This window comes from Hemiscyllium ocellatum, chromosome 34 (assembly GCF_020745735.1).
Source record: "Hemiscyllium ocellatum isolate sHemOce1 chromosome 34, sHemOce1.pat.X.cur, whole genome shotgun sequence".
NCBI lineage: Eukaryota > Metazoa > Chordata > Chondrichthyes > Orectolobiformes > Hemiscylliidae > Hemiscyllium > Hemiscyllium ocellatum.
This window is the reverse complement of record NC_083434.1, coordinates 34,411,861-34,483,949: the sequence shown is the minus strand read 5'-3', so window position 1 is coordinate 34,483,949 and position 72,089 is coordinate 34,411,861. Positions and strand designations below refer to the sequence as shown.

At 38.8% G+C, this 72,089-nt stretch overlaps 1 protein-coding gene across 4 annotated transcripts; it reads right to left on the bottom strand.

Moving 5' to 3' along the window:
• Positions 1–11,541: 11,541 nt before the first annotated feature.
• Positions 11,542–59,649, bottom strand: LOC132832202 (serine/threonine-protein kinase PRP4 homolog). 4 transcript variants are annotated; one of them, XM_060849984.1, is made up of 18 exons: positions 59,510–59,649; positions 47,133–48,359; positions 44,160–44,330; positions 39,813–39,974; positions 38,045–38,126; positions 36,763–36,973; positions 33,948–34,021; positions 31,736–31,826; positions 28,634–28,781; positions 26,260–26,397; positions 24,761–24,914; positions 22,966–23,080; positions 22,034–22,185; positions 20,414–20,500; positions 14,939–15,688; positions 13,186–14,432; positions 12,752–12,869; positions 11,542–12,011 (listed from the first exon to the last, which is right to left on the bottom strand). In XM_060849984.1, the coding sequence occupies exons 1-15, from the start codon at positions 59,608–59,610 to the stop codon at positions 15,485–15,487; spliced, it is 3,117 nt and encodes a 1,038-aa protein (XP_060705967.1). In that variant the 5' UTR covers positions 59,611–59,649; the 3' UTR covers positions 11,542–12,011; positions 12,752–12,869; positions 13,186–14,432; positions 14,939–15,484. The 4 variants fall into 4 exon arrangements, with proteins under 4 accessions (XP_060705967.1, XP_060705968.1, XP_060705965.1 ...); XM_060849985.1 differs by having other exon boundaries at positions 12,777–12,869; XM_060849982.1 differs by having other exon boundaries at positions 12,816–12,869.
• Between the last annotated feature and the right edge of the window lie 12,440 nt (positions 59,650–72,089).

The window sequence follows — 72,089 nt, the reverse complement described above, 5'->3', positions numbered from 1 at the left end:
ACCAAATGACTGGAATAACACGGAACACAAACAGATGCAGCTGGAAAAGCCCCGCAGGTCTGGCAGCATCTGTGAAGAGAAACCAGAGGAAGGGCCACCAGACCTGAAACTTAACTCTGATTATTCTTCACAGATACCATACCAGACATGCTGAGCTCCCCTCACTCCTGTTAAATCTTGCCCTTACTCCGATCTACAGCATCCACAGTTCTTTCAGTTTTTATTTATATTTATTTTATAACATGATAGGTATGAGTTACATGCTGAGGGTCTAGACAAAATATTTAGTAATCCAAAACTGTACAAACTGTACAACCTAACTCAGAAGACAGACACAGAATACAACCGATAAAGTATCCTTTGTTATGCTATACTTCCCTGGACCAGAGAGACTATGCTGTGTTCTTCACAGCCTTCAACATGTTAGCAATGACAATGACCATCTCGCCAATATCATCCCTACGCCTCCACGTCTTGCTTTCAAACAACCACCGAAATGGCAAACAGACCATCGTTTGCAGCAAATTACCCAGCCTTCAGGACAATACCGACCATAAAACCACACAAGCCTGCAATGGCAACCACTGCAAGACATGTCAGATCATTGAGATGGATACTACCACCTATGTGCACAGCAGATACTCATGTGACTTGGCCAATGTCTACTCATACGCTGCAGGCAAGGATGCTTATGGCATGCTACTTCGGCGAGATTCAGCAATTGCTACTACAACAGATGAATGGACACTGCACAACTATCACCAGACAGGATATGACCCCTGCCAGTCAGCTCCTGATCTTCAGGTAAGTGTTCTCCAACGTGGCTTTCGAGATTCCTGAAAAAGGGCTTATGCCCGAAACGTCGATTCTCCTGCTCCTTGGATGCTGCCTAACCTGCTGCGCTTTTCCAGCAACACATTTTTTAGCTCTAGCTTTCGAGATTCACAACAACGCAGAAACTGATAGCCAAGTTCCATACCCATGAAGACAGCCTCAACTGTGATCTGGGTTCATGTGACCCCACTACACTTCTAAATCAGTAAAATCTTCCGGACTGACCTGTTTTGACACCATCACCCTGATAAATTGTTATGAACTCTACCTTAATTAGTTTGTAGAGTTTTGGATTACTTATTACTTTGGTTAGAGCCTCGGCCTGCAACTCTTTTAAAAACTGAAAGAACTGTGAATGCTGTAGATCGGGGTAAGGGCAAGGTTTGATGGGGGAGAGGGGGCTCAGCAGGTCTGGTGGTATCTGTGAAGAATAATCAGAGTTAACGTTTCGGGTCTGGTGACCCTTCCTCTTGTTTCTCTTCACAGATGCTGCTGGACTTGTTGGACTTTTCAAGCAGCATCTGTTTGTGTTCCGTGTTATTCCAGTCATTTGGTTTGTCTCCAGCACCACCTTATTTTAATTTTTTGTATTCATCTCTCTGCCTCATTTAATCCCAGATTATAGGTCTCCCTTTGGTTGATATTCAGCTGTTGATACACTCCTGGTCACCTGCAGAGACTTATTACTCTACCCTCCACTCACATCACTTATATGATCTTTTGATGTCTCTGCCCATAAATTCTGTGCTTCCCTCTCACTGCACCTGGATCCTTCACTCCAAAAGCTTGTGATTTCAAATAAACCTGTTGAACTAAAACCTTGCACTGTGTGATTTCTGACTTTGCTGAAAATGTGTTGCTGGAAAAGCGCAGCAGGTCAGGCAGCATCCAAGGAGCAGGAGCTCATGCCCACAACATCAATTCTCCTGCTCCTTGGATGCTGCCTGACCTGCTGCACTTTTCCAGCAACACATTTTCAGCTCTGATCTCCAGCATCTGCAGTCCTCACTTTCTCTTAGATGATTTCTGACTTTGTCCACCCCAGTCCAACACTGGCACCTCCACGTCAGGGGTGAGTAAAAAGTATTTGATCAGCCATGATTGTTTTGAATAGTGAGGCAAGTACAGTGCGATGAATGGCATATTCTTGTTCCTTAGTCTCTCTGTTAGAGATGTGGGCATCGCTAGCTGGATCAGCATTTAGCATCCATCCTATATGCCCTGGAGAGAGTGCTGGGCTGCTTTCTTGAATTGCTGCAGTCCTTGTGCTGTTAGCAAGGAAGTTCTAAGATTTTGGCCTAGTAACAGTAATGGAATGGTGATTCATTTCCAAGTCAGAATGTGTGGTTTAGAGGGGGACATGTAAATAGTGGTGTTTCCATGTATCTGACCATTTAGCTGAATTAGTAACTGAATAAATCTTATTTTCATTTCACAGTTGCACCATGTTTACAAGCCCATTAAATCAGTGGGTTTTATTCTTCATGAAAACATATAAAAAACATGGAACATTACAGCACAGTGCACGCACTTCAGTCCTCGATGTTGTGCCAGTCTTTTATCCTACTCTAAGATCTAGGCTGCCTAGTGGTTAGCACTGCTGCCCCGCAGCACCAGGGATATGGATTCGATCCCTGTGACTGTCTGTGTGGAGTTTGCACATTTTCCCCGTGTCTGTGTGAGTTTCCTCTGGGTGCTCTGGTTTCCTCCCACAGTTTAAAGGTGTGCAGTTAGGTGAATTGGCCAAGCTAAGTTGCCCATTGTGTTTAGAGATGTGTAAGTTAGGTGCATTAGTCAGGGGAAACGTAGAGTAGTAGGGTAATGCGTCTGGGTGGAATACTCTTCAGATAGTTGGTGTGGACGTGTAGGGCCAAAGGGGCTTTTTCCACATTGTAGGAATTGTAATTCTAATTCTAATCAGACTAACCTACATACCCTTCATTGTACTATCTTTCATGTGCCTATCCAAGAGTCACTTGAATGTCCCTAATGTAGCTGACTCTACTACCACTGCTGGCAATGCATTCCATGCACCTCCATTCTCTGTATAATGAACCTACCCTGACATCTCTCCTCAACCTTTCTCCAATTACCTTAAAATTGTGCCCCCTTGTGATAGACATTTTCACCATGGGGGAAAAAGTCACTGGCTATCCACTCTACCTATGCCTCTCAACATCTTGTACATCTCTATCAAGTCCCCTCTCATCCTCCTTCGCTCCAATAAGAAAAGCCCCAGCTCCCTCAACCTTTCTTCATAAGACACCCCCTCCAATCCAGGGCAGCATCCTAGTAAGTCTCCTCTGCATCCTCTCTAAAGCTTCCAAATCTTTTCTATAATAAAGCAACCAGAACTGAACACAATAAATATAGAATGCATCTATTGCTGTTTTAGGGATAGATTTTGTATGAGCAACTCAATGTTTGTAAGGTGTGGTACACACCTTTTACAGTATGTCCTTGTCTAACTGATGTGTTATACAAAAATTCCATCTTCAGAGGTTATTCAAGAGAGGGACCTGGAAAAAATGAGAGAGAAATTTTAATCATTTCTGACCAGGAGAAACTCAAACACTTATCCAACAGCCTGACAACTTTAGATCCACTTAGAAGGGTGGATGAACTTTCAGGATTCTGCTCCAATGTGTCTACTCTGAACAGCAATCGAAGAGAAATAATGATGGAAAGTGACTGCCATAAAGTTGAAAGTAAGCCTATTGAAAACTTTCGTTATGGTACAGCACCTATTAACATCAGGAGAAATAATCAGAATTTCTTTTTTCCCCTTTGGATATTGAAACCTACTGAAAATAAAACAAATTATTTGGAGATTGATCAGTCAGAAACTTTTCCTCCCAGTTGCTACCAGCAACCATGTTTAGACTTTAGGCCAGAGGTTATTGACCCAGAGAGTCTATCTCCTAGCTCAAATCATGAACAAGAAGCCAATTTGTACCCCTACCCTGACTTTCTCCCACCGCCATTTAATAGAATAGATTTCAGTGAGCTGTCAATGCTGGAGGACTGTAAGTGGAAAGAAGCTCTACCGGCAAGGCCAAACAGGCCTCTGGAACAGCTCATTGATCGTATTGTGCAGATGGAAAAGATTCAGTTTATGACAATTCAGAAGGAGAAAAGCAAAGTTGCTGGGATGTTGCCAAGCGCTGCTGCAAACACCTCCAGCTCGAGGAAAAGTTCAAAGAGAAGTAGAAAATCTCGTCAGTGTGATCTTCTTTGCATGCAGCCGCCACATGTCGAGGTCTGCTTTAAGAAAGCCACTCCTGGCAAACTTGAAAAACGCAAATACTTGTACCGAATAGGCTCCAGCCACTCGTGCGATGAGTCCCCAGATTTTCAATTATCTAACGACGATGTGAAATTCAAGAGGCGACTTAGAGCAAACTGTAATGTGTATAAACATTTCAGAAGGTCCATGTACAGTTCAAACCAGATAATATTGAGTAGGACTGCCTCAAACTATGCTAACAGTCAAGCCTTTGCTGCAGTGAAATCTGTGAATCCACTGCCTGGACAGAAGTCTTCAGGCAACAGTCCTTGTAAGTACAAAAAGAAACAGAAATATATCCAAGCAGCATTAGGAAGGTCTGCAGAAGGCAGAGCAAAACATTGTTTTCTCAGCAGAGAAAGTTATTAATTGATTCTTCTGCGAAACACCACTAATCACATTATCAAACTTATCTGCTCAATTTCTGAGGCAAATAGGCCAAGTAAACCAAATGTTGCTTTTTTAACAGACATTTAGAAAACTGTATACTTTTTAAAGAAAACTTATATAATGTACTTTTGATGCTGGAAATAAAGATGAATGTTAATACTTTAAAATCTTTGAAGCATTCAACAGTATGGTCCAAATCTTTCAAACTCTTCAGAAAAAAGACGTAAAACAGACTGGGTAATTTTTCAGTCAGCGAAAGTATACACATGAAGCCTTGGACAGTGACACCACTCTTCCTTTGGTTCAGAGGATTATTCATTCAAACCATGGTCTATAAGCACATAACACAGGCTGACATATTATTGTAATACTGGGGGAGTGCTACAGTTAGAGATTTGCTGACAAGTAACAATGTGATACTGAAATCTTGCTCGATGTCTCAATTATTGATACTGTTTGATGAAGAACAGGAGATTTCTCGTCTTGTTTCTTAGTTTCTTAACTAAACCAAGTTAGCTGACTGCTCATCTCATTTTGTTTGTGGGAGTTGGGTCTGTACAAATTGGCTGCTGCAATTTCCTAAATGAATCCAAAAACACCCAGAGTAATGATTTGGCTGAAATAAATTAGGACAATTAGCCAAATTGAACATAATTGTGGGGTACAGTATATAATAACTTGGATATCCAAATAATCTAATATCTTCATTTTTGTGCAGTTACGTTGTTTAATTAATGGTTTTGGAATTAACATATCCTATGTTGAATACAGCTTGTCCTGGGTTGAGAATTAGTTACAGTAAGATCACCAAGACATGCATTTGGCTGTCTGACACATTCCTGCAATGAGACTCCAATCTCAAGTAATGATGAAACTATTTAAACATCTAATAAATCAGAGGCAGCAGATTCTGATGAACAAATATTTTTTGTACTTTTAATCAATTTTGGAAGTTTCTTCGAGGAAGATTAATGTATTTACAAAAATACAAAATCAATTATTATGATGTTTAAATCCCTTCCTGGGCCAAATTAAATTGGCAATGGCAGCATTTTGTGTTGATTCCAGTAAAACAAACAATGACCCCTTATGCCACATGTATAATTGCTAACACAAAACCAACAGTGCCTGAGTGGACCAAAGTGGAAAATTGTGTATGTGCTGGGAGCAGCTGAAAATTCCCACTGATCCAACTGACAGTCCCAAGATACTAAATTAATCAGTCAGTGCAGCGGTTTAAAAAACATGTCCCTTCTGTTGAAAAAAAATCACTAAGACCCTCTGATTCCTAAACTAAGCCCAACTGAAGGACAGAGATCAAAGCCTGCTATAAGTGGACACAAATGGGGAGAGGGTAGTGCAGTGGTTTTGTCAATGGACTATAGTAACCTAGAGATCCAGGCTAATACTCTGTGGTCCACGGGTTAAAATCCCACCGTAGGAGCTGTTGGAATTTCGATTTATAAATCTGAAACATTAAGCAAGTCTCAGTAATAGCTTTGAAGCCATTTTCACGTTTTAAAAAACCCACCAAGTCCACTAACCTGCTTTAAGGAAGGAAATGTGTCTTTCTGACATGGTCAGACCTACATGTATTTTGACTCTAAAATTTCCAAGAAAGTCAATCAATTCAATGGTAATTAGGGGTGGATAACAAATCCTGGCTTTGCTGTCAATTCCCACATCTCCAGGAAGGTGGGTCCTTGGCTCAACATCTGCTAATGCCTCATCCTGGGCTGTTTTGCTCAGCAGCAGTTAGTAATTGCCTTCCATCTTCAGAAGCAGGGTGAGGAGGCAGATCACAAGATTGTCTTGGCTGAAACAGGAACAGAGGCTACACTGTTAACGTGATACTGAAGCACAGTCTAACCAACTGCCAGCTTCCCCTTTTGAGTCCTGCCCAAATATTTGCCCCATTTTCTTTGTCCACCTCCTTTCAACTTTCAGAAGTCAATAGTGTGACAAAAAATAGACTTTGTACATCATTTCACTGTTTCTTTTTGCCTTTTAAAAGAAAATATAGTTTCCAAGATTAATCCATAAAAAAACTTTACAGTAGGATATAGAACCTTCACGAATTACACAATTATCTGCTACCAAGACCCTAGGCATTTTGCCCTAAAGGTGTTTCTATTCTATTTCCTCATTTATTTGTTCTAAAAGTATTAAAAGTAAGAAGAAAAAGAATGTTTGACAATGATTGTAATAGAAACTGAGATTGTTTGCCTCCTGATTGTTGAGGAACCTTTTCTACACTGTCCTCTAGGGGAGAATCTTCCAAGGTTGGTACTGGATTATTAATCCAGAAAGCCAGCTAATGTTCTGGGAGACCAGGATGCAAATCCCACCATGGCAGATGGTGCAATTTGAATTCAATAAAAACCTGGAATTAAAATTCGAATGTTAATTACAAAACCACTGTCAATTGTGAGGACAAACTCATCTGGTTCACTAATGCCTTTTAGGGACAGAAACTGCTGTTTTTACCTGGTCAGGTCTGGCTTACATGTGAATTCAGACCGATAGCAGTGACTCTCAACTGAACCCTGGTCCTGGCCAGTCACATCCACGTCCCTTAAATGAATTCTTTTTTGAAAAATCTCTCCGAGCCAGGATGCAGATCATGTTGTGAATTTGTGGAACATTCTTCCCAAGAGGACAGTGAGGTCATTGAATGGTTTTATGGTGAAGGTGAGGAGGTGAAGGAGAGAAAGTGAAGTTGAGGCTACTATCAGGTCAACCAAGATCTTATTGAATGGTGTAACAGACTTGTCACAAACCATTGGAGTGGTACGATGCAAACCGAAGCCTGCTATTTCCTGAATCATACCAAACATTAATGCTTTTTAGAAAATTACATACAGCACCCCATTTACATGACTTTCAGACAAAGGTTGACAGCAAACATGGACCAGATTTTTGTACTAAATATTATTATTTGATTATAGATAAAGTAAATAAATATAGCCCATTGGCATTTAACACTATTAAAACTCTAATCTCCTGACAAATATCTCTTTACACACATACAAACCTCTGTGGAAAATAAATTCTTAGCATAGAAAAGTCAGTTGTGTCTTTGCTTCCCAGATCTAATGTTGAGATACTCTTCTTTGTCTAGTTAGGCCCTGGGTGTTCAGATGTCTTTCTTCCACTGGTTTGTAAGTAGTACAGAGTGACAAATTTACTTGGAAAACATATCTGATTTATCAGTTCAAAATGTCAGCTCGCAGCAGCTTTCTGTAGGAAAGATAGCTGGCTTTCAAGTTTCAACCAAGGTTTGTTTTACTGCAGAGAGCAGTCAGCTGCTGGGGAAGAATATCAGTACGCTCCTCCACACCTTTCTTTATGTCTCTCTAACTTGTTTGCAGTTCCAATGTGCTCAAATAGCTGAGAACCAATCAGCTTTACTTATAAACAACTTCTTGGCAGCTGTCTGCATATAGCAGGAGACCATAGCCAGAAAACAGACTTCACAATCGGTACCAAGTTTGTTGTTGTGAAATGATTGTAAATCCCTTTTTTGTTAAACAAAAGAACTTCTTTCTCCTTGTAGTCCAAGACATGGAAATAAAGAGAGACCGTTCTTGCAGGTTTGAGCGGCCATGTGGCCTATTCTTGCTTTTAATTGCACATTATCGTATCTCCACGAATGTATTCAGCAAATTTTGACAACTCAACAGCAAGACACATGGCCAAAATGTAGCTCTCATCTATTATCTTGGCAAGACCAGAAGCATGTTTGACATTGCTAATGCATGGACTAGGACTAAGCCTCATAAAGAAGGGTGCTTGCTTGGTTCAATTTTTTTTTTAATCAACTACAAATTGTTGTAAAGATTCCTGGTATTCTTCAGCCAGTCACCTTTATTAGATAAGACAAGTTTCTGTTTCTGAAAAGAATGATCAGCAATGGCCTTTCCCCACAGTGATTCTCTACTGCCTGCTGTCCATTTCCTGCCTGATGTCTGACAGTTGACTTTTGGAGAGGCACCTTTATGGACAGGCACAATGCCCGTATGTAAGTTTGCTCACTGAGCTGGAAAGTTAATTTTCAGACGTTTCATTACCAAACTAGTTAACATCATCAATGAGCCTCCAATGAAGCACCGGTGTTAGTGACTGGCTTTCTATTTGTGTTTAGGTTTCCTTAACACAATGCCATCTGTGGGACCTCGCCTCAAGGTTCCCCCTTAACCAGTTTTCAGGCAGGCTTATAAATGGGCACCCAACATGAGCAGGATGCTTTCCATATGAAAATCAGAGTCCCACAGCTGTACCAACAAACTCCAATGCAAATGTTTGGAATGTGCTCTGTCCATCGCATATTGGGTTGGCATAATAGTCATCACATTAGCGAACACTTTCTTTCAATGGGTCTAAAAGGAGCGAGAGTCCTGCTTCTGGTTACTTGAAGATGCAGTGGCCTAGAGTTAGCCCATGCTATTCCCTTGGCTATCAAACTGAGCCCTGACTGACTGCTCATCTTGGTACAAGAGCATATGAACAGTAGATGACAATGGGGTGCAGCCTGCTCTGTCTGCCTCAGGCAGAAACAATAGCTGCTTTACTAACAGCCTGCTCATTTGCAGTGAATATGAAAGATAAACTCCCTCACAGTTCACCCAGTGTATCAGCATATGGTGAACTTGGCCCCTGTAAGTTCATGTTTGTGCAATTCAAACAGCTGCATTTTACTTTCACAGAGCAAGGGCTAATTAATTTGGTCAAAGTAAACTCTAGCTTGAAGGGACATTTCTTGCTTGCTTAATTAATCCATTGAAAACTGGGTCCACATCTGAGTTTGCACAGTACACTCCAAATTCTGGTAATCCTGTTCACTCGTGTAAATAATTCAATTCATGAACAAACTAGTTTAATAGTTGGCGGTGTTCATGGCAGAGCAGCACACACAAATCGCAACATTTATTCTGGGGTAAAAGAGCAGAAGGATGTGCTACAACATACAGATAACATTTACAGGTCACAGCCTTGCAGTAAGCAGCATTATACACTGCAGTACTTCTTAGATAAATACTGTCTGAAAGGTTGCCCTATTTTGGTTGGTATTGGTAGGTATGAGTGGACCTGGCAGCATGAGTTTATAGAGTTATACACTCCACTCATGGGGATACAAATATTTCTGCTAGGGGTCTCATAATTTCCTCTCTAACTTCCCACAACATCCTGGGATGCATTTGATCAAGTCCCAGAGATTTGTCCACCTTTGTTTTCGAAGGCCTCCAGCACTTCCTCTTCTGATCTGTGGAACGTTTTGAAAACATCAATATTTCCCTCCATTCTCTAGTCTCCATTTCTTTCACCATAGTAAAAACAACTGGCGCAAAATACTAATTCAATCTCTCCATCTCAAGGTTCAACAGAGAGATAACCTTGTTGATATTTAATAGGTCCTACTCTCTCTCTAGTTGCTGTTTTGCTCAATGCACTTGTAGAATCTCTTTAGCCCTAACCTTACTCAAGGCTAACTCATAGCCTTCCTGATTTCCCTTTTAAGAATGCCCCTTCATTGCTTATAGATTCATTTGATCCCATTGCTTTTTTTTTTGTTTGTTTCAGGTCTCCAGAATCTGCAATTCGTTGTTTTACTTAAGCTCTAATCCTCAACTGTCCTTGATTCATTATGTAACAGTCCTGATCGATCAGAGGCATCCCTCCTCCTCAGTTACAGTCTATAGCTAAACAAATGCAGCCTCACAGAATCATTTGTTAAAGCAAATGTGTGAAAATATGCATGGTCTCCGTCACATTGAATGCATTGGGGTCAGAATTCCATTAATAGTTAAACTGCTTATTGAAATCTGCCTGCTATAGAGATCATCCACCCTCAAACGCATTATGAAACCATATTGAATTCTGCAAACTGGCTTGTAGGGAGCTCATTGTAAGACAAGGTTCCCCTCATGAAACAGAATGTAGCAAAACACTTTAATGCCTGAAGTATGTTCTTTTTGAGGTATTGCTTGCATCACAACAGCAACTAATGGAATAGTGGCTTCTGCTGTTAAAGGGGGTGGAATAGTAAAGCAAGTATTATTGCAATTGTACTATATGCTGATGAGTCTGCAACTGGAGCACAATAGCTTTGGTCCCCATACATGAGGGAAGGTGCAGGCAATTCAGAGAAGGTTCACTAAACTGATTCCAGCTAAGAAAGGCTTTTCTGATGAAGAGAGTTCAAGTAATTTAGGCACACACTCACTATAGTTTAGAATGATGAGACGCAATCTAATTGAGATATAAAGGTGTTAAGGGGATTGACAAAGTAGACATGGCTCCACAAGGGGAAATATCTGCTCTATCAAAAACAACAGGTGATAGCATTAAGGCGTGGAAGACCCAACGAGTTCTGAGAACTACTCCTTGCAAAGGGTCATTAATTTGTGGAATTCACTATTCCAACTTGTGGTGGGATGTTGGGACACTGAATAAATTTGAGATCAATAGATGTTTAATTAGTATTCAGTTAAAGAGTTACAGGGAGCAAGCAGCAAAGTGCAGTTGAGGCCGAGAGGAGATCAATGTCAAAATTCGGGTTGACAGCAAATTTACCCACTCCCGCTCCTAGTAAGTAGAGTCGTGATGGAAGTAGTTAGACTGTACAGAGAAGCAAGCCAAAAGGTGATAGAAAACAGATTCTCCTTTCCCCAGTATTAATATTAGCAGGATAGCACAGTAACTCAGTGGTTAGTACTGCTGCCTCACAGTGCCAGGAACCTGGGTTCAATTCCACCCTTAGGCATCTGAGCAGGTTTCCTCCATCCAAAGATATGCAGGTTAGGCAGATTGACCTTGGGAAGTTCAGGGTTACAGGGATAGGTCTAGGGGTTGCGTCTAGGTGGGATGGTCTTCAGAGGGTTGGTGTGGAGTAGAATCAAAATAGTGCTTCCACACTGTAGGAATTTTATGATTGACTGGAGAAAATGAACATGCTTTGCAAAAACGCCACAGGAAATTTCCTTCCTCGACCGGGAATTAAACATTGCGCATTTTTCATTGGAATCAACCACTTTGATACCAAATTGTTTTTAATGAAACGCACTCAAAGCAATTAACAAAATATTTTGTGTTGCCAAAGTGTTAAATTTACAATATTCCAGTTAGACAATACAAAATGCACACATTGTGGTTTCAACACCTAGAAATGGGCATTCAAGTTCACCACCAAGATGTTAAGTTTAAGATTTCTTGCTGTTTTTGGGGGCTTCTTGTGTTTCAAAATGATCAGTTTCCAAGATTAGTAAAACAGTCAAATTCTTGCAATAATACATTTACATTTCTATAAATTAAAGCAAATATCTTAACATACACTGATACAATTGTACTCTTATGCATAACCGTATTGAAAAATAAGCTGTGAAACCACCATCTTCACTTTCATTGAATACTGAAGAATTCTTTGCTGTCAGTAATGCGTGTTGAAGCTAAGATAATGAATCATCATTCGCAGGAGCAGGCATTTTACATTTGTGATCCCTACCTATGAAATAAAACACAGAATAAGAAAATAGTATAACATGATTCAAACATTAAACAAGTTTACTTATGAACCCTTCTCAACTTGCCTGGTTATAATAGAATCTCTGCACCAAAAAGTCCTTTACAGTAAATATTTAACTGGGTCAATGAGAAATGCAGGTGAAAATTGGATATTATCTGATATAATGGTAGTTAGGTCATTCAGAATTATAATTGAGATGTGGATTAACTCTATTAGCTCTGATGTACATTAAAAAGTTTTCATGTACAACCTAAAAAGATCCTGCAAAAAGAATATCACTAGTGATGCCATATTCTTAAGAAAACAGAAGTCTTGAGATAGCCAAATTTACCAAAGATTGCATGCAATGTTCACTTTGGGTTTATAGAATTATCGCTTATAAAAATCTTATTGAAGGAAATAATTTCCTTCATAAAAGGCAACAACAACAAAAAGGAGTACTTTGGTTTCTGAAATCATTAATAATTGGTAAAGATCTAAATGTCAGGCTCCTTGATATTAAAAAAATTAACTGTAGGTCAAGCTTGCACTAGCATTGTTTGTCAAATGAACTACCCAAGAACTAAATTCAATTTAAAGTCTGCACTATTCCTTTAAATCTGTAACTAAATTATTAATCTTTCAGTAGAAGGACAACAATAACGATAAAATAATGGTCCTTGCTCGCTGAAATTTAGCACTGAAGGACTCTAAAGACACTATATTTATTGAAAAATCACCAGTAAACAGTGATATTCCAGTTACTTAAAGTCACTGTAAATGTTGTCTTTAGGGGACAGAAACCTTAAGTCAGTCTTCATTTTCTTGCAATATGCATCGTCTCCCATCAGGGTGCACCTAAGAGACAGAGAACAAGTAAAGAAACACCTTGATCCCTTATGTTTTGCTGTGATTTTCTTTTAACAAAAAAAGCCTGTGAAAAAATTCCGCATAACAATAAGGAACGTAAATAATTTTCTTGAATAAACACCTCAAAGTCTGATGCTAACTTAACTTTACTTTTTTTTTACATACATCACAATTCAACTGCAGCAAAGCAAAGAATCCTTAGAAGTGTCAGCTATTCAAAACATTTCTTTAAAGATAATAGTTGCAAGAAATGCACTTTTCATCTGGTATGAAATGCTTATCTAGGCATGCCGTCAGAAATGACCTTGTGGAGAAGGTGAAGGAGGTGTCTCATTCAAAGTAGGCCCATGGAATAGGCGGCGTGGGCTGTTGCCTCCCAGCATAGCAACATAACTTGATTTCCTTTCTCTCTCAGCACCATCGAAGGGAAGTAAGAAAACAGTACAAAACATTAGTTATTTTGCAATAACAGGATAACTGGATCAGACTTCCAAACAGCTTTGTGAATTGTGGTGACCTTTAACTGGCATTAACTGAGACACTGATCTCCAATAAGCAACATCCACTTTTAACAGTTACTTCCACAATACGTTAGAACATTAACTGAACTGATGTGAAGAAGAGACACTAGAAAACTGATCAACTACTCCTTTGCATAAATCATTTCTTTTACCAGTTTTTATTTTTTTTTGAAATAGTAAGTGAAAGGCTTACAGCAACTAAAGGCAATTTACGTTGAGTGCATTGATTTGTGACTTGATAATCTTACTTTTTTTTTACTTTGTACAAAAGGTAGTTGGATAAAAATGTCACATTTACATAGAAAATGACGTTTGTTAAACATCTCATTCGAAAACAATTGGGATAATAAAATAAAATTTTAAAAAAAACAGATCAGATCAGCAAGTCACCACTGTAGTTTTATAGTTGTACAGAGACTTGACTGCACGTCTGGACCACTGTGAAATGGCTATAATGCTTGTTCAAAACAAACACTATTTACCAGTGTATTTATAAATGCACAACCAAAATCCTTCAGTATTCTGCATGGGTAACTTGAGGTGCAGGTGGAGTGTGCTGCTGTCTGACAAAATGCCCCGACTTACCTTTTCTATACATAAGCAAAGGCATTGTGCAATTATTTTAGCTCCTTCACTGGTTCTTAAGTATAAGAAGGCATTAGTACAACACTAAGCTCTGATGAACTATTGAAGGTTTTCTATGCCTTTGTGGGTTGATTTCATCAAGGGGAATACGAACATTTATGCCCATTAAAAATTAATTGTCCCCCGTAAGCACAATGGCTTACTGAATCAAAAACAAGCTACCATGCAATCAGAAACCCACGGCTTCACAGATCCAGTCAGGCTGAAGCCAGATGTTGACTTGCGCCAGTGAAGGGGCTAAGTGCAGAGCTACAATTCAAAGTCATCACAACTCATCTTAAAAAAAACTAAATGCCAAATTAAATGTACAAAAGAAAAAAGGTAAAGAAGCAATTACCGCTTTAAAAAGCAGCTTCTTTGCTCAAGAGTGGAAGGTTATGTATGCCTGTATTGAGAGACAACATGATCACAAATAATGAAACCAATGCACATAACGTAGCAAAGGAAATTCTTACTGTAAAACAATTTAACTTTAATTTTTAAAAATTCAGCAAGTGTCATATTTTAGCCATCTACAAAGAAATATAAAATCCCAATTTTTTTCCATTTCAATGACTAAATGAAACTGTTTGTTTATTAATGGACTATAGGTACAGATTTACTAAAACAGAATTTTATGGCATTGACAAATTTCTACCACAATTCTATAACAGTGTCAAATGGTGAAAAACAGTACACTGAAGGTGCTATATCATCAAGCTTCCCTGCACTCAAGTCTATAAATTGGCATAGTTTCAGCACTACATTAGCAAATTCACAAGCTAGTTAATATCATTACATTCGCCAGCATGCAAGGCATTCTGCCATGATGCTACTACTTCCCATTCATGAGCTGTGCCTATTTGTGACAATGAATGCTAATACATCAGTAATGTTGATGGTTTAGCTTACCTTCAGTGTACTGAAAGTGGTACACAACCTGCTTTAAATGATGTGACCATCCCTGCGAGCAGGCACAGGTAGGGACAGACCCCTTCGGCACTGAGTACACCAAGGGCATGCTGGCCTGCGTACACACACCTAGGAAAACGTGAATATAAACATCATTTTACCTTGGCCATTGGTACAGAGACAAGGACGGGCTAAGCCTGCACAAAAACAAAAAAGGTGTATTTTGAAGAACTGCAGCCAAAATTCTTCTCCAAAAACACCATTATTACAAGATCTTAAAATAATTTTTTCTTTATAAACAGTTTGTGTGCAGCCTTAGCTGTTAAAACAATTCAACAAAACTACAGTGAAAGTATGAAGAAAACATTTGGAAAAAACAAATCAATATATTTACAGTGACTCAAATTCCTACTAGAAATAACATTTCTCTTTTAACTTAACTTCATGCATATTTCATGGTAAACATCGTGTTTCACATATACTAAAATACTTTTCTCTGACTTTTCCAGTCTTTGTTTAATTGCTCAAACCCGTTAAATTCTCCGATTAAATCTTCTCCTGAATGAATGGGTGCTGCAGTGCCTGATTAATGCTGACACGTTTGGCTGGATCTAACATAAGAATCTGTTCCAGCAAGTCTTTGAGCTGGTGAACTTTTTTACGCTGGTCTTCTGGCAAACGCTGACAACCAATCATGTCAGACAGCAGGTCCTTAGTAGAATTAATAGTGCTCATAACAGTGACTTTCTCCTAAAGTAAAACAAAAACAAAATCAGTCTTAGTCCAAATGCATGGTGCTTTAATATTTACATACACGCACCAAAATCAGAAGTAGGACATACAGTACTTCAAGCATCCACCATTCCATATCCCTGTCGACTTCGATGACCTTCAAAAGCTTTAGTGCGGAGGTACAGGTATTGGACTGAGGTGGACAAAGTCAAAAAAAGCACGACACCAGGTTAGGGTGGCACAGTGGATCAATGGCGAGCACTGCTGCCTTTCAGTGCCAGGTACCTGGGTTCAATTCCAGCCTCGGGAACTGTGTGGAGTTTGCATATTCTTCCCGTGTCTGCGCGGGTTTCCTCCCACAATCCAGAGATGTGCAAGGGTTAGGGTGAAATATGCTAAATAGCCCATAGTGTTCAGGGATGTGTAGTTTGGTGCATTGGTCAGGGTTAAATTAGAGTAATAGGGTCGAGGAATGGATCTGGGTGGGATAACTTTTTGGAGAGTCGGTGTGGGCTTGTTGAGCCGAAAGGAGTGTTTCCATACTGTGGGGATTCTATGATAGTCCAACAGGTTTATTTGAAACCACAAGCTTTTGGAACCTCTGCTCCCTCCTCAGGCTGCCCGAGGAAGAAGAGCTCCAGAGGCTTGCAGTTTTAAATAAACCTGTTGGACTATAACCTGGTGTTGAGAGATTTTGGGCTTCAAAAGCTTATCAAACAAGAATCTTGTCTACTGCCTTAAAAATATTAATTAGTTCACCTCCATTGCCTTCTGTCAAAAGCGACAAGACCTTGGGAGAAATAACTGTTCCTCATCTCATCTCAGCACCTAATTTTTAAACAGCATTTTTTAGACTTGGATGCAAGAATAAATATCCTTTCCACATTCACTGTGTGAAGACCATTCTATACCTGGGATCATTACCCTTCAGCTGTTATAAACTCAAGGAAACAAGCCCAGTCTATTCAAGTCTTTCCTCAGGACAACCTGTTCATTCTAAGTGTCAATCTAGTCAACCCCCATGAAACATGTCCAATGCATTTAATCCTTCTTTAAATAAGGATACTCAAATGCGCACAGTATTCAAGATATCAGATTATGTCCTGTATAAATGAAGCACAATATCATTACTTCAATGTTCATTTCCTATAGAAACAAACAATAGCAATCTTTCGACTTTAATTACTTGCTACACCTGCGAACTAACTTTTCATGACTCAAAACTAGAATATCTCATCCCCTTCCATCTCAGAATTCTGCAGTCATTTCATTTAAGTAATACGGTTTTGTTTTAAACAGTATACACATTGGAGTTTCCCATGCATGCACAGGTGGTCGCATTGAAGACAGAGCATCACAACACAGCGTCATGACAAAACCTTCTGACAGTCATCCTGCAAACGCCCCCCTCCCGGCTCGCTCTACAGCACACCACTTCAGATCTTTGGAGATCACCAACCGCTGTGCTACTTAGTGTGTGGTGTTGACAAATAACCACTTTTTGTATCCTTCCTGTCAAGGCAAACTTCACATGATCCTCCATTGGCCAGATCTTTGCTGCTCACTCAAAACATATATGTTTGATTCCACCACATTTCTTTCACAACATATTCTCCTACTTATTTTTATGTCAGCTGCAAGTACTGCTGTCAAACCTTTGCACCTTTAAGTCATCAATGTAAATTGTAAGAAGCTGAGGCCCCAGCACAGATCGTTATGGGACTCTACTCCTCACATCCCATTAATCAGAAAAGGACCCATTAATTCCTGATTCTTTCCAGCCAGCCAATCTTCCTTACAGGTAAATATGTCTCAGCTTCTACTTTTACATGATTCTTTGTCAAATACTTTTTCTAGAAATTTAAGTGCAACAGGCACATCTTTATATACAGCACATCATAACCTCCAAAAACTCCAATATATTTGTTAACTAGCATATTCCCCTCAACATGATGCAAGCTCTTGCCAATTACCTTAGGTTTTTCCAAATACAGCCTCCTTAATCATTATTTGTAACATATTCCCCACAGACATCGAAAGCTAGCCGGCCTAGTTTCCTGCTTTCTATCTCCCTCCCATAAAATTGTGAATTTTATAAAATTTAACACCAACACATTTAATTCATCAGCCACCCTGTTAAGACCAGAGAATGAAGTCCAGCAGGACACAGACTTGCTAGTCCCCCCAATGAGTTATCATCATTACTAATTACAATTTATCGATTTTAAAACATTATAGCCAAAAGTGAAGCAAGCTTAAAGTTGAATACAATTAGCCTGCAACATTGTAATTTAGAGTTAAAATTTAAATTAATCACTAATTTCATACTGATTTGTAAATCTAGCTGCAAATAGAGAGAATAGAAGTATAATGTGCTATGGCAACACAGCTGAATAGTAATGAAGCAGAATACACTGAACTTAGAGCAATCTACCATGCAGTATATGCTTTTCCATTGAATCTCAAAATGGAGTTTAGTCTCATTCATTTCATTGCAAGGATATGGCAGCTCAGGTACCAATCCATGCTCATTCTAATCTTGCTGAATAAGGTACAGTAATATTTGCTTTCTGCCGTGTTCCAATTAAAAAGGTTTATATTGTGTTCTACATTTTCAACTTATTAAAACATCTTTTAATTATTGATATCAGGTAAAATCCATGTTCTTCGCAGATCTCACCACCTGCAGTGTATCATTCCAAACGATTCTTTTGAGTTTAATGTCAAAACGTACAATAGTTCACAATCTGAATGATGCCCATGAGAAATCACATTCAGACAAGTATTACAACTATTATTTTTTGCCACACTAAAGCAACATGGATAGCGAAAAAACACGAATAGATGCTGGCAATTAGTTATATGATTCCTCTACGAGGTAGTGATGAGGATGTGGTCAGGACAAGTGAAGGCCTCACAGGAACCCAATGAGCAAATGTCCCTGCTTCAGATTCTGGGAAGTGGCATCCTGTGCTCCACTCAGAAGTGCAAAGTCACAGTTTTCTTTCCTATTTTAAAACTTTTATTTCATTTACCAATGTAGGAATTCAACAATTTAAAATACTGCTTACAACAATATTTTTACAGATATAATGCTTTTTCTGCTAAGACAGGTCACACTGAACCAGATAGCAATTTTAACATTCATCCCAATGCAAATTGATGCTTCATTTGAAGTCTTTCCTTTTAAGTGGCTATTTTCAGGAACACAGCCACAACTTTACATGAAGACTCCCTGTATACCAGGTATGACCAGAAAATTGTCATGAATTAGTCAATAAAGTTATCTAACTTCAATAGACCTGCAGCTTAAACAGGGGACAAGAAGTGATGTATTTCCTCATTCAATCTAGTGATTGATATAATCACACAAACCAAGTTTACAAAATATTCCCACTTGAAATGCTACCCACTCAACACTGCTACCTTACACAACTGCTATGGCCCCTGTTACTCATAACCTTCTGAAAGCCACAGCTGTTATGCAAAACAGCATTCCCCAGACAGATTCCATTCAGCATTAGTTGCATCAAAAACTTCCAAATTCAACTTCATGAATTAGTGAAAATTTGGCACACCGACACATTTTGAAACACTATGTATGCTCAAAATATTGACAGCGTTTCACAATATGTTATTTTTGGATGAAGAAAGTAGAAAGGTTGCTTACTCAGAAATCAGACAATAAATATTAACAGCTGCAATTTCTGTGGCACTTGGCTCAAAGATAGCAAGTTATGATGAACATAAATGGAAACAAAATTCATTCTTTGCATAAAGTAGCCAAGTGGATTATTTTGGGTCTTTTTGCTGGTGTTGTAAGCACAGTGGTATTCCCCATTTAGGATCATTTTTAGCTGACTGCTGAGATTAACTTTCACCTTTAAAGAAACTGAAGTAACTTTCTATTTTTCATTCTTCTTTAATCAGAAAAATAAAATATTCCATTTTCAGTATTTTCTTGGTTAAGGTTATCTGCCATTTTCAGTATGTTGTGGCTGTGCATGAGATTGAACAGAAAAGAAACTCCAATAATAATGCAGAATTGAATAAACTCTTGCCACAATTCCAAAGCTATGTACCAGCTGAAATACACTGGAGAAGCTTTATTCACATAGGTAAGGTAAGGTGGACTGTTTCCTACATATCTCCAATTGGTAATTACTAACAGACATTTTTAAAGACTAGAGTGGGTCACCTACTCACTTTCATGGTCAGAAAATGGAAAGGGATACAAAAGTGATGACAAAACATTACAAAAAAAATTGAATTTTTTCCTTTGTTAGCCTCCATGAATGCCACATATCTCAAAACCCACTGCAAAATGAGGCCCAAAATAGGACTTTGAACCATCTCTCATAGTTGTTCCATCTGAAGTATCAATTATTCATCTTTTTATATTACATCTTCAAATTCAATGTTTATGGTGATGCACAAAGGCTAACATTCAGCATAATATTCAAGATCTCCATTCGCTTCAACTAAAGATTTGCCTGCCGTTAGCAACACAAGAAGGAATGCATTAATCTGAATTACATGTTTTATAGGTTTAATAAAAGCAGCAAGTTGCTTGGTGCTGCAGTCTAAGATCAGGAAAATGGAGGGTACAATTCAAGCCAACAAACTGAAAAACAATACTTTTAAATTCAAAATTTCCTCAAGCCCTTTCCTTCAAAAATCAGTTCCTTTGTGCAAATATACTAAGGACTACGCTCCGGAATACATTAGGTGAAGAATACAAACCCTTTCTGTCACTTTATCCACCTCAATGTACATGAAGTTCAGATTCTGATCAAAGTGCTGGTCCTTGAAAACACCTTTCCGGATCATCTGAAAATAATTAAATATATTTCACTATTATACAGATGTGCCAGTCAATCAATGAGACATTTTACCACTCAAAGACCCTGACCTTTTATGGATCATAGAAAAACGTAGAAGTGTCACTGCAAAAGGTCTGTGCAATGGTTTCCTTTCCCCACAATATTGTGCAAACCAATAGCATTTTAAGAATGGCAAAGGAGAAAATTACAGAAAATAAAGATTTTGTTTAATTTTCAGAATTAATTGCAAAAGTGTCAGTTTAATCCCCCAATTTTTCTACATGCCCTGTATCTTATACAAACTGATATACAACTGATTCATTAAGGCACATACATGTACACATATGATAATGCCCAGAGAGCAGGAACAAATGGTCATTACAATTTAATAGGAAAACTTAAAAAATAAAAGATCTTAAGGGAAAAAACTGATTCAAATACTGCCATTGCATCAGTTTCAAAATCTGGCAGGATATATAATTTATAAATATACAAGGTGATGCTGCTGAAGGTTTCTCTGACAGTGATTTTATAAATTTTTAAAGATACAGCAGTCACAGAATGGAACTTTAGTAAAGGATTCAAGAAACAGGAAAATCACTAACATACCTATCTTGAGGCCAACCTTCCAAACTCAGTGGATGTTGTTCAACCTCCACCAAAAATTCAAGATTCCAAACATACTCAATCCTGCGCCCCAGTATCCAAGCACCAATAAAGCTTTTACTGTTAGCAATGAGCCAGTAAGACTTTTGGCTTTCTGGCAACATAAATAAAGATAAAGATGGCTTTTAGCCATGCAGCTGTTTAAAGCACATTAATTGCTAGGTCAAAATCCTGGAACTTGCTAACAGGATTGTGGTTGCAACTTCATCACACAGACTGCAGCTGTTCAAGGTGGCAGAACACTGCTCTACTAAACTTAAGACCTTCTAAACAGAAACTTTCCTCCATCAAAGCCTCCCGGAACTGTTACAGCATAGGGTTAGAAACAGACAGAAGGCTCCTCTGCTCATTTAAACCCAAAGTAAAGCCCCCTTGACAACATTCTCATGAAACAATCCCAGGACAGGGCCACTACAGGATAAATACAAAGTAAAGCCTCAGGGCAATAAAGCTGGTCTTGTGACAACATCCACATTCCATGAATGAATTAAAAATAAACAGTGGAAGAATATCTCCTTTTCAGTTTCAAAAGCAAAAGTGTCAGTTTTATCCGCAAATCGTTCTACATGTTCTGCATCAGTCTTATACAAACTGATATACAACTGATTCATTAAGGCACATGTATAAACAAATATGATAATATCCATACAGAGAGCATGAACCAGTGGTCATTATACTTTAATAGGAAAATTAAATATTTTATCCCACATATAAAGTTTCAATTTCAAAATTTGGTTTTCCTTACCAATTTGACATCATAAAGAAATTAAAATAATTCATTGCCAAAAACATTAAATTCAAATGATCAATAAAGTATAAAATGCTTGCAAGTTAAAATGTTCGTTAAATCTAGGTCCAAGATTAATTCACCTACCTTATTTGGCATCTTGCCCTTTAAGTCCATCATGAGTTTCAGCATATGATTATTAGTTTTGCCAGGAAATAGAATTTTTCCTGTGTAAAGCTCATAAAGTGTGCAACCAACAGACCACAAGTCTATGGCATAATCATAAACTTTCCCAATAACTGCAAGAGATAAACAGAAAGTGCTTAAGCTTGGATACTGAAGTATTCTTGCTTATGTTTAGTGCATTTTGATCAAAGTGTTAGAAATAAAACAAAATTTCATAATCAGTATTGTAAATAAACAGGTCACGCTCTAAGTGTACATTTTCACTGCACACAACTGACACTGCATTAAGGAGCTCTTTAAAATAATAACAAAACTGCAGATTATATGTATAATTTTTAAAGCAAACTGGCACAGTTAGCTAAATCACTGGAGCAAAACACAAAGCAGAGAAAAAAATAAAAGACATTGACTCAGACTGTTCCCTTAATGTGACTGACCAGCAACAGCCTAGATTTATAGACCTTTCATCAGTAAAACGTCCCAAAGCATTGGAAAATACTTTTGTGGTGAGGAAAGTGAAAGTTAACAAATCAAAGGAAGTACAATTCTGTTAAGAGTTTAGTGGATAGGACAACAATAAAGATGCATAATAAATTCCAGCATGCAAACACAATATGCAAGCTTGTATCTATAATTTACTCAGGTTATGTTGCTGAACATAATTTTTTGTTCTATGGTGCTGTGAAATCTTCTTGGACTGCTTAACCACCAATGGGTTCTATTATCATAGCTATAAGATTTCATTTTGGATGTGTGCAGGAGTTTGTGTTTCTGGAGGGATTGGCCACAGTAAATGAGATCAACAATAACCCAAAGGAAGAAAATCTAAGTACCACGATTAAATGTGCAAATTCTCATCTGCTTCAGATGTTAAATAAACATTTAAAACTTACTAATTTCAGGTGCTCGATAAAATCTGCTGACGAGGTATGGTGTTATATCGTTATCAGCTACATGTGAAGCTGAGCCAAAGTCACAAAGCTTCAGGATGGTCTTGGATTCATTTACCTTTAAAGAAACAAGTTTTACTTAGCAATCAATCTCTGAGCCTACACAGAAATTTCAGATCCATTTTTGACAGCACAAATTTTAATAAATTTTAAAATAAATAATTTCAGCACAATAACATGATTGGAAATGTTGAACTATTCTGGTGACACTATTTCAGAGGGAGCAGTTTGCAATCTTACACCACTGCATTTATCATATACCGGTTCACAACAAAATATGGATATAGGTTTGCTCACTGAGCTGGAAGGTTTGTTTTCAGACGTTTCATCACCATACTAGGTAACATCATCAATGACACTCTGGGTGAAGTACTGGTGGTATGCCTGCTTTTTGTGTTTAGGTTTCTTGGGTTGGTGACGTCATTTCTCACGGTAATATTTCCTGTGGTGACACCATTTCACATGATGTCATTTCCTGTTTTATTTTCTCTCTCGGAGGTGGTAAATGGGATCCAAGTCAATGGGTTTGTTGATAGAGTTCCGGTTGGAATGCTATGCTTCTAGGAATTCTCACATTTGTGTCTGTTTGGCTTGTCTGGGATATTTACCACCCAGAGAGAAAAAGAACAGGAAATGACGTCTCCAACCCAAGCCTAAACACAAATAAAAAGCAGGCCACACCACCAGTGCTTCATTCGGAGGCTCATTGATGATGTTACCTTGTATGGTGACAAAACATCTAAAAGCGAACCTTACAGTTCAGCGAGCAAACCTACATCCAGAATCTCAACCTGAGCTACAAATCATCGCAATATCGCTAACAAAATATTTCAGTGCATAACAATACATTACTTTTGAAATCTTTACTGATTTCAGATGTTTACTTCAGTTCAATGAAATTCACAATCGCCACCTTCATATGCTTGGGATTTCAAGGACATCAAATCAACTTAAACTGGTAGCTGACGGCCATGGAGCTATGTACTTCAGGAGTAAAATGAAGACTTCAAATGTATTGATTACAAGGGTTCAGTAAAATCAGACCAGGATGGTGTTAAAACACAATGTCACAAAATTTACATCTTGGCAAATTTTCAAGAGACATATCGGTACATGAATAGTTTCACAGCAAGTAGTATCAAGAATGTGCATCTCTGAAAATAAGTGTTCAGACTGGTCGAGATAATCTTTCTGAATTTTCCACAACATTTTAGTCATGCTACCTCAGTGAAGAAGCACACTGCTTAAATAATCCTTATACCCAACACTTTTTCATAAGTTTCACAGAATACTCTCTCTCTGTAAAAGAGATGTACATCCTAATGTTCACTCACCAAAGGCAATAAACCTCCTTTGCAAATGAACTAAAACACAAAAAATGCAGTTAATCGGGAAAAGGAATGCGTGTTTGCATCAGTAAACTAAATTGCACATCTCAAACCTTAAATCCACGTTTTGCCCCAAACTAATTTAGCCATTGTTATCTTCTACTCCTCCTTTTCCATCATTGCATTTTGATTTCAAACACAAATGTCTACTGATGAATCCAAGAAATTACAAAACTCTACAGACAAGGAGAGCTCAACACAAACCTGATTTATAGGATTGATTTGAAGAAGAAGTTTATTTAGATTTTCTCTGACTCCATATCCATAGTCCAACATTATCTAGATATCACAATCTTTTCATGCAATACACTATTTTAAGCTCATATTAGTAAAAAAAGGTTACAATTTACCAGAATGTTGTCAGGTTTGATATCAGCATGAAGGATGTTACATCTCTTCAACAATTTCAGAGCCAGGAAAAGTTGCTGACTGTATGATCTTACAGCCTTTATATGAAGACCAACATCTTTCCCATATTTTTTCAAGACCTCACGTAAGTTCATACTGTGCAAAAGGGGAGCAAAATGTTTTAATACTCAAAACGAAATAAATATAAATGATAAAAATATTGGCACTCATAATACAATTTTCAGAGCACACAACTAATTTTAAGCAATGTTATAAGTAAGATAACGCAATTTATATCCTTTTACTTGTTTGTTTAGTAAAAAATGGACAAAACATTTTTTTTCCAAAAAATATAGCAAGTGATGCTCAACTGAAGCCAAAATACTACTTCATATCCATTTGGTCTTTCTGTTCCAATTCAAAAACAAACCATGATAGTTTAAACGTTGCTTCAGAAGAGATGTCAAACAAGCCCTTTGTGTTGTCATAATACTAACACTATGGTCAAGTGTGAACTGTGCAGTAAGTAATTCCATTTTAACCTCTCCTACAGTAAAGTTAGTTGATTCCCATTTTCACAATAGCTTTGTCACAAGCACCAAGCATTGGTCATGCTTTTAAATTCTCAGCTTACTTTTGCTGGAGAAAGGCAGTGGGGAAAAAGCACTAATATCTGCTTCTCAACAAAATGGGGATAGATTTGTTTTGAAACTTTAAAAAGCTTAAGACCACTGACTTGGTAAATAATATGCTACACTATATCTGATAGCCTGTCAGTATACTCAGTGAGCACTGCCTCTGAATTCATTTGTCAAGACCAGGAAAATGAAACTACATACTTCTAAAGTTCTTTAAATATAAAGGCATCCTCCACTTACCACGAGGATCACCTCTAGTTACCACTAAGAAGAATGACGAAACAATGCACCTGAAAGACATTATGAGACAGATTGTCACAACTCTAGTGTGGTCTCTTTACTCTTCTTCCTCTGGTTACAAGCTTGTATTGAGAATGAATAAAAAAGATAGATTACCAGTCAAAAGCAAGGTGCAAATGAAGCAATTTAAGATTCCCCTTCTACTGACCCCTCAGGACTGGGGTTCATAGCATAAAGCTATTGTGAAAAGGTCAATGGCCAGCACGGAAATCTCTAATGTCAAAACGAAGGAGAAGCAAAAATTACATGCCTGCAAATAGTGAAATACTTTGAATTTTGATAGGAGACTTCAGCCTGTCAAGGAATGTGCAACCATTTTGGCTTCAATAGTACATCATGTTAATAATTAGATTGGAATGCAAAATCTTGTTCAAACACAACGGTCATCCAAGGACTGTGGCCATATTTTGCGCTGACCGTAGAAATCTGAACAACACTGATCACAGCAGTTTGTTTGCATGCCTCAATTCCAATATCTGTTTTTTTTTAAATGAAGTATTGGTAATAACAGTGGTGGGTGAGAAAAACATTTATATTTACAGAGTTATGCAGTAACCAGTTACCTCAGAGGCTCAAAGACCAAGCAGAGATGTTGCTTGTGGTAGAAGTGTCTAAAAAGTCTCAGGCAATGGAACTTATCATCAGGATCTGCATCATTCAACTTCTTCAGGAACTCTAGCTCCTTCAAACCAGTCTTTTGCCTATCAATACAAGCATCAATCAACCTCCATTTTATTCAAGAAAATGAACTACAATGAAATGAATTATATTTTACAAGGAAAACACAAAAATACAACACAGTTGGAGGTGCTAGTGATACAACTGACAACAAATTCCCTCTGTCAAAAAGGAGACTGAAAGCAATCCACGTTTCTGCTGGGAATGCACTGAAGTGTTGAGTTAGGACTGTATGACACTGAACTGTGATATATCCTACAATTAAATGAGTTAACACGCCACCAGAGCCCACATTGCAAGTCAAGAACTGTGTAACAACCTTATTTGGAAAATCTAAGTCATGCTGAAATAGAAAATGAAACAGATCAAAGGTGTTTGACTTGCACTCATCAGGATAAACATAAGAATACCAAATTCAAACAATTTACACTACAGTAAACTATGATAGTCAAGGCTGTGCCATTGAGAAAGCAAAAGTTCTCCCGAGAATTTCAAAGTGACGTAAAGCATGAACATAATACCTTTGCTCATATGGAACAAGTACTGTGCATCATTGTATATTGCTTTTAGTGAGCATAAAGTGAGTCATGCTGTGACAACTGGTTGTGTTAAACTGGTTAGTGCAGCTATTAGCGCACACGGCATTGTTCAATAGATCCCACCTAATCATAGTATCACATTTAACAGTTCACATTTGTTTTGCATTTTATAAATGCAAATGTTCCTTATAAAAGAGAAACAAGAGCAAGTCATAGAGAATACTGCACTAAGTAATTCACCTCCTAACTCTGCAAAGCCTGTCCACCATCTACATGGCACAAGTCAGGAGTGTAATGGAAAATTCCATCCTTGCCAGGATGAGTGCAGCTGCAACACAAGAAGCTTGACACCATCCAGGACAAAGTAGCCTGCTTGACTGGCACCAAGACCATAAACACCCACACCTTCCACAACCAATGCTCAGTAGCAATGTGTATAAAGAGCAAGGTGCACTGCAGAAACTTGTCAACAATCCTTAGCACCTTCCAAACCCATGATCACCATCATCCAGGAGGACTAGGACAGCAAATGCATAGTAAAACTACCCCTTGCAAATTACCCTCTGATTCACTCACCATCGTGAGTTGGAAATATATCGTCATTCTTTCACTGTCCCTGGGTCAAATTCCTGGAACTCACTCCTTAACAGCATTGTGGATCTAGTAACAGCACATGGACTGCAGTAGTTCAAGACAGTAGCTCACCACCACCTTAAGAGTAACATGGGATAGGCAATAAATGCTGACCCTGCCAGCAACACCCATATCCCATGCGTGAACAAGAAAAAAGAACTATGCTTGCTCTGTCTGATCACATGAAAATTTTCAGTGTTCAGTGACCATGTCGACATTAACAATGTATAACAACAAATTTGATGCCAGCTAGCCAGCCAATCCCCAGTGGCACTGGGGAGAAATATTCTTCAAAGGTCAAATTAAAGTGACTGAGAAAAACAGTTTTCTCCAGCAGGTGATTCAGAAATCAGGTTAATGGTTTAAAATAATTGCCAGAAGAATTAGTGGGTAGAACAAGACAAATCTCAGGAGGATGGTTGAGCTCTGGGTCACACTATGGAAAGGGTGTTGAAAACAAATTCCATTGGAACTTGCAAAATGTAATTCGCACGTACATGAAACAGACTCATTTGGAGGGTTATGGGGAATGTTGCAGTGTCAGACTAAATGAAAAATGCTCTTTTGAAGAGATGGATAGCTAGAACAGCTCCTATCTATGCTATAAGATCCAAGGTAAATAAAACATTAGGGAAATATAGTTCAAAATGAATCAACAAGTCCTTGATTAATCTTAATGTTACACCTAGACCCACTTCTTCCTTTTCCTCAGCCAGCAATGAATTCTAGTTTAATTCGTTTATATAGGCTTTCAGAAAAATGTAGCACTCTTACTATACAAATACGTGGATCATGCTGCTCCCGCATGGTTAAGTGCCAGAGTATTGCATTTGTCTCTTTTAATTGACACAAGTTCTCTATATGAAAGCGGAATTATTCGAGAGCTCTTCCTCCACTCTTACCCCTAACCAGTTGTCACGTGTATGTTAATGCATCGTTCTTGGTTTTGATGCTGTTACTACAGGAATTTTGGTTGCAGATTGCAGCAATTAACCAAAGTCACACTTCAGATGTAGCACCGCACCATATCTATGATCTCAAGTCAATATTTTGACACAATCCAAACTTCCCATCAAAACAGACTTACATGAGTTCATTGTTCCTGATGATTTTGACTGCCACCTCCTGGCTAGCTCTTGCCATGTCTCTGGCACGTACAACATTACTGAAAACTCCTTGACCAGTGTAGCCATATACACTGTAACGTTTATCAAGAACTTCCCCAATATTTACACCTGCAAAACAAGATGAATATTTACAATAGGTTACAAACTAAGTCGCGATATTGGTGAAGGTGAGAACCTTTCTTCAGAATGATTAATTATTGCTTGGTCTGATCAAAAGAATCTACAGTTTCCCTCTAATCTAAACTGAGTTACTTTAGAAGGTGTCATAGCTATTTATTAATACTTTCTCTGACTGATTTATTTTGTGTTCTTTCTTCAACAGTTTCTCTCCCCATTAGATCCCTAGGAAAGCACCTGAATTAGTTCCAATGTTTCATAAGTGGACCAATTTTCCCTCAAAGCTATCTCCATTTTGGGAAGAATTTCATTAGGTAATGTCAACATGGCTAACAGCCAGTTTGAATTACGCAGAATATCATGGAGAACAAATATAATGTTCCATTGTCAATAAGCATACCCAACCAAAACATTTGATCATTTTCAAATGCCAATTTTAAAGTTTCAACTAAAGGACTGTGGTTTGATATTTAGTGCAGATGCTATAACATTTCATATTGTGATCAATTGAAATGATCAGCAAGGTCTTAGTTCAGTTTAACCCAAAACTAGATCTGTTCTAATTCTTTAATATCATTCGCTGCACAGTTTTACACCAATTTAGAGCCTGAAAGCTCATTACCAAAATATAATCAATTGTGGGATCGCGGCAGAGAGAAGTCACCATGGGGCTTTTATGTGCCTCATGGAGGCCAGCTTAATAGCAGTCCTGGCAGGTCTCTTACTTGCCCTTTCAGTCAGAACTGGTGAGACTTGGGAGAGCTGAATGTGGGAATAGAAGATAGTTTAAAATCAGCAGCAGCTTGCAGCAACTACCCACGCCCCATCCTGAAAGAAACCTCTATTTGCTCCCTCACCAGCACTGATTAAGACAGCCGAAAACAGGCATATATGAATGTGTTAGCAGATAACTCTTGACTATCAGCAGTTATGCAAGTGTTTGCCCTTGTCCTGAAAATCTTTGAAAACAAATGGTTCGGTGCCACAAGTCATGGAAGCTAACTCAGTATATACAACATTGCAGAAGTAGTGAACCTGAAAAGGATCTATAGGATGTAGGCATGTCAGACAACATAGCTCGGCATATTTAGCTTGCCTCAAGTCTTATCACAAGTTAATTCTGGTTTATGATGGTAATTGTTGAGAGACTCAATGTTGAGAGCCCAGTATAATTCCTCCTTTTTCAGATAGAGTTAGAATTATGGAGATGTACAGCACAGAAACAGATCCTTTGGTTTGACTTGTCCATACTGATTAGATATCCAAAATTAATCTAGTCCCATTTGCCAGCACTCGGTCCATATCCGTCTAAACCCTTCCAATTCATATACTTATCTTGCCAAATCTGCTCAATTTCTCTAGCACTTTGCTTTTATTTAAGATTTCAAGTACCCACAGTATTTTGTTTTTATTTCAACACAGATAGCTACTTCAGGTGACAAAGATTCATCAATATCACTTGCACAAATTTTCAGAGGCTACTTGAATAAGTATGCTCGGGATTAACATACTGCAAAGCACCTGGACTGCAGCAACCTCAAGATAAATATTTTCCAATCAACCTGTCCCAAGATGTTATGACACCTCTCTGGAGCAGGTGAGGCTTCAGCCTGGGCCTCTCAGTCCAGAGGTACAGGCACTACACTGCACCACAACTGCCCATTTGCAATTTTGTTGTGAAACTAAGGAATTGATCAGGAGCTAGTGGATGATCTTAGACTGGAAAAGTAACATTGCTGCACGGACAGAAATAGTGCATGGCATTCTCTTATAATCAATACTAATGGCTACAGTTTATTTATTGGGTTAGAATGACAGCAAATACAGATTAAGAAATTAGGAGGCAGCACATTTTCATCGCAAAAACAGCAGATATGGCCACTTAAAGTAAGTCAACAACCCTATATTCTAACAAAGTCACACTCTGAAGCCGTTCACAGCCTTTATGCTCCAACAGATAGTTCGACAGGATGACTACCAGCTTAGCAATACTAAATTAACTGTACATAGTTTAGAAAGAAAACAAAACAGAAGAATACAATACAACCATGTTCCTCTGATTATATGAATAGTGAAAGCTCAACTCTATGTATCAACTTGCGTCTGCTTGATCCTGACCAGCAAAATACAGATGTGGAAAAACATCAAACATTCAATACTCCTACTACTGCAAAAGAAATTACACTGGAGATTAAACATCTCAATACATTTATCAGAACACTATTTTACTAAACTTGGAAAAATAAAAATATTACAAACACAAATTGCTGGAGAAACTCACCAGGTCTGGTAGCATCTCAGATCAGATCAGAAAGAGAGTTAACATCGAGTTCAGTCACACTTCTTCAACACTGCACCTGAAATATTAACTCTGGTTTCTCTCCATAAATATTGCCAGACCTGCTGCGTTTCTCCAGCAATTTCTGTTTGAGTGTTTCAGATTTCCAAAATATCCAGTTCCTTGTTTTATTTGAAGAATATTATACACAGTCACTTTCACCCAAAGTTTTCTTCCAAAGCCAAGAAATCAAAGAAGAAATAAAAACTGGAATGCAAGGTCTGGCAGCAAAACAAAAAGTGAAGACATGGCATTTATACTGCCTTTATGGCCTTAGGAGTTCCCAAAGCTTTTCAGTTAAATTTATGTACTTTTGATCACAGTTACTTTTAAATTTGAAGACAAATGAACAGAAGTCTACTTTAGCAATGATGGTGTTTTGAGGGAGAAATATTGGCCAGAACACCAGATCTGTCTTGCTCTTCAAATAACTTTCACCTCCATCTGACAGAACAGATGAAGCCTCTGATTAGCATATCAGCATTTCACCCAGTACAGCAATGAAGGGACAGCAAAATTAGGTGATTTAGACAGAGTGTACATCATTTCATTAAGCCTGCTCATCCCCTTTTCAATATTTACAGGGTAATTATTTCTAAATACTCACGATAGTAGCCTTCTGCATCAGTCCAGTTATCCCTGAGATTAGGATTTTCTTTGAAATCCTTTCCAAATCCAGCAGCTCTCAGATGAGCACTCTAAAGACAAACATAATATTCTTTAGATTAAGGTTCTATTGATTATTTATGCTTCCAAGTTAGTACACTTGAGACTCATGAAATCAAACATTATTTCTTCCCCCAATAATACGTGTTGACAATACAAGATTAAGTTAATAAATACTTTGAAAAACTATATTGAAATCCAGTCAGTGTAGATTGGTGAAAGGTATATTATCTTGGACCAAGCGCATACAATTCTTTCTCAGAAGACATTTCTAGAAATGTTTTATTTTCAAAATCAGCTTTTCTAAAACACAATATCAAGTGATATCTGTGGCTTATAACGATCAACTAAATTTAAGGTAAATAAAGGCAAATTGTTGCAGGCAGCAAAATGGAAAGCTGTGCCAAATGAGGATATGCATTTTGGGACTTGTACATTATAAGGACATAGCATTAAGTATTGTTTCTCTCTACCAGTTATCCACTCTAATCGCTTACCAAAAGAGCCTCTTTAAGCTGATATCTAACAGCTGTTCAAAAGAATCATGATCATTGTGTTCAAAATACTTGTGGCAGAAAACGGTGTATCCTAACCATCTTTCACATAAACCTTTCTCTAATTCAGATGCAAATCTGTGCTTCTTATCAGTTTAACTCCTGACAATCTATAATGCTATCACAGCCTATCATCATCTTAAAAGGTGGGCATAGAACATTTCAGCCGCAGTAGAAATAACCCACGCGTTCTTAAGTCTCTTTTGAAAATGATTCCCACATCTCTGGTAACAGCTTAAGGAATCTATTCTGCAATTTTAAAATGGCCTTTACAGCTTTGAAGAAGGATGCCCAAAACTTCTCTCAACTTTCAGCAGTAATCTAAAGCTTTGCACAAGTTTATTACCACCATTTTTTTGGTTTTTATGTCTCCATTTGAAAACTAAATGTTGTTATGACTGCACCTAATTCTTTGGCTACATTTGATTACAATTTATATTTGCATGTCAACATCTATCTGTAACATTCCACTAAAAATCCTGCAATTTAAGGATTTTTACTGTTTCCAAAATATATTTTTCTTTTTGAATGTATATTGAACCACATCTGCCATCTAAGTTTTTCCATGCAAGCCTTTTTACATTCCCATCAACATTTGCGATACTTTTAATTCATCATAGTGCACGGCACGGTTACCCAAGTTTTTCACTAGGATTTTGTGAAACTGCTTGGACATTGCATTTAGTTGGAATAATTTAGGTTCTCTCGGAGGAAACAGATATAATCCAACAACTACAAGTGTTATTCATTGGCAGTTATGAGACGAGAATTAAAGTATCTCAAACGTGACACAAGTGACTACCTGGCACTGCATAGTAAGTTAGCAAGTTTCTAAGTTATTTTTTAATGATGTTGAACTAAGGTTCCCCTACAGATTTTCGAAGTTGCTTTACTCAGTGATGCATACAATATTAATTTGTTTCTCTGGTGTGTGTTGCTTTGGCAGTTAATAAGAATTAACACCTCTGAGTTGCATTTATTGTAAAAATGGGGTGCAAAAGGTAAGATGAAAATATAAAACAACTATTATTTTTCCCCAGCACTTCAGATTTTGTTTCTAAGTACGAACATCTTTAAAACCAGAAAAATGTAAAAATAGAAATTGTATGGCATAAGATTTAAAGAAAAAAGCCAAAAGGTCAAAACAACTATAAAAGAAACCATTTTGGAAACAGAAATTAACCCAGTTACAAGTTTTGATCGTGTACGCTCTTGCCTTAAAGTTTGGAAGTAGCACTCTCTTGAAACTTCAAATTTTAGACATGATACATTTCTAGCTTATCAACCAATAAACCGCAATAATTGCAGAGATCACAACATTAAATTTGGTAGCAACAAAGCCTTAAGCTTTAAATGCGGTGCTTACATTTGTTCTAAGATGGTCAGGTTGAAAATTATAATGCCCCCAGCTTCAAAAGATTCTGCTCAATATAATCTAAGCATCATATTAGACCTACAGATGATCAGACAAACTATTGACAAAAACAGTTAATATTCATCATTTACACTCTAACAGAGGTAAATTGGAACTGGCTTGACCACAACCTTTGGCAGCACATGAATTCTGTCTTTTCTAAAAGAAAGGTAGAACATACATACATCAAAGTAGGCAGCAAACATGTCATCAGATTCAGTAAACATATCTGGAACCGTTGGCTTTTTCAAAGTAGCTCCTGCAAATAAAATTAAATTCAGACAAGATCTTCAAATATAAATCTAACACTGCCAATATGCCAAATTCACTACCACAGACAGCACAGAAAGCACAATCTGCATATTTCAACCATCAGGAAAAATACCACCCTTTAAAAAAATGGCACAAGGGACTTGCTGCTAGATACAGTAAACATATTGCACTGATTGCAATTGGACACACTTACATTATCACTGCTTTAAATTATGCACTCAAATTAAAAATGGTGCATTATGACTTTTATTCAAAACTCATTTAATGTGCTTCTTTAGATTAGATTAGATTACTTTTAGATTAGATTACTTACAGTGTGGAAACAGGCCCTTCGGCCCAACAAGTCCACACCGACCCGCCGAAGCGCAACCCACCCATACCCCTACATATACCCCTTACCTAACACTACGGGCAATTTAGCATGGCCAATTCACCTGACCCGCACATCTTTGGACTGTGGGAGGAAACCCACGCAGACACGGGGAGAACGTGCAAACTCCACACAGTCAGTCACCTGAGGCGGGAATTGAACCCAGGTCCCTGGCGCTGTGAGGCAGCAGTGCTAACCACTGTGCCACCGTGCCGCCCTTAAATATTCCTTGAATATTGGGTAGGAATGTTTATTTCTGCGATGAATGTTTGATCAAAAGTAACAGCAGTGGCTTGAACAGGGAGGGATGAGTTTATTACTAATTTTGAGGGTAGACCTTTCCTATGATGACTCCTAAAAATACCCAGCTTAGATTTCACCCAGCCACTTGGTGTCAACAACTCCATTATTCTTTGACACTTCAGACAGAACACTGTACATTACCAGTTGAAATGGGGAGATCATTAGATATCCACAATGGCCCTTACTTGAGAGCATCCATGACTGACTATTGAACCAACTTGACTGGGTGATGATGCCTCACCATTTGTTTGCACCGGGTAAAATTCTTGGCAATGGTTAACTTTACACTTGGTAAAGTTACCTTGGTGAATAGATTGTGCTAGGTTTTACATGAAGCCACATGCAGCAAGTGGGAATAAGGCCTCAGGCTGCTTTCTCAATTTCTTTCTCCAATTAATTAGGAGCTCTCTCTTTGGTGGACACTTCTTGAATAAGTTACAAAATGGAAACTTCATTTCTGTGGTAATGGCATAGTCTTGAACGACTAAGAGTTCTAGGGTCTAGAATGAATCAGGTGATACAGGAAACAATGTTTACAAATCTGTTTCAGAGAACTAACTAGGCCAGAGGTAAAACCTGGATTGCAAGGTGAATCTCGTCATGGAAATTAAACTGATTCGACTCAGATGTTAGCAAGAGCAAAGAAAAAGCTTTATTAAAAGCTGCATGCAAGACCAATGCACTTGGCAGAAATGCCTCATCTAAGAGCTTCAAACCAGGTTCACATTCTTATCACCCGTTCAAGGACAAAGGCAGGGAACAGTCGTGTCTTTGTTTTTTTTCTATTCCCTTGCTGTGGCCATAACTGTCTTTATGTTTTCCTTAGCTCAAATTTGAAATCGATTGCTCACAAGGCCAGTTTGAAAGTTTACAATGTTCCGCAGAGACAAGCTGTCCCTCGACTGCAGACATCAGCAAAGTTGCAAAGTGTCAGAAAAGTTTTAAATTTAGTAAAGCATTCTCTTTCAGATTTCAGAGTAAATGGATTTCAGAATAAATGTTAATTGTCCATTACAGTCTATAAATGCTGAAAGAATTATGAAAGCCCCTATAAGGCTTCAAAGTTTCATTTACTGACATATCTTTAGTGAAATGATCATGTAACAATCCCATCTATATGATCCCCTGATGGACTGAGGAAGATTTCCAGCCCATCAGCAGTTTCTGATTTCTGCATAAGAATGATCCAAATATGGATGACAGTTTAGCAGCCAAGAGATGACTTTTCAGAGAAAATAGGTTTCTTGTGTCTACTCAGATGAGAACTTAATTTCACTGAAAAATCATAATTAAAGAAAAAAGATGCCATGGGAATCAGTAACTTTAAAGGTACACTGCACATGAAGGATATTTTAAATCTGGAAATCAGAATCAAGTAGCTCGACACTCAAAGTCAATCCAACTAACTTCTTATCCCTTAGCTGACTACAAAGTAAAATATCTCAAAAAATTATCAAAGAACCCGACAGAGCAACAAATTAAAATCAAATAATCCAGACTTCTTTAAAATACTCAGGAAGATAACAGGAGAGGATATAGAACAGTTCACATTAAGTAACTGAAAGATTTTTCTGGTCCTAGATTCCATTCTCAGTCAGGACTGAGCAGCTGCTCTCAGCCAAGACAGGAACTTAGGAATGCTGGTTTCAGCACCCCTAGATTGGGTGCCAGAAAATGGGGTTCCAGTCATAAGCAACTACAATTAGTGTTGAAGACAGTACTGGGCTCGGTTGGACACTCGCACTGCAAAAACCTATATGAAGCGCAAACTAGAAGTACTATGATTTTGGGAGAAAAGGGACTTGGCCACCACAGAACTGTAGCTCTGCATGGAGCTGATATTGTTAGAGTGCGAAAGGGAACAATTGAGTTAAACGAGAGGGGTAACTAAATAATTCACGTATGACAACTTTGTTTGTCTCATTGTCAAAAATTGAGTGGACGCTGCAAACTTGAAGTGAAGCCAGGAAGAAGTTAAAGGAGGAATAAGGTTCAGGCTACAAAACATTAAATAATACTGCAAATCCAATCCCAATCTCATTTCAGAATCCCACCTTCTTTCTGCTCAAGTGCCATGAGGTTGCGTTTGGCATTCACAGAAGCCTCAAAAGTATCAACATTCTCCCTTTCATACTCCTTGACATCAGCTGCAGCTCGCTCAAAAATGTCATCAGGAGAAGGAGAGCGACTTCTAGTACTGCTCTGAGGACTGTTTGGTTCAGACAATCCAGACATGTTGCTGTCTTCATTTGGGTTTCGATATTTCTGCAAGAGAGAAATGAATTGCAACTTAATCCCTTAACATTTACAAACATTACCTCACATCCTTGGTTCTTATTCTTTATGTTTACGCCTTAAAAGCAAGACCTTCAAAACTTGGACATGTAGATGAAAAGAACTGCTTGAAATCTCAAACCTAATGTACGTACAGTTTGTAGATTAAAATCATAACTAGATTCATATAAACATAAATTTGTTTCATGGTGATAAGCTGTAAAGTGTTTAGATTCAGTTCAAGATGAATAGAAATCCAGAGAGGTTTGGTGGAGTGGGATGAGTGGCATCCTCAGAGTCAGAGAGATGTACAGCATGGAAACAGACCCTTCAGTCCAACACATTCATGCCGATCAGATATCCTAACCTAATCTTATCCCATTTGCCAGCACTTGGCCTATATCCCTCTAAACCTTTCCTATTCATATTCCCATCCAGATGCCTTTTAAATGTGGTTATTGTACCAGCCTCCACTACTTCCTCTGGCAGCTCATTCCATACCTGTACCCATGTGAAAAAGTTATCCCTTAGGTCCCTTTTAAACCTATGCCCCCCTAGCTCTGGACACCCTGACCTTAGGGAAAAGACCTTATCTATTTACCCAATCTATGACCCTCAATTTTATAAACCTCTATCAGGTCACCCCTCAGACTCACTCCAGGGGAAAACAGTCCCAGCCTATTCAGCTTCTGCCGGAGTTCAAACCCTCCAACCCTGGCAACATCCCTGTAAATCTTTTCTGAACCCTTTCATGTTTCACTACATCCTTCCGATAGGAAGGAGACCAGAATTGCACGCAACATTCCAAAAGTATAAGTAGCTTAAACAATGCCCTGTATAGCCAAAATAACACAAAGTAGTACCATGTGCAGTTCTGATCTCCATATGCAGAAGGAGGATATTAAAGCACAGGAAAAAGAAAAAAAATCAAAATTGAAATTAGAATTTAGAAGGTGCAATGATTACAAAAAATGAAGTTTTTATTGACTAGTTCTAACCAGTGTGAATAGATCATAGATTCTGTTTCGATTTAAAGTTAGAAACTAAAGCTTGACACCATACCTGAACAATTGCCAATCTCTGTTCACGCCTTTGTTGGATAACAGCTTCTTCATCTTCCTCCTCTACATCAAAGTCCTCAAGACTAAATGCAAAAACAAAGTTACATAGCATTAAATGAAGGTAACTACAAGTTTAAAACATTACTTGTAACTCTCCATTTGATTTATTATCCAATATTCATTGACTCGAGTTTTGGACAGCAATATTCTTCGAAATCAGAATGAAAGAGGGCTTAGAGGAGGAACTTAGAGATGGTTCTAGTTCAAAAGTTTATTAATACTATTAACTTGCCACACACTCTACACAATTAACTACATTTCCCAATTCAGCAACAGCTATTAAGTTTGAAATTGCATTTCGGATTTAGAAACCAAATGTTCTGTGGAAATGATAAACATTGATACCAGCTCTTGCCCTTCTGAAACACCACCTTCCAACGTTTTCCAGTCCGAGTGGTGACCTTTGATATCTACCCAGTTTTATACTGTAGTCAGCTTGCTACTTAGTCTGCTCCCTATCCTTTGATTCCACTTTGCAACCTTAGTGTTGAATCTATTAGATGCTTCCATATCAAACACCTTTTAAAAATTCAAAATATATTAAAACTACTATTCTAGTCTGCTCTTATTTCTTCAAGAAACTCAATAAGGTTGTTAAAACATTATCTTTTTTGAAATACGTGCTGACCACTCTTTACATTTAAATGTATTATAATCCCAATTGATGTCAATACTGAGCAAGAAAGATCTTAATGAAACCTGGCTTGATAGATTACAAATTTAATTTTTGCAGTTGGTTATTATGGTGTTTCATCACTGCACATATTACGTGAGGCTACCAATGTTCGTTTACACAAAATCAAGTTTATCCCACTAAACAAAGAAAAGCAAAGCTATACTTATGGCAGCTTAAAGATTTCACAATAAATGGAAAACATAAGTTTCAACCTGTTTGCCAGGAATATCTTTTTACAGACAGAGATATAGCTGTACAGTGCAAAATAGACCCTTTGGTCCAACCCACCCAAGCTAACCAAGGATTAATCTAGCCCCATTTGCCACCATTTGGCTCATATCGCTCTAAACCCTTCCTATTCACATACCCATCTAAATGACTTTTAAACATTGTAATTGGATCAGTCTCCATCAATTCCTTTGGCAGTTCATTACATACAGCCTCTGCGTGAAAAATTGCCCCTCAGGTCCATTTTAAATCTTTACCCTCTTACCTTAAACCTATGCCCTCTAGTTTTGGACTCCCCTACCCTGGGGAAAAAAAATACCCTGGTTATTCATCCTATCCATGCCCCTCATGACTTAAGTTTTTATGGTTACCCCTTAGCCTCCAACGCTCCAGGGAAGAAAGCCCCAGTCTATTCGGTTTCTCTCTATAGCTCAAACCCTCCAACCCTGGTAAATCTTTTCTGAACCCTTTCAAGTTTCACAACATCTTCCCTATAGCAGAGAGACCAGAATTAAACTCAGTGTTACTAAAGTGGCCTAACCAATGTCCTGTACAGTCACAGCATGACCTTGTACTCAAGACCCCAGAAATAAATACTCATCTCAACTCATTAATTTCTGTCTAGACTAATTCTATTTCTCCTTTTTGGACTTCCGAGACAGTTTTGGTTTTATAGTTCTGCTATAAGGTCACCCTCAGCCTCTGACCCTCCAGGGAAAACAGCACCAGCCTATTCAGTCTCTCTTTGTAGCTCAAATCCTCCGACCATGGCAACATCCTTGTAACCTTAAATAAAGAATTTTACTTTTCATCAGAAGATTCTTGTTCAACTTTCATTCCTTCAGAAAGGCTTCCTTTAAATTTGTCTTCTTTGTCTCTGCTCCCACTTCTACGCCTGCGTCGACCTCGTGACCTTGATCGTCTTCTGCGAGACCTGCTTCTTCGATTCCAGTCTCTTTCCAGAGACCTGTCAGACAAAAAAGTTGGTATGCTAACTTTACCAGAGTCTCAAGATGGTACGTGAAATTCCAAAAGCCACATGTAAATACAAACATAACATTAAAGTCAAAATATGCTAAAATGCACAAATTGTCCATTTAAAATGCATCACAAAGTAAAATCCCAAGGAAGTAGTGCAAATATTGTTCCTCCTGATTTTTTGAGCATGCCAGATTTAATTTTCATCAACTGCCTGATTTCCCACTGAATTAAACTTTACTTTTCCACTTGTTCTCAAGTGTATCCACATGCTCCATCACCAATGATCAGTATCAGCAATGTGTACCACAGTAATTCAAAGACTCTTCGTACATTCCTTCTAGTGGTGGGCAGCACAGTGGCACAGTGGTTAGCACTGCTGCCAGAGACCGGGTTCAATTCCTGACTGAGGCGACTGACTGTGTGGAGTTTGCACATTCTCCCCGTGTCTGTGTGGGTTTCCTCCGGGTACTCCGGTTTCCTCCCACAGTCCAAAGATGTGCGGGTGAGGTGAATTGGCCATGCTAAATTGCCCGTAGTGTTAACATAAGGGGTAAACGTAGGGGTATGGGTGGGTTGCGCTTCAGTGGGTCAATGTGGACTTGTTGGGGCGAAGGGCCTGTTTCCACACTAAGTAATCTAATCTAATCTAAGGACGACAGTAAACACACAAGAACACCCCCACCTCTTTGCTCCCCTCCAAACCACTCACCGTCCTGATGTGGCCATTCTTTCACGGTCACTGGTAAAAATTCAGGAATTCTCTCACTGATGGCATTGTGGATGTACCAACAGCACACAGACTACAGCAACTCAAGGAGGCAGCTCTCCATCACAACTAGCAACAGGCAATAAATGCTTTCAGCCAGCAATGCCCACTCTCAAGTGAATAAACAAAATTAAAAATATCTTTTGCACTGCTAGGTTTGGTTCTAACAAGGATCTCCATGCCAACTGCAGAGTATTATTTTGATGCAAGTAATAAAACTATTGCTAGAAGAAAGAAAATTACTTTTTAAAAATAGCTTTACACCTCTCAGTTCTCTTAACGACCCAAGTTCTTGCGCAGACACAGAACCAATAAACTTCCTGACTGCATTGCAAAGAATAAGTGGACATCATGTATGTATTTGCAAAAAGCATTTGACAAGATATCACATGGTAACCTCAGTAAAACTGAAGTACAGGACATTGTGCAAATAAATATGAAGTTAGTTAAAGAGATAGGAATATAAGAGACAGAAAACAGTAGTGGCTCTTTTCCAAACTGGTGGACTGAACTATGGTGTCCCCAAGAGATCAACTCACCCACAATCAAGACCTGCACACAAAAGGTATTACACACACATACACAAACACAGAAACATTGGACTGAGAAGAGAATCACAAATAATTAAGGATGCATGCAGGACAATAAACCAGACGGACGAAGGATTTAAACTAAGACTGTGAATTGCGAAGTACAAGGAAGGGTAAACAATAAGAACTATGAGGAGTTTGATTTAAAGGTACGGTAACTGCTCTTCCCAAGATCACAACTAACTAGAGTTGTGAACACAGCCCACTTAGAGACTCATGGAGATATAGACCACAGAAACCGACCCTACGATCCAACTAGTCCACACCAACCAGATATCCTAAATTATTCTAGCCCAATATGCCAGCATTTGGCCATCCTACACAAATCAGCCTTCCGTCCATCGATTCCATCTGTACTTCCCACTGCCACAGGAAAGGAACCAACATAATCAAGGACCTCTGATCATGCTCTCTTCCACCCTCTTCCATCAGACAGAAGATAAAAGTTTAAATAAACATCCAAATAGATTCAATAACAGCTTCTTCCCTGTTATCAGGGTTTTTGAATGGACCCCTCAATGATAACTCCCTTTGCACCTTCTCTGTGTAAGAGTATTCTGCACTGTGTTATGCTCTCCTAATGCACTTTTTGTATGGTATGATCTGCCTGGATGTAGCACGCAAAACACTTCGCACAGTACCTCGGTACATGTGATAACAATAAATCAATTATGGTTCACATGTACCCCTCATTAAATTCAAGACAACAAATATTTTTAAGAGAAGCAGTCTGTTAATAAACTTTAGAATCCAGAGTAAAAATAGTACAACTCCAGACACAATGCTCAACCAATACAATCTGTGGTTGGAGCACAATGGCCTCATTTTCAGTTTAGGTGTCCTACTCTGGGAAAGCCTTGAAGTTAAATGACAGGAAGTTTTAGTTAGAACAGACTAGAAACTAAGGTTGAGGCTGTCAGATGAAGTGTTATGAATAGCTTTGATTAATTGAAAAATACATAAAATTTAATCTCAGTGGAAATGATTAAGCAGAGAATAGACCCATCACCAAAATAACAAAAAAAAGTTGTGTTTTGTATGGAAGAATATACAGATCTTTATCAATGTATCTTGTAAGCAGCAAACCAGAAGGTACCACGTGCCACACTCTTTACAATACAACACATGAATGACTGAGCACAAAGTTAAAAGGAACTGAGCATTCAGATATGCAAATCATGAACAACAGTAAACTTTAGAGCAGTCACTGGCTGTTAGGACATGGAAGGCCTTATGAGATACAGTGTGAGAAGCAGCAATAAAAGGAAATTAGATTTCTTTTTAAAGAAAGAGAATTTAGTCTAGCACAAACTGGAAAAGACTTCCAGTGAACTGGTAACAATACCTCCATGAAGAAAATTTACAGATATCACTTTAGCAATTACACCAATTCAAGAATCCATATCCAAAGCATAGAAGGCAAGAGGATTAGGAGGAGTTGGAGATTTTTTGGTTTATGCAGAAAACTGTTCTTCCCCATTTCCATTGTGCAGAAAAGATAGATGTTCAAATAAATTAACAAATTTGCATGCTGGGAAATATTTTAACCAATTAGCCTCTGGAAAGATATAAAAAAATCAAATTCTGTCCACAATTTTAACAATGCAAAATAGAAACATCATCCCTAGAAACAACTGTAAACAAAAAGAAACTTAAACTGAAATCTCTAGGATATTATCCACCACACATCATACTCAAATTTTAGGACATTTCTCAAACAAATTTAGTTTGCACCTGATTCAAAATATTGTTTTTCGTGTCAAGTTTAAACAAAATTAATGAATCTGGTAAAAACAGGAAACCTGAACCACCGCTTCAAATGTACCCAAGAAGAGAAGAGCTTGAACAGAAATATTTCATTAGAGTCATAAGAGATTTACAGACCCTTTGGTCCAACCCATCCATGCCGACCAGATATCGCAACCCAAACTAGTCCCACCTGCCAGCACCCGGCCCATATCCCTCCAAACCCTTCCTATTCATATACCCATTCAAATGCCTCTTAAATGTTGCAATTGTATCAGCCTCCACCACTTCCTCTGGCAGTTCATTCCAGAGACATACCACCCTCTGCGTGAAAACGTTGCCCCTTAGACCTCTTTTATATCTTTCCCCTCTCACCCTAAACCTATGCCCTCTAGTTCTGGACTCCCTGACCCCAGGGAAAAGACTTTGTTTATTTATCCTATCCATGCCCCTCATAATTTTGTAAACCTCTATAAGGTCACCCCTCAGCCTCCGGCGCTCCAGGGAAAACAGCTCCAGCCTGCAGCCTGTTCAGCCTCTCCCTGTAGCTCAACCCTGGCAACACCCTTTCAAGTTTCACAACATCTTTCCGATAGGAAGGAGACCAGAATTGCACACAATATTCTAAGTGGCCTAACCAATGTCCTGTACAGCCACAACTGACCTCCCAACTCCTGTACTCAATACTCTGACCAATAAAGGAAAGCATATCAAATGCCTTCTTCACTATCCTATCTACCTGCAACTCCACTTTCAAGGAGCTATGAACCTGCACTCCAAGGTCTCATCGATCATCAACACTCTCTAAGACCTTACCACTAAGTGTATAAGATCTTCTGATCAAGCTTTTATTCTACAGATCAAAGAAGAAATCTTAAAATACAATTATCAGATGAAGCATATCAGTCATTTCAATGTTGATTATTAAAATTCATGTCAAAATATTGATATGACAGAAAAACTAGTTCAAACCCAAATTATTCATATATTCCTGAACCTTACAACCCCAAACTACAATTTGTCCCGAATTACTAAAAATGTTTATATTTCCAGAAAAATATTTAATTACCTCCTCCTCGATCGACTTCGTCTCCTTGGAGATCGACTTCGTCTGAGGAGCGAACGAGATCTCCTCCGGATAGGAGATCTGCTGGCCCTTCTCCTTGCAGGAGACCGGCGAGAGGAACTTATGTCCCTGGATCGCTCTAGCCTATTTGCTGGCTCATCTCGCGACCTTGTTCTGAAGTTGAGAAAACACAATACTTCAACAATTGCAGGGGAAAAGAAGAAATGTTAAAATACAAACACAAATATTCTTTGTGGGTTGGCTCCATAGACACTAATTGTTCATTATTGCAAGAATATAATGAGAAACCCTCACAAGAGGCCACTTGCAAGCAATGTGAATGCTTCATCAAATTATGGTAGTGCACTCTAGCTCGAACACACATTTACAGGAATCATATTAAAGCACCAATTGAATTTTTTAAAAACTAGGCCCCAGAAAATAGAATTTATACTTCCAGTTAAAAATGCTTTGTTTCAAACTTCTTGAATTCCTGCAAGTGCAGGATAACATGCTTTCTCTACCACCAGAAGGCCATGGACTGATACTGAGTCACACTATTTTGATGGGGAAGGTTTTTCAGAATTAAAATGAGTCAGTCAGAAATGGTATACTATTGAGCAAAACAAAATCAAAACATTAACATAATCTAATTCCCTGTATGCTTTCGCCAAGTCTCTTTATGCTACTTATGAAACTTCAGCAATCTATTGCACCATATCACTTAGATCATTTCATTCAAGCTCTTTCAGTATTGTTCCCTGCAAGTGATGTGCATTCAGTAATGGGGCCTAGCAACATGTACAATACAACACCTTCTCAAATTAAACAATTAACACTATGCAGACTAACTTCCTAATACCTTTCAATATCTGGATGAAAGTAAATAAATATTGTACTTTGATATCCTGACAGGTGCCCCGTCCCTGGGAAGTTAATTAAACTGGCTTAGGGAAGGATAATCCCTACTCTAAACTGCTAACAGAATATCGTCACATGGAAGCTTATTTTCTATGATCTGTTGTTGCGTCACTAGCCATTAGAATTTAAAACGTCATGGTTTCACCTCTGCCAACAGAGGCCTCTGCAAAGTAAGAGGACTTGTGTAAACACTTGCAGGTACATTAATACATGTCAAATTAAGATGAAAGAGTACACAGATCCTTTTCTGCATTAACATACTAATTCAGTACAAGTCAAAGGACACCACAAACATAGTACAGGTTGCCAAACAGCATCTGAAGTACTACCCTCTATCTTGGTCTCCTTTGGTTAGCTTGCCCATGAAAAAGATTTTGAGGAGTCACAGAAACAATTGGTAGAGTAAAGAACTTTAACTACCCAAGGCAGACTCAAAAAGTATAGTAATTTCCAGCAGCATAGTTGGAAACAATCTGATCAAAAACAATAAACAATGTTGGGGTGGATATTTGCCTACTGAGAAGGATTATTTCAGTTTCACAGATCGAGGATGATAACGCATATAAGTTTAGTCTAAGGAAATACAGAAATGAATTCAATGTAAGCTGGTTTTCCATTTCCTGGAGGATAGTCTGTCTCTGGAATTCACTTTCAGCTAGAGCACAGGCATGGCATTTCTGCACACCGTGAAGGGCTGAGCCACTTAAAAAATGGTAGTGATCACACGATACGGAAGAAAAATCTTTTATTAAATACAGGTAACTACCATAGGTCAACGTGACCTACCAGAGTAGCTTTGATCACTTGAGTTTGAAGAATATTTTCCTTAGTACTTTTTTAACTATCTTCAGAAACTTTTGTCTGAGGAGTGAGGACAGGGGAATGAGAGAAGAAAGGAAGCATTTAAGTCTCGATGCTCTGGCCAAACTATGGAGCATGCTTAAACAGTTGGTCTTTCCCTGCCTGGCAATTCTTTGTTCAAAAGCGTTCTCTTCACTAATGGGATCCAATGACCATGTATTGCCGGAGATTTTTGCCCAACTAACTATAAATTATTGCAATTATTTTACAGAACTCAATGCTTCAGCTATAATATTAGCCTGATAGTGTTCAGAATTCATCCATTTCATTCCTGACAACATCTATACCTGACAAATTCCAGCTAGATATAAGGAAGGGTCTCTTGACCGAAACTTTAACTCTGCTTTCTCTCCACTGATGCTGCTAGACCCACTGAGCATTGTCATCAGTTTCTATTTTGTTTCAAATTCTTTTGACCACAGAATTAATTGCCTATGCAAGCAGTTTAGTTTATCTGGACGTTTGAAACATTTCAGAGGCACAGAAATGCTGATTGCATTGTCCCATCAGTACCTTCAAAGATAATGCATAGTTGCTCACAGGTAGGAAAAGACCAACAGTTTAATCAAGCCTGCTCCACAGTTTGATTGCCAAAGCATCAAGACTGAATGCTTCCTTTCTTCACTCACCCTCTGCCCTTACCCCTCAACTAGACGTTTCTGAAGATAAACAAAATATCTAGAGCGAAGGAAAAGATTCTGTGCATTATTTAAGTTAAATACTGTTTCATCAGAATACCATTCTGTTAGACGAGGTCTTTTGGAGTAGGTTAAAGGACAATGTATGAGACCTCAGTGCAAGTATCAGAGGGACTGTAGATTCCAAGGATCCTCAAATTAGTGCTACAGTATCATAAGGTGCTAACCAAACTGAGAGCAACAATTGTGCGATGCTTTGCTCAACAATGGGTTAACAAGGTAATAAAAACAATAAGGAGAAAGTGAGGACTGCAGATGCTGGAGATCTGAGCTTAAAAATGTGTTGCTGGAAAAGCTCAGGTCAGGCAGCATCAAAGAAGCAGGAGAATCAATGTTTCGGGCATAAGCCCTTCTTCAGGAATAAAACAGTATGAATAAAAACAGTAACAATGGAAAGAGCTGCACAGGAAATACATGATGAAAGCTAATATATTTGAAGGTCAAGTAAACTACTCTTGTACAATTGAACGTGTTTCAAAGAAGGGTGCTGCATTACCTTGGAGATAAAGCTCTTGTTCGTTCACTCTCCCTCCGCCTTTGTTCTATCGATCTACTTTTAGCTCTTCTGGGTGGGGACTTATTCCGTGAGGGAGACTGACTCTTTTTAGGTGCACGATCATTAATAATAGGGGATCGGCTATGTTTGGATGACTTTTCTCTATGCTGTTTTGGAGAAAGGCTTTTCCGTTTCGGAGAAAGTGCATGTTTCTTCAGTGGCGATCGATTCTCCTTCCCAGAAGGAACATCCTTGGATGGAGACTTCAGAGATTTCTTTTCCTTTTCCGTTTCAGATTTTCTAGATCTCTTCTCACGGTCTTTGGATTTAGATCTCTGACTTCTCTCTCCCGATTTGCTCCTTTTCACTGGAGGAGATTTTGATTTTTTATTCCGTTCCTTTGTTTTGCTTTCAATTGTTACATTCTTGCGATCCTTCGACTTTGTCCCATCTTCTGCTGGAGTTGATTTTTTACTCTTTTCTTGAGATCGCCTTTTCACGGATGTTGGAGACCTTGGCTTTTCTGCAGGCTTACTGCTTTTGATGGGACTTCTTGAACGCTTTCGCTCGTGTGATTTACTTCTCGTTTTCTCTTTCTCTTTTCTGTGTTCTGAACTCAGCCTATTTTTCTTTTTCTCAGATTTGCTATGTTTAGTCCTGTCTTTTGATCTGCTTTTACTTCGCCTCTTTGAAACAGGCTTAGGTTCCACGGGCTCCCGTTTAACTTTGCTGTCCCTAACAGGCAAGATTTCAGAAACATCCCGATTGGATGCAATTCTTTCACCATTCCGAGTCTTCTCATGGATTTCCCCCTCTTCCTCAGAGTCAGACACATAACCCTGCAGAATTAAACCCATACCAGATTGAACTTTCCCTCCCATTAGTTCACTGTCCAATTCTGCTTTTATCATTGCCCTTTGTTTTTCTAAGTCCTCCAAAAGAGCATAATCATCTAACTTGGGTCTTTTTATTGAGTGATCACCATCCTTCTCAAAGATTTCATTCTCTTTCCTTTTATGCTTTTTATGCTTGTGTTTGTGCTTATGTTTTCGTTCCTTGTCATCTTCCGAAGAATGCTTATGCTTCTTGTGTTTACTCCGATGCTTGTGTTTCTTTTTCTTGTGTTTAATTGATTTGCCTGCAGCAGTATTTGGATCTCTATTTTCGTCCGACACTTCTCCATTCTCTTCGTTCCCACTTTTTTCAGAAGAATCTGCAGCTTCCGGACTGTAAAAAAGAAAATATGTTCAAACTAAGCAATGAGAAAGATGTTTAGCAGAGAAAAAAAAAATACAACTGGAGCTCACTTGTAAATCTAAATATTCATTGTAATAGTTTGGCAGCAATTTACATTTTTTGCACAAGAAACCCTCCAAGCATTGACAGTCAAGGGAACACGATCACATAACCAGCCTGCACACCTTCTTGGCCAATCACTAACAGGTCTCCAATGGTAACATATTCCTGAACATGCCAATGGGGATTTGCGTAGAGACAAAGAGCATCCCACAAGCCACCTTTTGGGAACATATAAAATTCAAGGTTTCTGCAACATTTGCTAAGGGTCTTAATTTCTATTTTGCAAGTATATACATCAGGAATTTGCTCAAAAATAATGAATATGCAACTATAATACATTAGCAAATGAACTAGTAACTGAGGATGAACAGAACTTCTAACATTCACATTGAACACCTTGCTGCATGAAAAGTTGGGGTTTTGAAGTCAATTCCCCCATTTAGATTGAAAATATGCACAAACTCTGTTTAGAAGCATCCAGAATACCCTACCTGTACCCCAATCCAAAAAAAAACACATCTTTATTTTCCTGTGTACTGTACTTGAAATTAAACTGACATTACTTTAGCATGTCTTGTGACACTGCCGTTCTGTACATGACTGAACCGAAATAGCAGCACACTAGAGTAGATTTCTTCTTTAACTCTTCACTCTCAATATTAAAAATGAAATGCAGTATTGAAATTGATTGTGGACTCAAATTTCTGAATACAGTTAAAATAGAGAATATTACAATAGTAAATTAAAACAGAAAAGAATGAAAAGAGAAAACAATCTCAATTAACCTTGCATCCTTTTTAATACAAAGTTAAATATATAAGATGCAGCTGCAAGTTTAGGCCATTTTGCCCATCAAGTATCCTCTGCCATTCGATTGCGACATATCCATAACCGCCATACTGACATGGTATAACTAAGAAAAATTTCTAACACTTTTACAGGAAAATATAATTAGGGCATTTCATGTAATTTCTTGAACTTGGAAAAATGAACAGAAACAGTAACAGTGAAGTTCAACTTAGAAAACAGGATTTGAAATGCTCGATTTGCTTTGTGCATTGGTGCAGTTTTGGACTGAGCTATTCATATTGTTGGCTTGTAATACAGAAGCCACAAAACCTTGGAAAACAAGACAAATTGTGAAACTTGTAAAATGAAACATTTTATGATATGGTCCTAACCTTAAGTACACTTCAATTACACTAGTTAATTAGCTTGAGGCATGGATGATCAATATCAACTATTTTTTCCTTTGACATCAGGACAATGGACAACTCCCAAACCTCAAATTAAACATTACTATAAACTGTATACATTATTCTCTAAGTTTTTCCCACATATTCCAGGACCACCTTATCAACTAAAAAATAGTTGCAAATTTTATTCTGGAAGTAAAGCTACATTTCAGGAATATATTTTATAAGACCATAGAAACAGAAACGGGAACAGGAGCAAGCCATTTTGCCTCTTGAGCCTGCTTCACCATTCCATTGAATCATGGCTGATCTGACATTCCTCACATCCACTTTCCTGCCTTGATTCCCTGACTGATTAAGAATCTATCTCAGTCTTAAATATATGCAAAGGTCTCTGCCCCCACAACTCTGTAGTAAGAGAGTTCCAAAGATATGAAATCAGATGAAATTCCACCTTATCACAGTCTTAAATTGGCACTCCATAATTCTGAGACAATGCCCACTGGTTCTAGGCTTTGGCATGAGGGGAAACATCCTCTCAGCATTTACCCTGTCAAAGCCCTTAAGAATTTGACATGCTTCAATGAGATTGACAACAATCTGCTTTCCAATGTGGAATAGATCAGGGAATAACTGCTTGGAGGGAACAGTGCTATGGATCTTTAACTGTGGGATTACAGTTTTTCATTTTTAAATAAAAAGGACTTTAAGAAAAGATTTTCAAGAGTTTCTGACCATGATGCACACTGGGACTATACAAATAACAAGGTGTTGAATTTGCGCAAAAACAACTGACAGCTGGATAACAACAGTTGCACCACATTTTAGGCACCGTTATAAGAAAGATGATAAAACCTTTGAAAGTACAGAAAAGATTCATAAGAATGTTACCAGAAATAAAAGATTATAGTCATAAAATATTTAGGAAAGCATTTAGAGATTTGACGACACTGGGCATTGCACCTAGAAAACAAAATCAGTCCCACAAGTATAAAATAAACAAATTCAGAATCAAGTCATTTTAAAACAGATTATGTTAATAGTGTCATATAGCATGGAAACAGGGCCTTTGGCCCAACTGCTTCATGCTGATCAGGCTTTCTGAACTGAACTAGCACCATTTGCCTGTGTTTGGCCCATATCCTTCTAAATCTATTCATGTACCTATCCAAATTTTTTTAAAATGTTGTAACTGTACTCGCCCCTACCACTTTGGCTGGCAGCTTGTTCTGTATACGCACCACCCAGTGTGTGAAAAAGGCGCTCCTCAGATCCCTTTTAATTATTATGCTCTTACCTTAAACCTATGGCCTTTAGTTTTGGACTCCATAGCATGGGGAAAAGACCTTGGCTATTCAGTTTATCTCTGCCCTCACGGTTTTATAAACCTCCAAAAGGTCAATTCGCAGCTTCCTATGCTCCAGGGAAAATGGTCCAGCAGATCCAGCCTTTCCTTATAACTCAAACCTTCCAATCTCAGTAACGTCCATGTACATCTTGTTAATTTTACTATGGCATTAAGATTTTGCCAAAGTATAAGAATTCAAGTGAAAACCCACAATCTCTCAGCACAACTGATTTTTACTACACCAGTTTCTCATCAGGAAACTAATATAGGCAATTGCTTTCCTTGGAAAGGTAATCTTGGGTAAAGACTATCATTGATCTTTTTCACATTAGACTGCCTTAAACATGTGAATACTGCTCACTTGTCTTTACAGATACTATGATTGCTCAAACGTCTACAGAAAAATATAAATAATAGTTACTAAGTAACTTTTCAGCATGACAAAGGTAACAGAGAAAAGAATGCTTCCATACATCTAGAACAGCTGAGTTGATGTTTATGCAATTTCTTCATAATGCACTTGTCAGACAAGACTTGGGAATATCGTGTCCTGACCTGGTCACTTCCAATTTATAAGCAAGCTTTGGGAAAATATGAGCTGATTGGAAAGACAGATCATTCCCCATGCAGATTGAATCAGTGAAGACAGATTAGAAAAACTCATGAGAAAGCAGTGAAAAGATGTGTTTGCAAAGAGGAACAACCTCAATGAAAACAATATTAATTTGCATCTAAGGTAACCTTTAAGATGATTTCAAAGTAACTCAAGGAAATAAGCAACAGGATATATTAAATTGTTAAAATAAATTATACCAGTTGTACATCTTTCTTAAAAGATGATAAAGCTGCCAAGCAAAGTCCCCCCGAAAAAAAATGGAGGAAAGATCCAACTGAAACAAAGAGCAGTACGATGGGACTACACTGGTACTTACAAAAGTTAAATGGTACTTACCATTGGTTCGTCTTCAGGTTCTTATAAACTGGAAGTAGAGTTCAGATTTTTAAAGGAAATACAGATGTTGCATCTGTATACTCATCAGTACACTGTGGCTTTACAATAAGTAGAATTTTAAAAAAAAGATATTTATGCACAACATTTATGGTCCTTCAGCCCACCAAGTCTGCGCCAACACATGATACCTTTCTAAACTAAAAGTTTCCTCTTGCCTTCACATAGTCCACATCCCTCTGTTCCTTGCCTATTCATATATCTATCAAGATGCATCTTAAACATCACTACTGTGTCCAGTTAAATCACCTCTGGCAACACATTCCAGGCCACACATACCATTTAGTAAAACAAAAATTTGATTAGGTGGATTGGCCGTGCTAAATTGCTCTGTAGAGTCCAGAGATGTGCAGGCTAGTTGGATTAGACATGGTAAATGTGGAAGTTGGGTTTGGATTGGTGCAAACCCAGTAGGCTTAATGGCCTCTACATACACTGTAGGTAAATGAGACAACATCCTGGTAAACTGTTTCTGCACCCTCAGCAAAGCCTCCAACATTCTTCTAGTAGTGTGGTAACTGACACTATAAACAATATTTGGCCTAACTAAAACTCTGTGCAGCGGCAACATGACTCCCCAATTTTTACATGTTATGCACACCCCAAGTTATGCTATTCTCCTCCGAGAGCTCTCCTGTGACTTAAGAGGATACACAGATTTCTTGCCATTCCATCATCTGTACACATCAGCATTCTGGGATGGATCCAATCAGGTCCTAGGGATTTGTCTTCCTGAACTCTCTTTAAAACACGCAACACTACCACTTCTTATATTGCCCTAAAATATCAACATTTTCCTCCTGAGACTCACCATCCACCATGTTCACCTCTCCTTTGTGAATACCATGCCAAGTATTTATTAAGAACCTTACATCTAGCCTCATAAATTCACTACTATGCCCTTGAGACGACACACCCCTTTCCCTAGCTACACTCTTGCTCCTTATAAAAATACATAATGCTTTGGGATTTTCCTTAATCTGTTTGCTATTTATTTCATGGCTCCTTTTAACCCTACTGATTCCTGTTCAAGTTCTTTCCTGCCAACCTTGTATTCTGGGAGGACTCTGTGTCTTCAGTTTCTGAAAACATACATGCCTCTTTCTTTTTGACTAAGCTCTGAATTTCTCTGGTGCATCTAAGGTTCCTGAATCTTGCCATACTTAACCTTTATTTTCACAGGAACATGCTGGTCCTGACCTTCAATCAAGTGACCTTTAAAAAGATTCCCACGTGTCAGATGTGGGTCTACCCTCAAACATCTCCTCCCTGATTCGTGCCTAATATTGTGGTCATTAGCTATCTCCCAATTTAGACCTTTTACCTGAGAAAAACTCTTATCCTCACCCATAAGCAACGTAAAACTAAAACAATTATGGTGACTATTCCTGAAATGATTCCCCCACTGAAACTTTGATCAGCTGACCGGACTCATTCCCCAATACCAAGTACAGTATGGCCCCCTCCCTAATTGGACTACTTACATACCGTGTCCAGAATGGCTTTTTGAAACATCTAACAAATTCTGCCTCATCCAAACCCTTGGCGCTGAATGAGTCCCAGTCAATATAGGAAAAGTTAAAATAACCTACAACAACCCTATTTTCACATTTTTCCATAATTTGTCCACATATTTATTTCTATATCACTTGCTGGCTGTTGGAAGGCCTGTAGTACAATCCCACCAAAGGTTCTGTACCCTTCCTATACCTGAGCTGTACCTATATTACCCCAATGGACAAGCCCACCAAGGTCAGATCCTCAGTACAGCTGTGATATTCTTCCTAATCAGTAATCCAATTCACCCACGTCTTATGCATCCATTTCTGTCAAGCCTGAAACATTTAAATCCTGGAAGATTAAGCCGCCAGAATGTTGCTCTCTCAACCAAATCTCTGTAATAGCTACACTATCGTTATATGCATTAATCCACGCTCTAAGTTCATCTGCCTTATCCATCATACTCATTGCATTAAAACAAATACACTTTAGATTGCCAACTCTGCTGTATTCAAAAACCGCCCTGTCTGTTGTTCCTCATAGCCTTACCAGCCTTAGTCTCAGATTCCTTGTCATTTAATTTGCTGACCCACTAGTGTGGACCTCAAGTACAGCAGATTTCTTTCCCTAAAGGAAGGAAGATTTCTTTCCAGTAGAGAATATTAGTGAGCCAGACAATTTTTTTACAATAATTGAGTGGTTACTATTAGACTACCTTTTAATATCAGATTTTTAATCAAATTCAAGGATGGAATTTAAACCCACATCCTCTGAACATTAACTTGGAGTTCTGAATTACTTGTACAGTGACATTATCACTGTGTCACTATCTCCCCATACCTGGTTTTTTCAAAGAAATCTTAATGCAGAGCTGTTGTAAAAAAAAAGTTTGGTGAAAAACTTTTAATGTAGGCTAGTACTCAAATAAGACAATCATATTTTCCTTGAAATTCTATAGAGCGGTGTTTAAATGCAAGAGAAGCAATAAATACTAAACATTTCTAAATTTAATTTATTAACCTACACAAACTGTCCAATCTAACAATAATTTCTTTCTGGCAGCCAGCATAGTTTAAAAATGTTTCCATTACGGTATTGTGGAGTTATTTATGTTATCCAAGTGAACAACTCAGTACTATAGTTAGAAACAGAGATTTGACTCCCATTTTAAGGTAGATCTGAAAGTGCAAAAGCTAAGGAAGCGTAAGGTTACTTGCATAATCCATCTTTAGCTTCATTACATCCTCCATCCACATTTTTCTTAAAAAATTTTATCTCTCAAACAGTTCTATGATAAAAATAAACTTAACTTCCCACTTCCTCTGACTGTCTAAATAGTGTGCACTGGTAGTCCATTTGTTTTATAAAGAATTTCTCTCAATTTCACACAAAAATCTTGTAATTGTAAGATTCTGAATATATTCTCACCCCACTTCCTGAAAGTCATCCAACTATCAATAACTAGGTTACAGTAATAATTAAATATTGTCAGAAAAGCAAATGACAAGTGTTCCATGGTCTGTAAGCAGCACTGAAACCAAAACAAATTTGTAATATTTGCATTATTTCATGGAATAGAAAAGCAGGTTGTAAGCCTATCACTATCTCCAATGTTTTCCTGTTTCCATATCATCTCAACAAATACAATCAAGTGTGAAGAGGCATGTTTAAAGTTTTAAAATTTCCACAATGTAGCTTTAATTCAGCCAGCAGTATCCCTGTTTTGTGTGTTAAAGAAAATCAAGATCAGAAATGTATCCTCACTTGTCTCTTTTGAAGATCGAGTTTGGCCTAATTCAAACTCCACCAAGCTTCTCAGGAATAGGGAAGATGGGGTGGAAAAATATTAACGAATGATACAGCTTCCATCAAAAGTTTCTCTCTACATTATGAAACTCTAAAATCAAATACTGGTTTACACACACATACACTGGTTAAACATTCACGAAAACCACCTACCTTTCTAAGTAATGAAAGTTCATACAGCCTATTTCTAAGTTTGAATGACCTTTATTTCAAGGGTTCCAGATTCATGACTTCCTCTTTGCATTGTGAAAATGCCTTAAATTCACTTCCACTAAGTTTGTGCATGTATTCAGCAAACAATTCAAAAGACAATACACAAGCTTGTTATAAATTATAGTCTAGGCAAACTAAGCGGACTCAACTAAATCCTTGAGACATACATTATTTATGCAGGAGTGTTGAGATGTATTTGTGAAACGCTGACAATTATGAGACACATAAATAGTATAACATGTTAGGAAACAATTTAACATGCTGTCTCTTATTAGAAAGGGTGCAAATAGCCATGAAGCATTGCTTCTATTTTAGGTCAAAGGAAGAATTTGGTTGTAAGCTTGAGCATCATCTGTACAACACTAAATTCAGTTTCAATGTGCCAGCACAGATTCAGATCGGGAACACCCCATCTGTGTGTGTCTGAATAGCCTACTGGTTTCTTTGTTTATCACTCAGTATAAGTTGCACTGCAAAGATTTGCCACCTTCTCAAAGACATTGTACTGACAATAAATGCTCATATCCCATGTAGGAATAATGTTTTAAAATAACACACAGATATCATCCAAGCAAGAAATAGATGAAAAGTGAGGGGCAGAAGACAGAGGACTTATAAAACTGGTTTGCCTTAAGGCTCATTGTTGGGTCCAACACTTTTTCTAACTTAAAATGACCAAGATTCCTGTATGGGATCAACTCTATTCTCCTAGGCGGCCTTGATCCACTGCAATTTACCTACCGATGCAAAAGGTTGACAGTGGCTAGGCCATTTCTCTAGCCCTGCACTCATGCCTGGAACATCAGGACAACAAGGATACCTATGTCATACTCCTGTGCATTGAAAGTGGAGCTGCAGTCAACAGCATTATCCCCTCTAAATTGATTTTCAAAACTCCGAAACAACTTTACCTCCTCCACGACAACACAACACCAGAGGCCCACCAAGGATACGTTCTCAACCACCTACTGTACTCCCTACACAACCATATTGCCAAACGCCAAACAAAATACCGTTTACAAGTTTTCTGGCTATACCACCGAGGTAGGACACATATCAAACAACGATGACTCAACACAGAAAGGAATTAGAGGGCTTGGTGACATGGTGCAATAACAACCTCTCTCTCAATGCTGGCAAAACTAAAGAACTGATCATTAACTTCAGAAAGAAAGGAGGTGAACATGCCCCCATTTACATCAATGGAGTAGAGGTTAAGGGGGTTGACAGCGTCAAGTTCCTAGGAGTGATGATAACAGACAACCTGCCCAGGTCTTGCCATGCAGATGCAGTGGTCAAGGCAGCACAACAACAGCTCCTCTTCTTCAGGCAGCTCAGGTCATTTGGCATATCCATAAGTTCCCTTACCAACTTTTACAGATGCACCACAGAAAGCATATTGTTTGAGTGCATAACAACCTAGAACGGCAACTGTTCTGCCCAGGACCATAAAAAACATATAGAAGGTTGTGTGCATAGCCCAGACCAACAGTATCCTGCCCCACTAGCTACCTGACAAAGCAGCAGCACTCCAAAAGCTTGTAATTTCAAATGAACTTATTGGACTATAATCTGGTGTCATTCGATCTTGTTAATGTTCTTCTTGTCGAGCGCACGACCCGTGTGGTGTAACTTGTATGCCTAACTCTGTCCAAGTTTTTTTTTCTCACTCTCTGATCTGTATGTCCTTGCTTACTATGAGATGACTGTACTGCTTGCAAACAAAGCTTTTCACTGTACTTAGGTGCATGAGATAATAAATCAAATCAATCAATCAGCAATATGTTTGAAACTCAATGCATTTTAACAGCACAGTGAAAAGATAAAAAAACATAATTACACCTACAGGCTATAGAATTGATGGATGATGAGATTGATCAAGTTATCTGGAGATATTTTATAAACAAATCCTCAAACAAGACAAATACTTTGTGACCAGGAAATATCAATTTACACTAAAAGAAAATAAAGCATCTCAACAGTGAATTACAAATTCCCCAACCTAAATAAGTCATATGAAAATCAATCATCTGTTTGTTGAACAAACAAAAATCCAAGCTCAAATTTAAACCAAGTTTGAAGCAAATCTAAAAATTAAATTTCACAATAAAATTTCACAACTGCTGCTTCTAGCAATCCTGAATTTTAAAAATTCATAGGATATGGTTTAAAATGCAGAGAGTTTTAAAAAAAACTTCCATAATTGCTGAAGCAATTTCTACAGTTGCTTGATAGCAGTGAATGCAGTGGTGTAGTGGTCAACATGTTGTTGACTTCTGGTCTGCACTCATCAAGGCAAACTCAAAAATTACAAATTTCAAACCACCACAACAATTGAGAAAGAATAAGAACAAACTAATTGGTTCAAAAATCAATCCTGATTTTTCCACAGCAACAAGGAACCATGCACTCAAGTTCCTGTTTTAAGGAAATAAGTTACAAGGGTTGAACATATGTTTTGGTTACAGATCATAGTACTCACTTCTAACAAGTGCAACTGAGCGACATTCCAAGCTTGACGAAGTAACTTAGCTTGGTTGTCAGAGCAGCTATTTCCCCCTTTTTGCACCCTTGCCCCCTATGGTGTAAATTGTTGAGTTTGTTTAAACTTTGGCACTAAATTTCCCCTGACGAGTTCCATACTTAGCGAGGAGGAGGCTGGGAGAACATTGCAAGCCAGGCAGCACTAGGTGGAGAAATTGATGTTTCAGGTGTAATCCCTCATGATTACTATGTTTGATAGTATCTCTTTTCAGCACCATTGAAGCCATTTCTACACAAAAACCATATATGTCATGATATTAAAAGTTCTGGTGATATTTACAAACAAAAAAGGAAGGTAAAGTCAAACCAAAAATGTGAGCTGTAATTGTTTTCACAGTGGAAGCTAGTGATCCACAGACTTGCCTGTTGGGTGTATTAAAATGTCAGCCTGACTTCTTTTATAGTAGTTTTTGATCAAGGTTATGAACCCCAATCTGCAATTGAAATTAACAAGAGACTGTACATTATATTACAGGGGGTGTCACCTTTCAGGTTAGACATTAAACAGAGATCCTGTCAGCTACCTCCAGTCGACAGCAAAAAGTACAATATGCAAAATTCTTCCAGTGTTCTAGCAAATAATTGCCATTCACCCAACACCACCAAAACAGATTATCTACTCAATACTCTATGCAGAAACTAGCTGCCACCTTCACATACTAAGAGCAACACCTAAACTTCAAATATAATCCATTATTTGAAGTACTTTGAAATATGCCAAGCATTTGATCTGGCAATATTTAAGCAAGTTGATTTGATTCAATGCACGAATTATTAGTCTACTTTGTCAGCATTCTCATTTATATAGAAAACGAAAGTTTAGGGAAAACATCATGAAAGTTTAGTAGACCAATTTGAAGATCCAATTGAAAGAGGGCCAGGTCACGTTAAACAAGAAAAAACATAAGTTGGAAAATAAATACGGCAAAGTAAACGGCAAGAATGATCAATTCAGAATAGAAACAAGTGGGAAAATTTGAAGACTTTTTTTTAAATGCTGGAAACCCTCCGCGCGTCCAGGCAACGTCTACCGAAGTGGGTAATGATAGGTTTAACGTAGAGGGACGCTTTCAAGAGAAGGGTGGAGAGTAAAGTGAGATCTGGGGAGGAAAGTGAAGGGCGGAGGCATCCGTCCTCCCGACAGAACAAACCAGCTTGTCCCGGTGGTTGCTCACATGCTGAGCGAGGCCCACAGCACTCGCTGGTTTTCAGAGGCGGGAGGTGGAAAGCTTAGTCCCAGAAACCCAGTTGGAAGCCCAGGGGCCTACAGTGGGAGTGAGGAGAACGCCTTCCGCGGCCATGTATGGAGCACTGAGGCCACTCGTTATTATTTAAACCACATAGAGCGCGGCCCGCCGCATACCGGCTCTCCCACTCACACACGAGGTCGACCGGGACATTTCATTGTAACGGCTGCCGCTAACTTAATTCTATCATCATCGGCAATGAAGGCTCCCCTTACTCTTCCTCCAAAGTAGCCGTCAGTCGCTCGTTCCGGCGCCAGTCCGCCTCTTCCTCCTGGCTGTGAACGTCCGCCATTTCGCCAGGGCCGTCTTTCACCATCCGCTCGCCTCCACCACTATCCCACAATGCCGCCGCACACGTCCTCCACCATCCCACAATCCCGCAGTGCAGATCCTCCAAGTTCCCACAATGCCGCCGCACACTTCCCATCATCCCACGGCACCAGTCTTCCTCGATCCCACAATGCACTCGTTTGCTCAGACCTAAATTCCTGGAGGTTGTTGTAGGTGAGAAGGATAAAGAAGTGGTTAAGAACTCATTTAATGATTGAAATATTCCAAGCATTTCATCTGGCAATATTTAAGCAAGTTGATTTGATTCAATGCATGGATTATTGGTCTACTTTGTCAGCATTCTCATTTATATAGAAAAAGAAAGTTTAGGAAAAACAACATTAAAATCTAGTAGACCAATTTGAAGATCCAACTGAAAGAGGGCCAGGTCACGTTAACCAAAAAAATAGGTTAATTTAGAGACTCCCATAAAAATGTAGATAAACTTGGAAATGTGAAATTAATAGGTAATTTTGGGCATAAAGTATAAAAGCAGGCCTGTCACAAGCTATCAAGAGAAAAGACAAGCAATATTTTAAAAAGAAAAAAAGTGAGCTATTTCATCGAACCAAACAAAAAATTGGGGGAAAAGTGAGATTATTTTCATGAGTAGTCAAAGGTGGCTTGTCAATTCTGTTTGGAGGTGTTTTTGGATATGTCGTCGAGTAGTGATATTAGTAAAGGTTGTTCCATTTACCTCAACTGAGACTATAGTGGCATTTGAGACTCTCCAGGTTTTTTTTTTAGATTAGACTTACAGTGTGGAAACAGGCCCTTCGGCCCAACAAGTCCACACCGACCCGCCGAAGCGAAACCCACCCATACCCCTACATTTACCCCTTACCTAACACTACGGGCAATTTAGCATGGCCAATTCACCTGACCTGCACATCTTTGGACTGTGGGAGGAAACCGGAGCACCCGGAGGAAACCCACGCAGACACGGGGAGAACGTGCAAACTCCACACAGTCAGTCACCTGAGTCGGGAATTGAACCCGGGTCTGAGGTGCTGTGAGGCAGCAGTGCTAACCACTGTGCCACCGTGCCGCCCCTACCTTGTAGTAGGATCCATGAGTGAGCCACCATTAATGAGAGAGCGACAACAAGCAATCAAAAAGGTGAAAAACATAAATCCTGAAGCTCTTACAAGTGAGGTTCATAAATTTGGCAGTTTGACCAAAATCCTACAAATTTGTTAAGAAATACAAGCTACCCACCAGACTTTAGGAACACAACAATTGTAACTATCTTTGAGACAGGAGATAAATCATGCCTGTGGAAATGTTGAGGTATTTTCTTGTTCTTAGCAGGGAAAATTCAGACATGCGTTCGCTTGGATGCCTTGTTTGTATGCCTGAAGAAATCCTCCCACAGAGAATGTGTCGTCTGACCTTCCAGAATAATTTCTGGCATGATTTTTATTGCTAGCAGAATCCAAGGAAAATTTTGTGGAACTCTTCTTTGCAATCATTGACCTAGCCAAAACATTTGACTCAGTAGATTGAGATTCTTTTCCAAAGAATTTGATGTCCAAGAAGCTTCATCACAATCTTGCAACTGCTTCATGATGATATGACAGCAACTGCCTGAAATAACAATTTGAACTTCTTGCATTCAAAATCGCAACTGGCAGTAAACAAGACTGTATGATAACCCATTCATTTTATTTAGATTTAACTGACACTGGCTATTCACCTCAAAGATCATCTGCCCTCCAGTGTGAGCATTAAATGCTGGCTAGGTAGAAAACTTTTCAACTCCATGCCAAAACTAATTTGACCACCATGGATAAGTGATTGTGTGTGTGTGGCAGAGCTAGTATGTCATGACTGCATTGTTCATGATTTCAGTTGTTGCCCTTTGCACATCTGTCTCAAGTTTTTTTAATTCTGCATTTAAGAGATCCAACCGGTCTTTGAATATTACCAAAACAAAACTTAGCCCAGTACTAGTCCGTCAAAGTTTACATATCCTGTAAATATTGGGAGACATTCAGGAATACACTGACCATTTTCCATATGTTGCAGCCATCTCTCTCAATAGTGATGAGGAGATCCCAACACCAGATCACCTGTGTCAGCTCTGCCTTTGACAGACTTTGGCATTGAACATTTGACAATAAAGACTTCCATGTCAACAAAAGTCATAGTGTACATAGCAGTTGTCATCTTACTTCTGCACTGCAGTGTGACCTGATGCATGTCAGTGACACATATAAAGTGCTAGATGAATCCCGTCAGCAATGCCTCCATCAAAACTTCTAAATTCACTGAAAAACTTCAATAAATGCTAGTATCCCTTAAGCCAGTTTCACAAGCATTCAGGCAAGAGTCCTGCAAAATCACCAAAACGGACCGGACTTTGCATCAAGTACCTCCCCTACCAGATTCTGATTTTTCAATTCTCTAATAGCCAGCATTCCAGAGGAGGACAAAGAAAATCCTTTAAAGAAGGTCTCTTTGAAGTGCAGCCAGCATTAACGTTGATTACTGGAAGAAACTTACCATTGTTTAAAGTGGTGCCAAGTTGTTAATCAAAATGTTTTACACTTTATTGAAGCAGAGCAGCTGAACAGCAGGAAATAAAAGGAAGAAAATCCTGCACTCTGGATCCCACTACCTTGTAAAATGTCCTGCTCGATGTCTCAAAATATAAGCAGACAAAGAACTGGACATTTCAGTCACATGAATGTAAGAGCAGGAACCTGCAATTCTGAATAGATGTCATCCTCCAACTGAGAGACAGTTGATAACAATATACTTAAGATTGAAGCCATTCACAAGTGGTGAGGACTTGCATGCAGTTTCACTTCAGAAACTCAGAGATTTTGAGAATCAGAAGGCCATTCCTGTGCAAAGGAAGAAAGAAAACCAAAAAAAAGACAGACTTGCATTTATACTGCAACTCTCATCACCGCAAAATGTCACAAAGTATTTTACTGCCCATGATATGCTTTTAAAGTGTCACTGTTGTATTGTTATAAGCCAGCAGCCAATTTGCACACAGCAAGCCCACACAAAAAGCTATGTCATAATGATAGATAATCTGTTTTTGTGATCTTGATCAAGAAATAAATATTAGTCACCAGAGATAACACCCCTATCCTTCAATAAAACAATACGTTTATCCACCTGAGATGTGCTTTGATTTAACATCTCATACAAAATATACCACTTCCAACAATGAAGATTCCATCTTGATTTTTGTGCCCACAACATTTCAACTAGAAGTAAAGGTGCTACCAACTGAAAGGCTGAGGCACTGGGGGCTGTTCTCATTGGAGAAAAGAAGGTTTAGGGAAGATTTGATAGAGGTGTACAAGATGATTAGGGGTTTAGATAGGGTTGACAGTGAGAACCTTTTTCCGCGTATGGAGTCAGCTGTTACTAGGGGACACAGCTTTAAATTAAGGGGAGGTTGGTATAGGACAGACGTTAGGGGTAGATTCTTTACTCAGCGGGTTGTGAGTTCATGGAATGCCCTGCCAGTATCAGTGGTGGACTCTCCCTCTTTATGATCAGCATATAGAGGATAAGCATATGGAGGTTATTGGGCTAGTGTAAGTTAGGTAGGCTTCGGTCGGCGCAACATCGAGGGCCGAAGGGCCTGTACTGCGCTGTATTTTTCTATGTTCTATGTCCAACTGAGTATCAGCCAACACTAGAACAGTGAACAATTGCTCTTTTGACTCAACTCACTTCATCTAAATAACAAGTATTCCAATGGATCCTGGCTGTGCCTGAATGTTTGCTTGAAATAGGTGGCATAATTTTTAACCCAGTCCTACTCATAACCCTTCCCTTTTCATTTTATCTGGTATACTGTTACTGTTGGTGTCTCTCCCAATTCACAACTCTCACTTAACTTCATTCCCTTCATCAAATTCTCCTTCTCAATTTCTCAATGACTGTTAACTCATATCTACTATAAACCCATGCCTACCTGGATTACATTTCCCCCAAGTCTGTTGCAGATGGAGATATTTTTCCAGTTTTGCTCCATCTTAAGGTCATGCCACCTTCTATGTCAGCTCTTCCAACATGTTGCCTTTTTTTTAAACCAAGGATTTCCTTCGGCTATGATTGGTATGATCCTTGACAATGATAGCAGTGCAGAAGTATGTAGTCAGGAAGAAATTGCTTTGACAGTGCTTAGCCTAAACTCATTAAGTTGCACAGCACACGGTAAAACATAGGCAATGAAATCTGTTGATATCACCTACCTGTCTACAACCACACCCTGCATCCTTCCACTCATACGTACAAACCAGCAACGACATTCTCACAATAGTACTGAAGACTTGTACTCTGATGTACCCCAGGCCAAACTATTCCATTAAGGTACAAACTGATATCAACCTGATCGTATGAAAAAAACAGCCCAGGTGCATGCTGTCCTTAAAAAGGATGTATCCAAACTGGCCACTTACTGTTCCATCAGATCATCAAAAGATGAAGTTTGCCACTGCTGCAAACAGCAGGACTTGAGAGAGATCCCTACCCCATTTTGGGGCAATCTCAAGGATTAACAACCCTTGTTAAAGATGATATAAATTCAAAACAAAATACATCTGACAAATGCACAGTGGCAACCAACAAAATCAATATAATGATATACCTGTACTGCATAGTTAAAATGGTAGAAGACATGTTAGATGAGGCTGTAATCAAATTGTGTTGTGCTCTGGTCATTCTGCATGTTCGGTCCTGTGTCCAGTTCTGGTCTTAGAGGAGCAAGAAACTAGGTGCTGTAGACTGCATAGGTAAACAATGAAACATTTAATTGGTTGGGAGTGCATGATAAATACAACCCAATATTGACAAACATCTAGCAGTCTCTCACCATAGAGCATTTTAATATTGAGCCGTATTTGTTTATTTGTATGTAATTTACTTGCAGATTAAAAATACCAATACACTTGCTATATTTTCTTTCCCAACATTGCTTTTATTTCAGATTTCTCATTTATGTTAACCTGCCTAATTGCCTTAGTTTTCCCCAGTGGTTCATCTCATTAAATGTGTGAGCAGCTGAGTTACAGGTAAGAAGGCTCACAGCAATTGTCTTAATATCTATAAATTAAAAAGATTTATGCCAATTCCAGCACAAAGTTAAATTCAACCATGAGGAAACTATAATAGCACCAAGAACAAAAGAGGCACTGCTCAGGAAAAGGAAAACCTTCAGTACTGCAGAAAGGAAAAGAGAAATCGCAGAAACAAATGCACAGTTGTTTTCATCCCAACAACTGTGAATGTTGCAAGAAGACTTATCGAATAGAGAAGAGGAAAACTGGTCTCTACTAATTGTTATTTACTGACTTAACTAGATCTGCCATTTTATTCCAGTCCCTTTTGGGTTCTTAAAATATTTATTATCTTGTGAGAGAATTTCACAATATTCAAGTTAACATGCTTTCATGTTGAAAAAAAAATGCACTTGTATAGCAGCTTCTTTTTAGAACTGATAATTATCAATTTAAAATCAGTATCACCATTAAGGGGTGAGTTACACTAGGGCCCGTTATGAACCAAAAATAACTTCAAAACTTTAATTCTGCAGCGTTGTTTAATCTGCTGGAAAAAGTATTGGGAAAATTCACCTATAGTTGGGACAACAGAAAGACAACTGTGAGTGCATAATCTCTTGCAGCATGTAACTATTTAAAATTTATTTCTGGCTTAAGTGTTGGCTCATAAACTGGTAGGGTCGGAAATGCTGACTATTTTTGTTCCTTGAAACACAAGAGATTTCACTGTTAATAGAATTGCTGGCAAAAACAAGAACTTTGATTGGTTGGTCAGACTTCCTTAGAGGCCAGGTGTTGAAATCAAGGTTAACACATCACAACAACTAATTTGGGAAGGGGAAGATTCGCACTTAGCCAGTTCAATGTAACATTCCAAGCTATCAAATTGGGGCATATCTTTGGAATCTCTTAGTCTACAATCGGTCTAATTCGCTGAAGCTTTGGAGGCACTTTGGTACATCAGTAATGTCCGTACCTCTGGGTTAGAAGACTTGGGTCATAATGCATTTGAAATGGTTGATTAAACAAATCTACAATTGTCCTCATTAACTTCTGCAGTTGCTTAATTGGGGAAATCAAACCTTTGAGCTCAAATTAAATCAGTACCGTAAATTAAATGTGAACTCAATATTTATGAAGAAACAGGGATCAAAGCCACTCAAGTAAACAAAGATGCAAGTGACCCAAAGTCCTGGCAAATTTAACCATTATTTATGTGGTATCTGTCTTGGTTGCCACAGCTGGTACCTCATGGTATCTGTCACTTCTGCCAGTATGTGACACAAGATAAGGTTTGTTTGCCATAGTTGGCCACCTTTGTTTAAAGAGTATTTAGTCTAATTATTATTAGTAGAAGATAGATCACTGATTTGTCTAAATAGAAGAGCCACATCTAAACTAACAAGATGGTTTATTGCATAATAACATAGCTACATTTTGTATTACTAGTCAAGCATAATTTCTAATGACTCTCGGGATCTGTAAAAATATGCCTGCTCCCTCAGAAGGTTAGAGTCAAACTCCCTGTCTCTACACAAAGACTGTGTGTGATATCAGGTAGAGCAGAACTAATGCAGCTTAAACATTAACTCTTTCAGAACCATTACCTTAGACAACAGTTTAAACATTTTTGTTGTCTAGCTGGTCATGCATGTGGCAAAGTTTGCAGTACCAAGTCACACCTGGGAGAAGGGGGCAGGTTAGAGAGGCATCGGAGGCCAGAAAGGGGAGAACGATGGGCAATGGAATTAGGTGGAGGAGAGATTCTTAACTTAAAAATACTTGGCTTAATTAAGTAAATTACGAACTTTTACATTGCCTGTAGAAACTGAAATGTGTTGAATCAGGAATTTTGGATCAGCAAGCATGTTTCAGGACTACTTATATTGTAAGTATGAGGTCAAATACTTTAATTAGTTGAAGGTAATGATCATAGTTGTGTGATGCTACTAAATATCACAAAGAAGTAGCTCAACTCAATAGCTCTGCTATATTGGAATCGATGGGGATCAAGAGGCAATCTCCCTGCTGGTTTAAGTCAAGCCTAGCACAATGGAAGATGATAGTGGTCGTTGGAGATCAGTTATCCCAACTCTATGACATTTCTGCAGGAGTTCCTCAGGTTAGTGTCCTAGGCCCAACCACCTTCGGCTGCTTCATCAATGACTTTTCCTCCACCATAAGGTCAAAAGTGGGGATATTAACTATAATGATTGCACAGTGTTCAGTAACATTCACAGTTCTTCAGGTACTGAAGTAGTCCATTCTCAAATGCAATAAAACTTTGACAATATCTGGACATGGGCTGAAAAGTGAAAAGTAACTTTTGAAGCACACAAATATCAGGCAAAGATCATCTCCAATATCAAATGATCTAACCATCATGGCAGTTAAAGGCATTGCCATCACTGAATCCCCCATGACCAAATCCTGGGGGTTACCATTGCCCAGAAATTCCACTGTATTTGATATATAAAGGCTGTGGATACAAAAGCAGATCAGAGATTAGGAATACTGCAGCAGATAGCTTACCTCCTGACTCCCAAAATCTGTCCACCATCTGCAAGACACAAGTCAGGAATGTGATGGAATACTACCCATTTTCCTTGAAGAGTGCAATTTGAACAACACTCATGAAGCTGGACACCGTCTAGGAGAAAGCAGCCCAATTGATTGGCACCTCATCTACAAACATCTATTGCCTCCACCATTAATGCTGCAGCAGTTTGTACTGTCTGCAAGAGGGACTGCAGAAATTCACCTATGATCCTTAGATGAACCTCCAAATCCACAACCACCTCCATGGGAGGTAAAGAGCAGCAGAGACATGGGAACATGACCACTGCAAGTTCCCCTCCAACATCCTGACTTGGAATATATCACCATTACTTTACAGTTCCCGGGTCAAAATTATGGAATTCTCTCCCTAACGGGATTGTGGACTGCAGCAGTTCAAAAAAGCAGCTCACCACCATCTTCTCAAGGACAACAAGAGATGGCCAATAAATGCTGGCCACCAGTAATGCCCATATCCCATTAGTAAATTTTTAAAAAGTTGGCACTGTCTTGGATCTATTGTTGTCTCTCATCACTCTATTGATCTTGAAACTTGTCTCTTCTGTCATTTAACTTTCTCTTCCTCACTGCTTTTAAATGCAAGGTTTTTCACTCCTCCTTGGCTTCAATCGGGAGGGAAGATCTGACCAATTTTTAACCCAAAGACACTGAAATTATGTTGCAATAAATCTATTGGTTTCCTCACCTGGTATCAGTTAAGACATCACATGATTCCTGGTTTTTGAATATTGTCTACTCATTTGAGAGATTCAGGAGTATGCCCTGAATTATTTGGTCATGCATGGATGCAGCCAATCTCAGCCACCCGGAAGTACAAGGACAACAAACAAATGACAATACTATCACCTGCAACGTCTCCAAGTCACACATCTTTCTGACTTTCAAATATATCATTGTTCCTTCACAGTCTATGGGGCAAAAATCTGGAAGAGCATGAGTATACCTTCTTATTCTTTGGCATTCCCTCACCATCTAGGATGACATGCTTTCACTCTAAAGGGGCGTTTTTTTTAGATTAGATTACTTATAGTGTGGAAACAGGCCCTTCGGCCCAACCAGTCCACACCGACCCACTGAAGCGCAACCCACCCATTCCCCTACATTTACCCCTTTACCTAACACTATGGGCAATTTAGCATAGCCAATTCACCTGACCTGCACATCTTTGGACTGTGGGAGGAAATTGGAGCACCCAGAGGAAACCCACGCAGATACGGGGAGAACATGCAAACTCCACACAGTCAGTCGCATGAGGCGGGAATTGAACCCGGGTCCCTGGCGCTGTGAGGCAGCAGGAACCACTGTGCCACCGTGCCGCCCATTAACCTACAGCCACAGATTCTGCCTCAAGTGATGTTGGGGAGCAGGATGGATGAGACACTGTGTCTTCTGCAGGCTCTTTCAGCTGCTTGTGTTTGGCTTCCACATGCTCCACTTGGTGATGCTGAGAGTGGTTGTCTCCTTGGCACTTGCTTTTTCGATAGTTTGTGTTTTCTAGGGCAAGTGATTCCTAAGTGTTAGTGGAGATGTCAGATTTACTTAGGGGGGCTTTCAAGATGTCCTCATAGTGTTCTCTTTGCTCTCCTAGAGATCACTTACCATTGCAGAGCTTGGAGTAGAGCACTCATTTAGAGTCGAAAAACATGGCATTGGAAAAGCACAGCAGGTTAGGCAGCATCTGAGGAGCAGGAGAATCGACGTTTCAGGCATAATCCCTTCACCAGAAATAAACCCTTCCTAATGAAATACTTATGCCCAAAATGTCAATTCTCCTGCTCCTAGGATGCTGCCTGACCTGCTGTGCTTTTCTAGCACCACACTTTTCAACTCTGATCTCCAGCATCTGCAGTCCTCACTTTCTCCCACACGTTTAGAATGTTTTGCGTTGGACAATGCAGACAACGCGGCCCAGCCATCTCAGCTGGTTTAGCGTGAACAGTGCCTTAATACTGTGCTATTGGCATGGGAGAGGATTGTTACATTGGTAAACCTGTCCTGCCAGTGGACATTGTTGTTGAGTTTTGCACTGTTGATAACTCTCCAGGGATTTGAGGTTTCTGCTATACATATTCCATTTTTATGTTTTTCATCATTTCATACTTATTGACGATGAATGTAGCCAATCTATAATCTTATCAATATTCTTTTGTTTTGCTAAATAATGAACTCTGCATTGCTGAAAAGAGAGACACATTTACCGAAAATGTTCATGTTGCACTCATCACGCCAAACACGCGAATGACAAATTTGAAGTTATTAAAAGAGTTTACTTTGTGTAATAAAGGGTACGTTGATTGGTAACCTGGATTCCAAAACGTCCCAATGGATTGGAAAGTAACTAATGTAATGCTTTGCCTTCAAGGAAAAGAAACAAAATGCAGAGGACAATAGGTTTGTTAACCTAGCATCTGTCACAGCTGCTAGAATCCAATATTAAGCAAGCAAGTCAGAATATGATCATGCAGATTAGGACTGAGAGGCTGTGTGAAAGGGAAGTAGTGTTTACCTTATTTATTGGAGCTTCTTGAGGGAGTGACAAGGAAAGTGAATAAAATGTGTGGTGTAATAGGATTTCCAAAGCATTTGATAATGTGCCACATCTGAGGTTATTACTCAAGAGTACATGATATAGGGAGTAACATATTAGCATAGAGAAAAGATTGATTAGCTGACAGGATGCAGAGAGCTAAGGATATTTTTCAGTTGACAAACAGCAACTAGTGAAATGCCACAGGCATCTGTGCTGGGGCCTCAACTATTTGTAATAATATGTCATTGACTTTTTATGGCAGGACCAGAGGTGTGGCTGCTAATTTGCTGATGGCACTAAGATAAATAGGAAGGTAAGTTGTCATAGAATCATAGAGATGTACAGCATGGAAACAGACCCTTCGGTTCAACTTGATCATGCCGACCAGATATCCCAATCCAATCTAGTCCAACCTGCCAGCACCCGGCCCATGTCCCTCCAAACCCTTCCTTTTCATATGCCTATCGAGATGCCTTTTAAATGTTGCAATTGTACTAGCCTCAACCACTTCCTCTGGCAACTCATTCCATACACGTACCACCCTATGCATGAAAAAGTTGCCACTTAGGTCTCTTTTGTATCTTTCCCCTCTCACCCTAAACCTATGCCCTCTAGTTCTGGACTCCCCACCCCTGAGAAAAGACTTTGTCTATTTATCCTATCCATGCCCCTCATGATTTTATAAACCTGTATAAGGTCATCCCTCAGCCTTCGACGCTCCATAGAAAACAGCCCCTCCCTATTCAACCTCTCCTTCTAGCTCAAATCTTCCAACCCTGGCAAAACCCTTGTAAATCTTTTCTGAGCCCTTTCAAGTTTCACACCATCCTTCAAGTTTCACAACATTCTCTAAGGAGACCAGAATTGCATGTAATATTCCCAAGGACCTTACCATTAAGTGTATAAATCCTGCTAAGATTTGCTTTCCCAAAGTGCAGCACCTCACATTTTTCTAAATTAAACACCATCTGCCACTTCTCAGCCCATTGGCCCATCTGGTCAAGATCCCGTTGTAAACCAATGTCCTGTACAGCCACAACATGACCTCCCAACTCCTGTACTCAATACTCTGACCAATAAAGGAAAGCATACAAAACGCCTTCTTCACTGTCCTATCTACCTGCGATTCCACTTTCAAGGAGTTATGAACCTGCATTCCAAGGTCTCTTCATTCAGCAACACTCCCTTGGACCTTACCATTAAGTGTATAAATCCTGCTAAGATTTGCTTTCCCAAAGTGCAGCACCTCACATTTTTCTAAATTAAACACCATCTGCCACTTCTCAGCCCATTGGCCCATCTGGTCAAGATCCCGTTGTAAACCAATGTCCTGTACAGCCACAACATGACCTCCCAACTCCTGTACTCAATACTCTGACCAATAAAGGAAAGCATACAAAACGCCTTCTTCACTGTCCTATCTACCTGCGATTCCACTTTCAAGGAGTTATGAACCTGCATTCCAAGGTCTCTTCATTCAGCAACACTCCCTTGGACCTTACCATTAAGTGTATAAGTCCTGCTAAGATTTGCTTTCCCAAAATGCAGCACCTCACATTTATCTAAATTAAACGCCATCTGCCACTTCTCAGCCCATTGGCCCATCTGATTAAGATCCCATTGTAAACTGAGATAACCTTCTTCACTGTCCACTACACCTCCAATTTTGGTGTCATGTGCAAACTTACTAACTATACCTCTTATGTTCACATCCAAATCATTTACATAAGTGATGAAAAGTCGTGGACTCAGCACCATTCCTTGTGGTACTCCACTAGTCTAAGATCTCCAGTCTGAAAAACTCCAGTCATTAGGAATTGAAGATTATACAAAGGAACAAAGACAGATGGTAAATGAGCAAAAATTTATTAGATGGAGTATATTGTGAGAAAATATAAAATGGGAGCAGGTTGGTGACTTAGTCGTTAGCATTGCTGCCTCACAGCACCAGGGACCCAGGTTGTCTGTGTGGAATTTGCACATTCACTCTATGTCTGCATGGTGCTCTGGTTTTCTCCCATAGCCCAAAGATGTGCAGGTTAACTTGAATGGCTTCGCCAAATTGTCTGTAGTATCCAGGGATATGCAGGCTAGATAGATTAGCCATGGTTATTGCGCGGTTATGGGGATAGTGTAGGGACTGGTTCTGGGTGGGATGTTTTTTGGAGGACCGTGCAGACTTGATGCGCCTAATGTCCTCTTTCTGCACTGTAGGGATTCCATGAATATAAACTGATCCACTTTGGCAGGAAGAATACAAAAGCAGTATAATATATAGAAAGAAACTGCATCTGGATAGTTTAGATGAATCTGGGTGTCCTGGCTGTA

Coding starts and splice junctions, on each gene's coding strand:
- LOC132832202 (XM_060849984.1), bottom strand. CDS start 59,610: ATGGTGAAAGACGGCCCTGGCGAAATGGCGGACGTTCACAGCCAGGAG. Junction 38,127..39,812: donor CAAGAATCTTCTGATGAAAA/GTAAAATTCTTT, acceptor TTTTGCATTTAG/TCTTGAGGACTTTGATGTAG. Junction 20,501..22,033: donor AGGGCAAGATGCCAAATAAG/GTAGGTGAATTA, acceptor AATTATTTTCAG/ATGATCCGGAAAGGTGTTTT.